General features: G+C 45.7%; 3 protein-coding genes across 3 annotated transcripts; all 3 read right to left on the bottom strand.

The window, feature by feature from the left end:
• Positions 1-3,605: 3,605 nt before the first annotated feature.
• Positions 3,606-4,707, bottom strand: LOC125550107 (aquaporin PIP2-5). The gene has a single exon (XM_048713017.2). It carries the CDS (start codon positions 4,642-4,644, stop codon positions 3,784-3,786), a length of 861 nt encoding a protein of 286 aa, XP_048568974.1. The 5' UTR covers positions 4,645-4,707; the 3' UTR covers positions 3,606-3,783.
• Positions 4,708-6,812: 2,105 nt separating this feature from the next.
• On the bottom strand, positions 6,813-12,263 carry LOC147977478 (uncharacterized). Its single transcript, XM_087519987.1, has 2 exons — positions 10,769-12,263; positions 6,813-6,959 (listed from the first exon to the last, which is right to left on the bottom strand). The coding sequence occupies exons 1-2, from the start codon at positions 12,261-12,263 to the stop codon at positions 6,814-6,816; spliced, it is 1,641 nt and encodes a 546-aa protein (XP_087376113.1). The 3' UTR covers position 6,813.
• Positions 12,264-13,243: 980 nt separating this feature from the next.
• LOC147977479 (uncharacterized) lies at positions 13,244-13,702 on the bottom strand. Its single transcript, XM_087519988.1, has one exon. The coding sequence runs from the start codon at positions 13,700-13,702 to the stop codon at positions 13,244-13,246; it is 459 nt and encodes a 152-aa protein (XP_087376114.1).
• Positions 13,703-72,089: the final 58,387 nt, after the last annotated feature.

The raw sequence follows: 72,089 nt of genomic DNA on the forward strand, positions 1-72,089 counted from the left end.
GTGCGCCATTACCAGTTTTGAAAAAAAAATGAAAAAAAATTTGTTAGCAGTGGCGCACCAGGGGATAGTACGCCATTACTAGTTGACATAGTAATGACGCACCTTCACAAGGTGCGCTATTACTATGTGTATGACTGGATCAAAGTTTGGTCAAACTTAGTAATGGCGCACTTTGTGTAGCTGCGCCATTGACCAAGGTTTGACCCAGTCATACACATCGTAATGGCGCACTTTGTGATGGTGCGCCATTATTATGTCAACTAGTAACGTCGCACTATGCCCGGGTACGCCACTGCTAACCAAATGCATCCCCCCTCCCCCGTGGACCTCCTTTTCAGTTTTAAAAAATAAAAGAAAATGATGGAAATGTAAAAAAATAAAAGAAAATAAGTTTCCCACGTGATATGTGGTCTAGTTGAAATTTACAAATATGAATTGCGACTTTATTTGCAAAATCTCTTTGAAATTTAGTAAAATGGGGATAACTTTTGCATACGAACTCGGATTAAAAAAATTATATGAAAAATCATCTACTCGAAAAGTTACATCTGAATTGAATGGGGGGTACCTCGTTCAAGATTTTCAGAATCCCCAAAAACCTAACAGAATAAAAGATACGGGGCTTTTAAGATCTAGGGGGGGGGGATGGAAAAAAATTCAGACTTACTAGTGGCGCATCATTTGCTAGGTGCGCCAATAGTAACAGAAAAAAAATTGGTTTCGAATTTTTTTTTTGGATTTTTTTTTCAAAATATGATACGTAATATGACCGGGAAGTTTGAAATGTTTTTCAAAATTTCATCACACTCATGAACATGAACAAAGTCCTAGACATCAACAAGGTTTAATAGGATTGAGATAATAGATATATTAACAAGTGCCTGTTAAGTGAGGTGGTGATGGGGTTGGATAGAACTGCGAAGTTAAGGGGTGGAGTAGTGTGTATGATAGATATATCAACAAGTAGTACGAGAAGTTTGACCACTTAGTGTGATTTGACTTGAGATTAGGCATATTGACCTGAGATTAAGCCATAGTGACCCGAAATTAAGAAAAATTGAAAAAAAAATTGAAAAAAAATTCTGAATTTTTTTTGAAAAAAAATTGTTAGTAATGGCGGACGTCTGCGTCGTGTGGGCCAAGATCAACACGCTCTTCACCGACAACAAACTTCAGCGCCTTGTTTTCTTGCAGCAGGAGTTCTTCGGCTGTCACCAGGACAACTCCACCATCGATGAGTACTGCATGAGGCTCAAGATGCTCGCCGACGAGCTTCGTGACATCGGCGCCAAGGTCTCTGACGACCTCATGCTAAGCACCCTCACCGCCACCCTCCGTAAAGAAAGATAAAAGTGTTTACATCACTGCTACTAGTGATCTAAACACCATTATATTTCTTTACGGCAATGATCTAAATGTTTTTATATTTCTTTATGGAGGGAGTAGTTCTGTACGTAAGCATAAGCATGCAACAAAATATCTAGGAGCTAGAGATCGAGATTCAGAAAGCAATGCAATCATGCGTAGTACGTGTACACTGACTTTGTATATGCATGTGCACAGCACGGTCCCGGCCGATCAACCACACCACACCACACCACACCGTATTATTTGTGATCAAGAAAGAAACAGAGAGAGCATCCTGAAAACGATACTACTGCAACACTGCAGCGTTTTGTCGCCATCGATATATGTGAATCATGTGACACCATTCATTCCGATTCAATTTCAATTAGCCGGCAGCTAAATTTGTCCATATATACCGGTCGGTCTCGATCACAGTACTGCTGCTGCACGACTACGGCCCTTCATCATTCTTGTTCCCCGGGAAACCCATGCATGTGACCAACTGTGTACTGTCTGTGCCATGTACTTATCCAGTGAAATTCATTCATGGGTAAGACTACTGAAATCCTACTCCTACCTACTGACTTCACAAAAAACTTTACGTACTGTGTGAGGGGAAATCACAACCAAAATTAACAATCACCCAATTGAACTAATGATGCATAAGACTTTTGTAAAACTATTACATAATATTTTCCTCCATTTCTAAATATAAGTCTTTTTAGAGATTGCAATATAGACCGCATACGGAGCAAAATGAGTGATTCTACATTCTAAAATATGACTATATACATCCATATATTGTCCATATTGAAATCTCTAAAAACACTTATATTCAAAAACAGAGGGAGTATTATCAATCTCTCTATTCCCTACTTGTACATAAACAATAATCCCCTACTAAATATATGCACTCAGAAACTTCATTGGCCTTTGCATCTGCTTTAACCCTTAATTAATTTATATGGGGTCCACCATGCAACATTTGGCAGACACTGCATACGCCACCAATCCAACCTTTCATGCTTTTTCTTGACATTCAAATTGAATTATGTTATATCTTTTGAACCGAAAGTGCAATTTATGCTTCTCTTTTGCATATTCGTGTTAATTGCAGACAGAGCTTTGAAACAAGACCACTCTTGAATATGTTTTGACAAGTTTCAAAAACTGCAGCAAGATTCAGCTATTAACTTGATAAAACCCAACGATAAATTCACCAAGTTTCAAATACAAAATCTTAAACTGTAAACCCTAACACTAAATTATAAACCCTAAACACTAAAAGGAAATGAAACTTGGTAAAACGTAGTCAAAACATGGTAGGAGTATGTACTCCCAACATCTGCATGACATCGATGGGGAGAAGAGATAATTAAGACCAGTGAGAGGCTGTGGTAGATTGCGTGAACAAAGGAATGATGGATGGATAATGAGGACTAATAGTATAGAGATCGAACAAGGTGGACCATGATGTATGCATGCATGATTGGCTTTGCATGCATGGCCTTGTCTCGGCCTCTGAGTCTGTCTGTCTCTCTGAGGAAGAAGCTAATCTATATACTGTGGAGCGAGCGAACGAAGCACTTGTACCTACGTTGGCAGCACCGTGCAGCTTCGCTAGACATGTACTAGCTCCGTTCTGGTTTATTGATTCCCTTAATATTTTGTGTCAAATTTTGACCATAGATTTAATCAGGAATAATAATACATGTCACCAAAAAATGTATCCTTGGATTCGTATTTGAACATAATTTCCAATGATATTATTTTTTATTACATGCATTAACATTTTGTTAATTAAATTAAGGTAAAATATTAATACACAATGCGAAGGGGACTAATAAATCAGGATGGAAAAAGTATGTTGACAGCTCGACTGTGGAACTTTGCTTACACCGCAGAAGAAAGCACTACTAATAAACTGTGAAAGAGGAGAATTAGTATGCATTGACCGCACAGTAATTCATAGTAAACTAGCTCATATATAAATGCACACAACAAATTTAGATTCAATTCAAAATTTGTCCATATACAACCCCGCGGGCAGTACTACCACCTGTGTGTGTCTAGCGCTACACAGTACGGTGGTCACTGCCCCCTGCCTCGTGCCGTCCATGTTTCCCCGTAGAAAACCACAAACAGATGCAGATCCGTTGCTTGATGCTGATGAATGACGTAAATTATATAGAACCACTACTGTTTGGGCAAGTGTGTTACAAAATAATCACATTAATTGGCATATACAGGGTTTGAGAGATACCTTTAAGTTGTAAGTTTATTTATTTGGGTTTTTGAATCCAACATTAACGTGCAGACGTACGTTCAGTAATTGCACGCAACACAACAGCAAACTAAGTGACCATGGATTTTAACAGCCACACGGTACAACGTATGTAAATATGGACCGCATCAATGGATGGATGGATGATGTAGCTAGTTGGACCGGAAGATGGAGCTGTTCCTGAGGATGTACTGGTGGTACACCATGGCCACGGCGGCACCGAGGAAGGGGCCGACCCAGAAGATCCACTGGTCGTCCCAAGCTTTCTTGTTGTTGTACACCACGGCGGCACCAAAGCTCCTCGCCGGGTTGATCCCGGTGCCGGTGACTGGGATGGTGGCGAGGTGCGCCATGAGAACGGCGAACCCGATGAGCAGCGGCGCCAGCACCGGGACGTGCGGGTCCCGGGCGATGCGCTTCGGGTCAGTCGCCGAGAACACGGTGTACACGAGCACGAAGGTGCCGGCAATCTCGGCGATAAGCCCCGCCGTCCTGGAGTATCCTGGAGCGAGCTCGTTGGCGCCGCCCCCGTAGAGCGCGTAGTGGTGGCCGCCGTGCACGGCCCTCACCAGCGCCGCGCCGCAGATGGCGCCCACACACTGCGCCACAATGTAGAGGAAGGCGCGGGGAAGGGTGACCTTGCGCGCGAGCAGCAGCCCGAATGTCACCGCAGGGTTGATGTGGCCGCCGGAGATGCCGGCGGTGCAGTAGACGAGGACGGCGATCATGCCGCCGAAGGCCCACGCGATGCCCAGCACGCCGGCGCCGCTGCACGCCTGGGCGTCCGTCTGGCGCTTGTGGCCGACCACGGTGGCGACGGCGACGTAAACGAAGAGCAGTGTAGCTGTGAACTCGGCGATGACGGCACGGTACAAAGACCACTTGCCCAGCTCGCCTGCGTCGACCAGCGGCGCCGGAGGAGGGTCGAGGTAGTCCTTGGCGCTGCCGTTGCTGATGACTTCGTTGTCGATGGCCTCCGGACTCAGCTTGCCTTGTGCTGCTGCCATAGTCATGGAGCTAGCTAGCTCCTCGATCGATCTCAAATGATTAATCAAGGCTCGTTGGGCAATGGTGGCGATTGGTCCATACCCCGGCAAGGATGCATGTATATATAGAGCATGGCCAGCATCACCGAGAAAATATGGGTGCCACGTACCATTTGCATATTTTTACTTCGACAAGTGCCATACCTCTTTTTTTTTCTTAAACAAAGTTTCTTTCGTTGCCTCGGCTATTCTACCGCCCACCACATGTGACATGTTAGCCGTGGGGGGCGCCCTCCACTACCGCGCCCGCCATGGCTAGCCTGTTTTGCAGTAGGGAATATCCTTAACATAGATTTCTATATTGTATTCCCTCCGTTTTTAGTTACTCCGCATATTAGAGTTGACTAAAGTCAAACTTTGTAAAGTTTAATCAAATATGTAGAAAAAAATATAAATATTTAGCATAACAAATATATGATGTGGAAGTACATTCAACAACGAATCTAATGGTATTGATTTGTTATTGTATATGTTAATATTTTTGTCTATAAACTTTGTCAAAGTTTGTAAAGCTTGACTTTGACCAAAACTAATATACGGAGTAAATAAAAATGGAGGGAGTATAATTATTTATCTTATCAAGAAGTAAATAAAAAATATAGGTCTTATCTTAGTTACATTCATGCTAAATGTCACCCTTGTTAAGTCCCGATCATCGTGGATTGTTGACTACCTTTTGCTGCAATTTATTTATTTATTGACTTTTTCAGTAGCTACAACTCTGATGAAGACTGCCTACAAAGACACCGTTGGGCGATTTTAGGCCAGCCCCCAAATAAGGAGGACAGATCGACAATACAAAGAAGAGGGATCGGGTGCCGAGGGAGATAGGGATACTGAAAGGATCAAGATGGGCCAAGGGGGAGGGGGTGTGAATAGAGACATCTACAAACTCTTTTCAATTGTTACATGTTTAGGCTACGTGTAATATAAAGTGCGGGCCTAAACAATGCTACAGTGAGATATACAGCCTATATGATGCTTTTAAGGTCAACTGACCAAAATAAAACACAAGTAAATGAGCTACAGCTAGGAATAACCAAACACCACACAAACCAAGACGTATTCCAACATTCACTTCCATGAAAAAAACTAGTCACCGTTCAAGAGGTGGGTGTTGCCATGAAAGCACACCAACACCATGAAAGCTTATACCCTTCTCCTTGAGATATCACCACGAAGATGATTCCCAACCATTAGTATAGACCTTGAGGCGGACTCCAAACTTTTACAAACGACGGGGTATGTCACAAGTTGATTCCTTTCCTGGGAATCCAACCGCCTAGGAGTCTCCAACCCCCAAGAGTAATAATTCACTAGTAGAAAACGGCCCTTTTGTCCCGGTTCTAAAGGGTCTTTAGTCCCGGTTCTGGAACCGGGACAAAAGGGTCGGGACTAAAGCCCAAAGCCTTTAGTCCCGATTCGCTCCACGTGGCCACTGCGGGGCGCCCATGCAGGAGGACCTTTAGTCCCGGTTGGCGCCCAAGTTGGACCACGTGCCTCACGAACCGGGACCTATGCCCCCATGGGTCCCGGTTCGTGAGTGAACCGGGACTAATGGGCTAGCCCGGCCTGGACCAAAGCTCTGTTTTCTACTAGTGATTACTCAACGAACTCAAAGGTGAACCCAAATTCCTTCGATGGAAATATAGATCGGGGGCTCATCTCTCTTTTCCCTCTAAAGGATTGGAATGATTTGACCGAGGGATGTAGAGGTTATGGAGCTTTTGCGCTTTGGAAAATGGGTTATGGGAGAGTAAATAACTGTTTAAATCATAGCTAGTTAGAAAATCAATAAATAAATAATTACAAAAGGTGGAGCAGGAGAGAATATATCAAAAATAACTGTTTAAATTATGTTTTTTTTGAAATGAAAGGGGTTTCCCCCCGCCCCAACTTTTATTGAAAGCCAAGGCAAAACCAACGACCACAAAGACTGTTTAACAGCGCCCGGCAACAGCCTGAGAGTAGCTGCCACAGATAGAACCCAAGCATAGGTAGATCTACCCTATTACATCAGGAGTTTTTACCAGAACAGGTTCAGGAACTAGACACATAACCAGTAAAAGCAAAAGCCCTAGCTATGGATCCAACTCCCCTCCTCATTTTATTCCCTCTTTTCACACCCAGGCGATTCTAAGCAATTCCCCTCTTCGATGGTCCAACAGCCTTAAGCACCGGAGAAGTAGCGCACCCTGAGCTTCTGAGCATAATATTTTCCATTTCTTGATCGTCGCCCCCAACAGGTCCAAGACACACCGCATACTTCGCCATCTTCGCCCCTGGAAAACAAAATCATTCCGAATACGCCATAAGCTCCACAAGGCAGCAGCAGAAACCATATTCAAGACTTCATAATGCTTCCTTCTCTTCCAGTAGGAAGATAATTGATCAAAAGAGTTAGGAACATCAATCACAAAGATCTCAGCAATTAAACTCCACACAGACTTAGCAACAATGCAGTCAAAAAATAGATGATGGATAGATTCAGGTTCGCAGCAGAAGACACATGACATGTCCTCCACATGTCTACGCTTAGCTAAGTTATCTCTGGTTAAACTCTTGTTGTAGTAAACCAGCCAGAGAAAAACATGTATATTCGGCGGCACTTTGATTTTCCATATATCATTTTTAATGATAGAAGGAATCCCTCCAAAGTTAATAAGCTTATAGAAGGATTTGACAGAGTATTTGTTAGAAGAATCTAACATCCAGAGAGGTTGATCCGGAGAGTCAGACAGCCAAACAGTCTTAACAATCTCGGTGAGTTCCTCCCATATTGCTAGTGTATTTTCAGTGACACACCTCCTAAATGTTAACCGCAGCTCACCATCCACCCAGACCTGAGCCAGGGTAGAGTCCTGCTGCTGGCAAATACTGTAAAGATCCCAAAAGGCAGTTTTTAAAGAACAATCTCCTGTCCAAATGTCATGCCAGAAGGCAATGCTGTTCCCATCCCCCGGGACCCATCTATAAAAATTCTTAGCAGCTGCAAGAGCCCAAGATAAACTTTTCATGAATGGAGAACCAAGGACCACCCTAGTGTTAAAAAAATCAGGGCAAGTGGTGTTATATTTATATTTCAACACTTTCTTCCAATCACTGTTCCTTTCATCATAAAATCTTTTCCCCCACGATGCCAAGAGGGCCATGTTAAACTCTCTAAGATTGGGTACCCCCAAGCCACCAAATTCCTTTTTTCTAGAAATCAGCCCCCAGTTAGCAAGGTGGTATTTATGAGAATCCCCCATGTTACCCCAAAAGAAGTGGGACATTTGAGAAGTAATCATATCAATTGCCCATTTGGGAAATTTCATAATAGACATAAGATAAGCAGGAATACTAGCAATGCATGTGGTAAGCAATATCAATTTCCCTCTGTAAGATAGATATCTTCCCAACCAGCCTGAAATGTTCTTAATAATCCTATCAATAATGGGTTGAAGGTCCTCCCTCCTCAATTTTTTAAAGTGAAGGGGGACACCTAAATATTTGAAGGGGAAATCCCCCAGCTGGCAGCAGAAGATTTGAGCAAATTCATTGGACAACTGTTCAGAGATATTAATAGCATGCAAATCACTCTTATGAAAATTAATTTTTAATCCAGACAGATTTTCAAAGCATGAGAGAATCCACTTCAAGTTCTTAGCATATTCCAGTGAATTCTCTAAAAATAAGATGGTGTCATCAGCATATTGCAGGCTGACCACACTTCCAGGGAAGGCTTGTGGAAGAAGCCCACGAATCAAACCAGAACTAGTAGCCTTTTGAAGCATTTTTGAAAACACATCAGCAACCAAATTAAAAAGAAGGGGTGAATGAGGGTCACCCTGTTTCAAGCCTTTCCCCCCAGAGAACTGGGGACCATTAGAGTCATTAATCCTAACTTGAAAAGTGCTTTGATGTATGGTGGCAATCACCCAATCCACCCATTTATTACCAAAGCCTCTAGAAAGAAGCATCTCTTTTAAGAAATCCCAACTAACTCTATCATAGGCTTTCTCATAGTCTAATTTAAGAATCAAGCCAGCAGTCCCAGACCTATGAACTTCATGAATGACCTCATGAGCCATAACCACACTTTCCAAGATGAATCTCCCTTTGATAAACGCAGTTTGATTAGAAGATATAAGCTTGTCACACAAGGGGGAGGCCCTAGTGGTCATAGCTTTAGAAAAAAATCTTAACAGCGCAATTACTAAGGCTAATGGGCCTGAAATTCTTCATATCTCTAGCCCTAGGGATTTTGGGAATAAGAGTGATAATGGCATGGTTGAGCTTATATAAATCAAGGGTACCTCTTTCAAAGTCTCTAACCATCCACATAAAGTCTTTCTTAATCAAGTCCCAAAAGGTTTGGTAGAATAAAAAGGACAGACCATCAGGGCCAGGGGCACCACTAGCATAAGACGACATCACAGCTTGCTTAATTTCCTCCTCAGAAAATGGTCTCTCTAGGTACTCTCTATCATCAGCGCTAACCATTTCGTCCTCAGACCAGAAGTTACTATCCAAATGGATATCAGGTCTGGGTTCAAAGGCAAATAGCTTTTTATAAAAAGAGGTAGCCACCTCAAGCATCTCACTGGTCGAAGTGACCACACCATTAGGACCCTCCAATTCAGCCAGATGGTTCTTTCTATGTCTGTGATTAGCCAGTGCATGAAAATAAGCATTATTCCTATCACCTTCTAGAATTTTCCTATCTCTGGACCTCTGCCAAAGGGCAGTTTCCTCTTTCTTCCACAATTCATCTAGCTCTTTCTTAATCTCTTTCATCCTGTCATACTCAGTAACAGATAGTTGATGGTTTTCAGACATGACATCCAAAGTATCAAACTCCAGAAGGAGTGCCTTCTTCTTCTTCTTAAGAACAGCTTCCCTATTAATACTCCACCCCTTGATTTTCTTTCTGAGATTCCTAGTCTTAAGCATCCAATTATCAGCAGAGGATTTGCCTGAAGACACGGAATTCCAGGCTTCCATCACCATTTGATGAAAGCCCGGCTGTGAGAGCCACCACTTCTCAAACCTAAACGGTTTGGGGGTGGTTGGGGCTCTGGCACCAGTATCCAGGACCAAGGGAGCGTGATCATTCCCCACCCTGGGAAGAGCCATTAGAGTAGAGAAAGGAAAATGTGTATCCCAGCTCACAGAAATGAACACTCTATCCAGTACAGCAAAAACAGGGGAAACCTGGTTGTTAGGCCAAGTAAACACCCTATTGGAGATAGAAATCTCCATCAATGCCCACCTATTGATCCAATCATTAAACAAGAAGACAGTTTGTTGATTAACCAAACCACTACTCTTTTCCTTATCATTCCTAACCAAATTAAAATTTCCACAGATCATAACAGGATAAGAAGCATTAGCTACAGTATCATGTAACTCAGTGATAAAGTCAATCTTAAATTCAGGGTAAGCAGATCCATAGACCAACACCAACTGCCAAACGAATCCATCAGATTTATTCTTAACGGTAGCAATAATGGAAAACTTCTGATTAATAAAACCAACCACTTCAAAGCAAATTTTTTTGAGACCCACAAGGATCCCTCCTGCAGTATTATCAGCTGGCAGGAAGTGCCACACAAAATTGTCAAATTTGTCTATAGACTTGAGGAAGCCCTCAGAAATAATTTCTCTCTTAGTTTCTTGAAAACCAATAAAATCAGGATTAGATTTAGTAATAGTATCACATAGGCACTGAATCTTTCCATGCTGCCCTAAACCTCTAATGTTCCAAATAAGCCCTATCATCTAATTAATTTTGAATGGATGGGACAAGCCACAAGGCTTAACTTTAGTTAGAACCATTGGTGTTCCCCTGGAAGCATCAGTAGTGCCCACTGGTTCCAGGAGAGGGGCACCATTAGGTGTACTAACCAATTCACTAGCATCAAAATCAAGGTTATTAGGTAGCACAATTTCAGGGTTATTGTTGGGAAAAACCAAGCACCTCTCCTTTTCTACCTCTATCATCTCATCAATAGTAAAGTTTTTTTGAATGTCATCTCCCCCAATCACCAAATTCATTTGACTCATCTGATTAGCAGGAACGTTTTTATCCATATAGAGAAGGATTTACCTTTGAACGTGGGTGGGATTTCCAGGTTCTTCTTTCTTTTATACGCTGCAGCTTTTTCCATGATGTTAACATTGCCATGGCCTCTGGTAGTAGGTCTTTTAGCAACAATAGGCCCCCATCTTGACTTGTTTTCATGACCAACCTCTACACCTTTAACTTGAGCAAATGATTCCAGCAGAGATCTCTTCCATGTTTCGCTTTGGAGAATTTGGACAGCCTCAGGAGGGAGAACCCCCAACTCATCTTCTGTTTCATCATCTTCAGAGACACACATGTCCACTGACCTTAACAGATCCTCACAATATTCCATATTCTCAGTATTCTTCTCAAGAGTCATATTGACAGAGTCTTTCTTGGTTGGAGTAGGAGTTTTGTAGATAGCATTCTTCTTTTTTTCTCCATAGTTCAGGTCTTGCGTTGTAATCTTACTCATATTCCCAGGGCAATGTTCATGTCCATCAGAAGATGAAACCTCAAGGTTGACTTTTGTCACAGCACATTCCAGAATAAATGCCTCCTGGTCAGTGTCAATATTATCATTCATGGGTGCATCCACCATCCCCTGACCAGCAGACCTTTTTGAAGAGTTATGTTTAGATGAGAAATTGGCCTTGTCCAGCTCATCAATAGCTAGGTCACCACCTCCTGACCCATCAGAAACATGGTCACCCTGTGTTCCTTCATGCCCTTCTGTCTGATCCTCCTCATCCTTTCCCTCTTCCTCAAAATCATCTTCATCCCCATCTACATCAATGACAGAATCAGCCCCACCTGTTTGTTCAAAACCTTCCACAGTAAAGCCAAGTAGAAACAACTTCTTCTTCATCTTAATCAGTCTTTCAAAAGGAATTTTGGTGGGGTCTCTGCAGGCAATCTTGACTCTGACATTCTCAAAAAAAGTTCCGAACATCCCATTCCAATCCACATCTGTAAGGGCCCCAAACAATGAGGCAATCTGAGCAAACACTTTCCAAGTGCACCACTTTGGAGGAATCCCTTCAATCAAAACCCAAGCTTCAATCAACTCACCAAATGGTTCGCATGCACCCTTCCATTCAGTTAGAGTCACATTAACATCCTGTGGCAGGGAGAACCCAGGCAACTCAATGAGATCTTCCACTTTCTTCCAGGGAGGAAACCTGACCAAAAAGGTCTTACTAGATAAACCTCTGATTTGCCAAGGCCAATGTTTATTTTTACAGAATGTAGCAGATAGTAATTCCCTCAGTTTATTACCATCCATTTCCCCTTTCAAGATGTTAACCACTGCACAGTTCTGGAAGTTCAACCAATTGGACTCATTTGCAACAGGGACATCAACATGGTAAAAATCAAGACCTTGAGCTCCACTACCAAAGAAGGCAGCAGTAGGTTGAACCTTAGACCACGCCGCACAATTGTTGACATTATGATTCTGCTGACAGATAAAGCAGGCCTTCGGCTTCACACAATTCCCAACATAATGTCCCGGTCCACCACAGTTAAAGCAAATCATGTCCTTATACCTAGGGTCAAGAACTTGTTCCACCTCAACCTCCACAGATTGGGACGACTGTACCTGAGCAGATCCAGCGGTAGAAGCTGTGGATCTGGTAGGCTTGGGAGCAGGAGCCTGCTCTTTTGTAGCAGGCATCGCTGGTTTCCTACCAGCAGGCGCAGCAGGCGTCTGCCCGGCCCCTTTGATCGGGCCAGCAGGGTGGCTACTTCCCCCGGCACGACGATCTGCCATCTTCACCCCACGCTTAACAGCCTCGGCGAAGGAGATGGAACCAGGGCCAATCCCCTCACGGGCAACTTTGATTAGTCTGGGAGGTGGATCGAACGGCCGACGGGTTGTAGGAAAACAATCCGCAGCTGAAAAGGCTTTGTTCTCAACGAGGTCTCTCCGGATCCAGCAAAGGAACCCGGGTTTTTGGTGGTCTTGAGGTTGAGAGGTAGGGTTTCTAGGGGGGCGGCAGCGAGGGGGAGAGGGAATGAGCCAGAGCTGGCCAAAGTGCTCCTCAATGTTTTCTAGGGATTCGACTTTACGTAATCCCCTCGTTTTTTCCGCTTTCTCCCCAACGACACGCAACTTGATCGTGGGCCCAGGCAAGGCTGGACTCACCCCGTGGGAATGACACAGAGATCCCATTCCAGAGGCTGGGACGGGATTTACAACCTGGCCAAGTCCCTCGCCGGAAAAATCCTCCGACGAGGTCTCGCCCGCCGCAGAAGCAGCCACAGCTTCCTTACTGCCTCGAGGAACAAGAGGGAGAACCCCCGAATTTATCCCCAAATCCTGAACTAACTCGCTAGGAACCGAATCAAACTGTTCAATCGAACACACAACCTCATGCAACCCCTGGCGGCGCAATCGAAAATCCCTTAGTTTAGCCTTAAGAGCTGGATTAGCACGGAAACGCAAACCAAGCTCACCAGGCCATGGGGGAGGATCAATGGCTCGTTGATGTGTCTGCATCTGTCGGGGAAGGTGATTTACTGACGACGCGGAGGCCAGACGGTCCCCGCAGGGAGGAACTCCGGTGGGATCCTGGCGATCCCCTCCCACGACGGCGGCCTGATGTTGAGCCTTGAGGGATTCGCCGTCCTGAAGTTCTCCCAGCGGGCGGCCTGCCGCGGATCTGATGATTCCGCCTCCTGAATTGCCCAGAAGAGAAGCTCCATATCCTCGTAGCCGTCGTCTCCGATGAAGCGCGCACGCTCGACGAAGGTCGCGTGGCGGAGGATATGCATGTGGATCCCCCCCCCCCACTCGTCACGGTCGGGGAAGCGCTCCATCACCACCCGCCTCATCTCTCGGCGAGCCTCCGGCGAGAGCGGATCGATCTCGGGCAGTGGTGCCGCAACTGGAGGCGGAAGTGCCCGCGGCTCCGCAACCCGTGTCACCGGCACAAGCCGGCGAACCCGCATCCCGCGGCGTCGCGCTCCAGCCATACGTCTTCTCAGCTGTGGATTTGGAGCGGGGAGAGCTCGGTGCGGTGTGAGGGTGGGTGGGAAGCTGTAGATTGGGCTTTAATGGCGGCGTCGGTGCTTCGCCCGAGGGGGAGAGGGGGCGGGGAGGAGAGGGAGTCATCTCTTGCAAGTAAAGTTACTCACACCGATGAGTAACTTTCATTATCTACTAATACAAGCGTAAGTTGGTTAGATAGTTTTGAGTTGAGCCTTCAAAACCATTTCATCAATGGGTACAAGCTGTCCCCCCCCCCCCCCCCCCCCCCCACAAACACACACACACACATTAATCCTACGCATTGTCTTTACATTCCCTGCTCATGGATCTGATTACTCGGATGATTTGTGTTGAGACTACTTTCGTTTAGTGGTATGCATGTGGTGATCCTACGTTCCAACTATTCCAGCCAACTATTGGGTACTCCCTCTGTAAATAAATATAAGAGTGTCGCGATCTAAGTGCTCTTATATTTCTTTACGAAGGGAGTATTTATTTATTATTTCCTTCTTCCTGAATTACTTGTCAGATTTGTGTAGACATGAATGTATCTAGAAAAAAAATCTAAAACAAGTAATTTGGAAGGAAGGTAATATCTGGCTAACCGGGTGGTGAAAGTGAAACTTCTTCCCGGGCAATCGAGCAAGGACATTGCAGGGCATCCATCGACATTGCAGGATTGTAGAGGGGAAGGACCAGACACGTACGCTGCCGACTAAAACCACACCAATCTGACGAAAATGCCCTCGGTCAGATCATTAAGGTGGTTACACCCGCAACATATGAAGGACACAAAGATTAAAGGAGGATGGGCTAAGCTTAGCTAGCTGTGGAATATATTAAGGTACCCGCGAAATAATCGTTCTTACTTATTCTTGGCTAATTAGAGTGCCAAGCTAGCTACGTGTGATAATTACTGCTACGTCGTTGATGCATGCATGCGCGCGTGGACAACTTTTTCCCATTTGAACAGCATGGATGGACGACGGATGCGCGAGCAGCTGCCGGCACTATGCTATGCATGGCCACCAGTGCTGTGTATTCCAGATGAACATGACTCTCCCATTCATGGGTGTTTTGCTAAATCAATATTCCGTGGTTGTTTTCTTTTTCTTACACCAACGGTCGACTTTTTTGTCTAACGTCCAGCTGTGAGTTGCTAGTTTTTGTTCCCACCACGTTGTTTTCGTAATTGCTGTACGAGTGTTTCGAGGGATGGCGCCCTTAAATGTGACTTTGCCGACATTCTTAGCCAGTCATCGACAAGAAATCAGAGGATTACAACGAGTTGAAGCAACCATCACTCAAAGCCTCAAATTTGCTCTTCGGGGTGAAATTACATGATCCATCCTCCTAAGTCCCCATGCGCCATTTCGTTTCGAGAGGAGTCGCTTTTCGAGAAACCAGGGTGCTGCCACCAGGGTGGTTGATGTTGCTACATGACTATTGGGGTCAAGCAATTGTTTTCATTTCCTTTTATTTAATAATTTTGATATGTGCATCATGCATGTCCCGACTAGCTCTTCACCATGTGTTGTTGCAGAGGTGGGGTGTACCCTTGATATTCATATGTTATCGTTTATCAAGAGAATAAGGAGCAACGGTAACCACCGGACACAAGGCGGAGAACATGGTGATCAAGGTAGGATTTGTTAGCATACGCAGACGAAAATAGTGGTGACGATGATTGTTGGCCTACCAAGTGGTCTATTATGTAATGACTAATTTTTTAAACCATTAACTCCTTTTTATGAGCCACATTCGGTGGTGTTGGACATTGGTGCCCTTGTCCCCGGATCGGATTATGAGCCTTAGCTATGTCTTTGTCTCCCTTTTTTAATTTTCGGCCGGTCCAAACCTATCGCCCTAGTGTTTTCCATTTGAAGTTTTTCGGATGCATAATCTCCAGGTTTGGTTCTCTGTGACCATCCTTGGCTATAAATACGCCGGTATAACTGTTTCAAGAGAATCATGTTTATGTAATCATTAACTTGGTCTTTTAGTACTGGGTTCAAGCTCTAGAGTGAACAACCGACCTAGTAAAATATGAACCCAAAAGCTCGATGGAGGATCTCCTTAATATAGTTCTCCCTACTTGTGGGTGTTATACAACAGCGTAATCAGTGTGCCAAGTAAGTGACTAAGTTGACACCTCACAAAAAAAAGTACTGACAAAGTTGATTAAGTTAATGCATATGTGCCATGATTAATCCATTCTTAAGGATTTAGATTAGATAACATAGAATTTTAATATGCAAGGACAATAAAAATGTTTTTATTCATCATATAGACCAATTAAATCGTTTGGCATAAGAGTAAGTAATAGCAGGCTCATAGCCCGCTTACATGTCACTTTTGCCTCTGCGCCATGAGAGACATGAACAAATTTGGAGAATGGGATCTTTATGTAAGAGTCTGCCTCTACACATGCACCTATGCAAATACAATAATTTGAAGAAAGAGAAAAGAGAAGGTGGAAAAAAGTACTGATCTTATAATCTACTTTATAGCCAACCTAATTGTATGAGTGATTATAAATGATAATTTTACAGGACATATCAACATGTTCTAATGTTGGGGTATCTATATGTTGCACATGTTGAGTTAGCTATGCTAATTTTATATTTGTTAAATTAATTATCATGATTGCTAGATGTACCTCCTGTGTGGCGTTGTGCAACATCGATGGATGATTAATGGACTCCCTCGGACTGGTCATCGTGGGAGTAACTTAGACAGTAACATAACACACACACCCCCAAAAAAGTTTGTTTATGTGATAAGCAGTTAGTGAGGAGAGAGGTGTTTGTTGTAAATATGTTACTGTAACATAACACAGCCCAAGGCAAAATAAATCTACATCTAAATAAATGGAGGATTAGGTGATACCACACATATATTACTACCTACTATACTACATTCCACTATGACCAGCCTCATTGAATGAACTATTAGCATAAGATGAAGATAGTGTAGCTAGGTAGGAGCATGTAGTTCTCTCCGCATCTACAGGGCATGGATGGGATGAGAAGAGATAATTTAGAGACTAGTGATTGATTGCACGCTGTCATTGGTGCACGCGTGAATGAAGGATGGATGGGACGAAGAATATGGTTACGCATATAGTGCATGAATGGAGGATCGATGATCCATCATGCATGAATGATTGCTTTTGTATATAGCTGCATGCATGGCCTGCTCTGGTCACACACACACGCGCACACACACACGAAGAAACCGAGAGAGACGGGCGTACGTGGACAGACGAAGGACACACCTACACATGCAACAACACACACAATACGTCTGTCCACACACAATACGTGGACAGACGAAGGGCACCGTAGAAGCTCATACGGACGCGCATACGGACTAGGTAGGTAGCTCAAGCGTGAATCGATCTGGTCGGCATCGATCTATATGACCACTGTCACTGTCGATCCAGTCCCACCCCCACCCCCCGGCCCCCGCGGAACCATGCATGATGCATGGGATACGAGTGAGTCACCACCACCTACATACCTACGTACTCCCAACGGGTGTACATATCTGTATACGTACGTTCCGTGGGAAGGAGCCTCCTTACTAAGTACAAAACGGACAATGTATCTATAACTAGCATCATTGTAAGTAGCCTCCTTGCAGATTCTGCAGGGGCTTTGATTGTTGAATAAAGCTCCAAATATTTCCCCTAAAAAAACCGGACAATGTATCTATTCATGTACTGTATATACAAATCTCGTTGTTATGATATATTGAGGGAGGGGACTTCACTTACTGACACCGTACGTATGTTGTCGTCAAGTAGATATCATACCCCCCGCCCCCGGCTCCCGTGTCGTCCCCAGCAGGCGACTCGGGGGCGACTAGGGTTTCCCCCGCCGCCGCCGCCACCCCTTCCTACATTTCCTCCCCTCGCCGCCACCTGAGGGACGCCTGGCAAGCCCCGGCGGGCGCCGATGAAGGTGGCGGCGAGGCCTCTCGTCGCTTCATTCCCGCGCGAAGGACCCCGGACACCGGGGCGGCGGCTCCAGACGGCGAGGCGGCGCAGCCTCTGCGACAGGCAGCGTGCGCGGGACGTGACAGCCGGCGTCCTCGGCTGCTCGGGCGGCGTGGATCCGGCGGGTGGTGGTCATGGCGCGGTCTTCCTCCGCTTCAGATCTGAAGGTCGAGCTGCTCCTCCTCCTCTGCTCACTCCTCCTCTCCGACTGTGTCCGATCTGCAGTTTTTGCTGCCAGTTCCGGTGCTGGTGGGGTGCCGACGGCATATCTCGAGTCCGGGGGAAACACTTGGTCGGATCTCCAACCACGGCGGTGAGGGCGTGCGCGCGCATCGCCTTCTCCTTCGAGGCACCGCTGAGGTCTCCCGTATCCATTCCCGTCCCAGATCCTGGGTGAAAGCCCAAAACTCGTCTCGGGTTGGGCGGTGGCGGCGTCCTGCACGTCATTCCCTCCTTGGAGGCGCCGCCTTTGGTTGTCTGGTTCTCCGGGTGAGTGGTGCCGAGGTAGGAGAGCGCTCGTCGGCTGCGAGTCCAAGCAGAGGCTTCCCAAGATTCGCCCTTGGGTCTTTGCAGCTTGTTTCTTCGACAATCCTCCCAGCGGTTTTCCTTCTGCTCTCGGTGGCCTCGGGGCAGGTGGTAGTGCAGCTAGTGGTGTGCCTACGGCGTGGTGAGGACTGTGAGCTATGCCTGCTCTGGGTTTCGACCGGCACCTGCTCTTGCTCTCGGGTGAGAGCCCAACGACCCGACAGTGCGGCGCCTTCGAGCCTAGGCGAGAGGATTGGGGTCTTCTTCGGCATTGGAAGACAGGTTTCGTGATCCCAATCCCACGATCCGGTTGCGCGCAGTTCTTGCGGGCCTTTGGCTGATCCTTGACGCTAATCTGCTCCCTTGCTCTTGGTGCTGATGTGCAGCGGGTTTCGACATTACTTGCAGGTCTTTCATGTGTATTTCTATGTGTACAGTAGTGTGCGTTGCGTTGTAAACTGCTCTGTCAGCTCTCTTGTATCTTTAGGTCGCTCTTGCTTGATGGTCTTGTGTAATCCTAGCCGGTTGGTGGCTTTGTTAATTCAAAAAGTCAGGCTACCCTAAAGTCTTCATTCTAAAAAAAATAGATATCATACATGCATGAATAATACAGCCGGCAGCACCTATCTAGTCTGCCGACATCGACATGCATACTTGCGTGGCGTGCGTACGTGGAGCTGTCCATGCATGTAAGTGGGCCCCACCACAAAACTCTTACGTGCGGTGCGATGCAAACATCCAGAAAAGAGAAGGCACAGACAGATTTGCTCAAATTTCCCACAGCGAAGAGCTTCATCACTGTCATGTCGCTGCCACTACATCTCCACTAATAATTGTTCATCAGTCACTCCAATCGTTCCTTCATTCAAATATTCAATCTCGTCTCTGCATCATTACAAATTAAGAGTATCTCTAACCAGAGATAACGAATGTGCCTAAAAAAACCTTTTGCGTCATGGCATTTTAGTACACCTCCAAGAATAACTTGTCAGCCCAAAACTATCTAGAAAATTCAGCTAGGGCCTTGGGCTGTAACACATTCATGGTCGAAGTAATTTGTCCTATAGTTTCACATATATAAGATGTCGTACGTATTTATTTTGCCCATTTAGAACAAAATAAAATTTATGATGTGTATGGGCGTTCTTTCCCCTACAGCTCCCTGACCTAGGCGATGTGTGGCGGCAGCTGATCTGCCCTACTCTCTGTTGAGTCCAAAGGCCCCTACCCCTATGGCTATCGTTATTTCGGGATGTGGCCAGATCATGGTGTCGATGTCGGCGTGGAATCAGGTCTCTCCACTTCTCCTTTGTTCTAGTGATAGTTCGTTGGAAGGCGTTTGGAATATGGTGTCTCCTAGATCTAGTTCTCCTGGTTTGCCATTCTTTCTGAAAGTTTGTCTTGGTCGTGCAGCGGGTGGAGTGGACAACGTGGTTTTGTCTCTTGATTCTCCCGCTCGAGTTCCAAGCTTAGACCGACGAAGGGTGCCTAGCCATGGCCTCGTCGGGAAGATTATGAGATTTATATTCCCCAACTCCATTTTGCCGAAACTGGGGCATTTAGCCCGTGTTTTCTTCTTTGGGGCAAAGATTTGATGCACGTCGTCAAAGTTCTTTAGTCTACATCGACGACTTTCCGGCTGCTGCTTCTACCAACTATTTGGTTTAAATAAGTTTGCTCGGCTGAAATGGAGGTCAAGAGGCGGCAAAGCATTGCCCACGGCGTGTTGCAGGAAGAAGACTTCGACACACTGAAGGATAATTAATTGCATTTTTCAATTTATGTATGCTTATTTTGCAAGGGTTTAGGGCATCTCCAACGTTGACCCGCAAATTCCTCTGGTATATGTCTGTTTTTGTGTTCGGGCATGATCCGCGGACATGATACGCGAGGGAGTCATCCAACTCTAATTACAAAGTATCGGTTGTAAGGAGAAAAAGTAGGTGAAGACCATGCATGTGGTTGGATATTTGTTGTTTTAGTATCTGGTTGGGAGGAGAGAAAGAAGAGGGGCACCATGCATGTGCGGTTGAAAGGAGAGAGAGAACAGAGATACATACATGTGATTGGTCAAGTGCATGTTCGGACTCCGGTAAAACTCTCCACGTTTGTCTCCAGAATATCGAAATTTGGACGTCCGGAAAGCTTCACAGACTGATACAGGTCCCCATTGAATTACAAAAGTAAACAAAAGTTGTCTGGACACCACATGTGGGAGTTTCGCGGGCACTACTAGGAAAACGGCTATAGCTAATATGGACATATATGGTGCGCCACTGCTATATAGCAGTTGCGCACAAGAATCAAGTGCGTCATTGTTATGTTTTTACTAATGGCGCACCACATGAGCAGTGCGCCATTGCTATTTTTTTGGATCCATCCCCCCCTCCCCTCCCCACCAGACATAGCAATGGCGCACCACACCTAGGTACGCCACTGCTATGCTACACAGTAGTGGCGCACCTAGGTGTGGTGCGTCGTTGCTATGTCTCACACACACAAACACCCCACCCCCCGATCGCCTTTTAGGTTTAAAAAAATAAAAGAAAATGATAAAAGCTTCAAAAAAAATTCATAAAAATAAATGCCCATGTGTTATGTGTTCTAGTTGTTAGGAAAATTAACAAACATGAATTTTGATTTTTTTTTTGCAAAAGGCCGCCGTGTTTCGATAAAATGACCGTAACTTTTGCATACGACCTCCGACGAAAAAGTTTTTTTTTATGAAAAATCATCTACTTGAAAAGTTACATCCGAATTTGACGGCTATGTCCGTATTCGATTTTCTAGAATCCTCAAAAACCTAACAGAAAAAAAGTTAAGGGGCTTTCAAGATCTGGAGAGGCAAAAAAATCAAAAAAAAATCAAACTCGGTAATGGTGCACCAGCCCATGGTGCGCCATTACTATCTTCCCGCCTTTAAAATTCAAACTATATCAAAAAATTAAAAAAAGTTAGTAATGACACACCTGCCTAAGATGCGCCATTACTATCTTCCCGTCTTCAAAATTCAAAATAAATCAAAAAAGAAAGATAATCGTAATGGCGCACCTGCCCAAGGTGCGCCATTATTATCTTCCCGCCTTCAAAACAAAATAAATCAAAAAAATATAAAAAAAGTTAGTAATGGCGCACCGTAAAGGTGCGCCATTACTATGCCGTATATATGGCTGGGCGGGGTCTTCTCCTCCTTACCTCTTCATTTTTCTCCTCCACTCCATCTCCTCCTCTCCTCCACTCCATCTCCCCTCCTCTCCTCCACCATACTCCCCTCCTCCTCTACAGCGACCTCCTCCTCCTCCTCTCCGGCGACCTCCTCCTCCTCCTCTCCGGCGATGTAGGCGAGCTCCTCTCCGGTGACCTCCTCCTCCTCCCTCCTCTCCGGTGACCTCCTCCTCCCTCCTCTCCGGTGAGCTCCTCCTCCCTCCTCTCCTCCCCTCCTCTCACGGTTTCTCCTCCCTCCTCTCCGGTGAACTCCTCTCCGGCGACCCCCCCCCTCCTCTCCGGCGATGTAGGCGAGCTCCTCTCCGGTGACCTCCTCCTCCTCCTCTCCGACAATGTAGACGAGCTCCTCTCCGGCAAAAGAACGTACAAGATCCAAAAACGAGAACAAAATTTGAAAAAACATCATGCAAAAAAACGAGCAAAAAAAATGGCAAAAAAATCACGGTCCATATCCAAATTAAAAATTCACAAATAGCAATGGTGCACGGTGGGGGTTAGACGGTGCGCCACTACTATTTTCCCGCCTTCAAAATTCAGAAAAAAATCAAAAAAATTCAAAAAAAAAAGTTACCAGTGGCGCACCTGTAGCAATAGTAATGGTGCACTACAAGGTGCGCCACTGTTACCTGCAATACTAATGGCGCACCTCTCGCCATTAGTATTTGTTACTAGTGGCGTGGTAATAGTGGCGCACCTATAGTGCGCTATTAATAGCCAAAATAGGTGCGCCACTAACAGCCTTTTTTCTAGTAGTGGGGTCTCCGCTCCAGATGCCCTTATACTACTTAATTTTATGGACTATGGCCTTTTCACAAGGAAAATAACTAAATAAAATTTGAGGAACATTTCACACAAAATTTGAGGAACATTTCACACAGTAGTGCGTACAAAAACGGGATGGCCGGGCATGCATGGAGGCAGGCGTAGCTGTGGGAAGGAAGGACCAGCAAACTGCACGTAGTGCCGACTTAGGGCTCCTTTGATTCAAAGAAATTTCATAGGATTTTTAAAGGGTTAGAACCCTTAGAATTTTTTCCTATATTGATCGTTTGATTCATAGAATTGAATCCTATAGGAATTTTTCAATGAAATCATGTGTACTTGATTTCAACATCAAACACTCTGTGCTGATCAAGCGGGCAATGTCACTTTAATTCTTTATTTTTTCTATTCCCGTGTTTTGAGAATCCTATGAATCAAAGAGGGCCTTAAAAAGGCCATCTAACACGACGAGAATGCCCTGTCACTCTCACAGCAACCAGGTGGAGGTACCAAGTTGAAAATAATTCATCTAGGCAATATAATCTGCAAAAGTTGATTTCAAAAGCAGTGCATGCATGCATGCAGCTCAGGTGCCCCCTTTATCTGGGCTATTGTCAGTATGGTCTGCCTTGCCAATTGCCTTGTGACTGATGATTTAGCTTCTAAATCAAGGATTGATGTATGTTGGCACGTACCTAGCCTAGGCATGCAATGGCTTAACGTAGGAGCTGAGCTGCTAGTGTTCCATCAACAGTCGCCGTAAGTAGCTGTAACTGTAAAACAAGGACGTCGAGATCGGGATCGGGATGGAGAAAGCAATGCCTGCCTGCCTGCCTGCCTTCATGCGTACGTACTTGTACATTTACTTTGTAGCATATGCATGCATGGTCCCGGCCGATCCATCAACCACACGATATTCATATTATTTGTGGTCAGCAGAGACCGAGAGAGAATGCAGCATTTTGTTTTGTCGCCATCGCTCTACAAGATCTGACACCATTCATTCATTCATTCCGATTCAAATTCAATAGCCAGCCTGCGATCCATATAAATTCAAACCGGCCCTTCGTTCTTCTTTTTCCCGGGAAACCCATGCATGTCACCAACTACGTACGTACTATCTGTGCCACTCGTCCAGTGAATTTCACCCATCCATGGACCATGAGTATCCTAAAACTATCTATCTCCGGATTTCATACTTGGGTCGTTTCTTTGCCTGCTAATCGTAGATATTATTACTTGCGCTCGGACAGTAAATATATTTTTTATCTACGATTCCTTTTATTTATGTATTTCTGTTAATAAATTAATGGAAATGGGCAGTGCCCGATTGAAAAAATATAGTTTTATTTTGATTTTCTTTCCCTTTTGTAAGTATGCCTTCTAGCTAGTTGGCTTACAAGTGTAAATTTATTTCAGTGCAATTGATGGAATGAGTTGGTGTCTAACTACTAGCACTAAATTAAAAAAGATAGGGCATGTACAAAATTATTCTTTGTATGACCCCACGCCAAATCTGTTTTCTACAAGCATAGAGACGTGTATGCATATGATTGTGCTTTTGCATCAAAGTTTATGAATAGGTCGCATAACGTATATATACATCTCTTAGTTATTTGTGAATGTTTTATAAGGGTGGAGTAAGAGAGACTGCCCCCCGCCGAAAAAATGAGACTGGAGCGTTAGATCATAACCCCCCCCCCCCCCCCTCCGAGGCTTGAAAAATTGCCGCCTGGGGGCGAACCGGCGCTAAATTCGGCTTGGAGGCGATTGGGTTCCCAACCGCCGCCGCCCCCAAGTCGCCCCTAGGCGCCGATATCGGCCCAATTTTGGCGCAAATTTGCCCGCTTTTCAGCCCACTTTTGACGCAAAAACGGCCCGCTATCAGCGTAAATCGGCTCATATTCGCCGTGCTTGGTGCAAATTGAACAGAAGCTATTTTTATCACATAGTTGAGCAAAGAAAATCAATAGAAATCAAATAGTTCAACAAATAGTTCAATACAAATCATATAGTTCAACAAATAAAAATGCATATTTTATCATACGTCGAGCTAGGTGTTGCCCTTCAGCCTTCATAGGTGCTCCACCAGATCCTGCTGCAGTTGTTGATGCACCTGTGGGTCTCGGATCTCCTGACGCATATTGAGGAAGGCAGTCCAGGTTGCCGGAAGCTGGTGATCAACTTGGGCAAGAGGACCCTGCCTGTATATGGTTCAGTGTCAAACACTAGCTCTTCCTGCTCGCTCTCAATGATCACGTTGTGCAAGATGACACATCAAGTCATGATCTCCCACATTTGATCTTTCGACCATGTCTACCCGAACAACAACAAATCAAAATTGGAGCATACCAAATGCCCGCTCGACATCCTTCCTGCAAGCCTTCTGAACGTTCGCAAAGTGGGAGTTCTTGCCTCCTAGCACAGGGTTTGAGATAGTGTTCACAAATGTAGACCATCTCAGATAGATGCCATCTGCTAGGTAGTATCCCTTGTTGTAGTGCCGCCCATTGACCTCGAAGTTCACCGGAGGAGAATAACCTTCAACCAGCTTGGCAAAGACAAGAGAGCACTACAGTACGTTGATGTCATTTTGACTTCCTGGCATACCAAAGAAGGAGTGCCAAATCCAAGGGTCCTGTGTGGCCATTGCCTCAAGTATCACACTGCAACCGCCTTTGGCGCCTTTGTACATCCTCTGCCAAGCAAATGGACAGTTTTTCAATTTCGAATGCATGCAGTCAATGCTTCCAAGCATCCTAGGAAATTCTCTTGATGCATTTCTGTGCTAGGATCCGAGCAGTGTCTTCAGCATTGGGTGACCGCAAGTATTGAGGTCCAAACACTGCCACCACTGCCCCGCAGTGGAGCGTCGGCAAACTAGTCGGAGTAGAGCATGCAATAGCTTTATAGTCGATGCCGGTTCTTTGCTTTCAGCAGCACCGGCGCCAAGCCACCTCGCCGCTGCTTTGCATTGCTCGCAAGCAGGCCGGCCAGGGCGGAGAGGATCATGAGATGCTTTTCGTCCTAGATGTCGGCATCGGCCTCCTCCTCTAGCAGCGCCGCGAGCGCCTCCTCGTCGTCCGAGTCCATCGCCGACCAGGCAAATCGCTGAACACCTGGCGGGCGTGGTGGGCGCACAGCCGCCAGTATCCCGCCCTACGCGGCCAGAGCGCCGGAAAACTAGCCCAGGAAGGTGGTGGGAGGTTGCCACGATGAAACCCTCTCTCTTTTCCAGTGGGGAATGGCCTATCTAGCGGTGGTGGGCGGCGCCAGGATCGGCAAGGTGGCGGGAGGGCGCGCGGGGAGAGGGGCGAATATGGACATTTGCCTTGACTTTTTCGCTTGATAGTGTGGCCCAGACGTGGTTTTCCCTTGTGCCGAAGCCCCGAGCGCCCCCCCCCCCTCCCAGCACGCTGGGCTCGCCTGGGATTGCCGGGCCCAAAACCGGGCCAAGCCAACGGATTTCAGCGTCTTGGAGGTGCGACTGGGGTTTTTCTGGTGCCGGCATGAAAAAAGTCGCACTGGGGGGCCTGTTGAGGATGCGGTTGGAGATACTCTTAGGCACGCAGTGCACTGAACTGTAGGTATGTTGACAGGCGAAGGAGACGGGTACAAAGGCAACAACGCACACAATAATAGAAACTCATGCGGACGCGCATACGGACTGTACACTGAAAGGTAAATACGCATATGTAGGCATGCTAGGTGGGTAGCTGCAGCGTGAATGTCGTTCCTCTCGTCCCTGGCGGCTCCAGCCCTAGCCGCCGCCAGGGGCGCCAATTTTCTAGCGCCGTCCTCCGGCGGCTCCCCTCCGCCGGCGACCTCGGTCGTCGGTGGTGAGGGGGGTCGCCGAATCCACGAGTATGGATCGTTTTTACTTTTTCGTAGTCTAGGTTTTTAGACTGTTCATCGGCTTGGCTTCGGTGACGACGACGACGGTGTTAAATAAAAATTCTTCGGATCCTTCCTTTACGAGGCCATTGGCCCTATGGTTGAAGATGGATTTGGAAACCAGTTTGTTCAAGTAAGGATGGCGTGGCGACGGCGGCATCCTTGTGGTGGACCTGTGTCCTCGGACTCCGCCGTTGCGACGGCGCTTACTTCAGCGTCGGCGCGGAGCTTGGGAGGTAGGTCAGGAGCGGATGCAGATTATGGTCTGCATCAACGACATCTGAAAGACGGAACGTGTGCTGAGTTCGAGGTTCGTGGATGGCAGGTATGGTTTCCTCCTTCGGCGTCTTAGTCGTGGTGGGGTGGTACATCTGGAATTCGACGGCGTGTCTGGAATGTTGCCCACGTCTGATCTGTTCAACGGCAATGGCTTCACTTTTGATGAGCCACCGTGAAGGTCCGAAAGCTGCATATCAGCGATGGAGCCGCTCGAGCTCGGGTGGGGAGGCGATCTGTCATTCTTTTCTTCGATTGCTGCTGTGGTGGTGCCGGAGGCAGATGACGGGCGTTGGTGTCAAGCTCAGAGATGTTCTGCTATCTTTTCACTTTTGTCATGTCGGTCATTACGTAACTTGTATTTTGATCTTTATGATATGAATAAGACACATATTACCATGAAAAAAAAAGCAACGTGAATCGATCTGGTCGGCATCAATCTATATGACGGAGCGGTCCCCCTCTCCTCCTGGAACCATGCATGTGATGTGAGTGAGTCACCACGGTCCGGCCACACCACCTACGTACATAATACGTGTTCCCAACTGGTGTACACATCTGTGTAGGTACCTTGGCAGCTCCCGTTCGATCGGATGTGACTGATTAGAGATACCAAACTTAATTTGTACCGGGATCCACGAGAAGGAGTCTCCTTACCGTGTGGACAATGTTTCTATCCATCTACTATACCCAAAAAGACTTTCATCCTATTTTATATATAAAGCAACGATCATCAACAACCCAGTATGAACGCACACCAACACAACACACACCCAAGGCAGGATACAGATGCACTGAGCGCAGCAACACCACTCCAAGCACTACAAGTGCAACCGGAGTCCTCAGCCATGAACACGCCACCATCAAGATGAAGCCGCACACGATGAACTGTGGGTTCCAAGGCGGTGCCTTCAGGAAGGGAATGACACTGGAGCGCCGCTACCGCGCGACCCGAGGGTCAGAGTTTTCCCTGGAGCAACACAACGGGCAATGAAGGCCGTGACGACGCCTTCAAGAAGGGAACAAATTTCGTCGCTGCCGGTCCGTCCGAAGATAGAGCAGGCTTTCACCCCGGCCAACACTCACCACCACCGAACGCACACCCAGGCAACCATGCCGGCCACATGGTCATGGTCACCGGGGAGCACCAAGCCACGGGCTATGCCCATGAGCACCGTACTACCACCACCAGGGCCGTCGCCCCGTCATCCAAGACCTTGACACCACCTCACCAGAGACCATTCCAGCCAAAGAGACGAGTGGAAAGGCCCCGCCTTTCGCACCCCTGGCGGTCCCCAGCGCCGAGACCCAATAGGCCGGCCAAAACTGGCCTCAATCGACCCATCCTGCTCACCGGGCATGAGGCGACCTCCATCCCGATGTCGGGCGCGAGATGAGCTCGGTCCTACTGCAGGGCGCGAGACGAGTTCGGCCTCGCAGCACCGGGCCCGAGACAAGTGATGGACCGCAGTTGAGAGAGGGCCATCCCTTCTAAGAAGGTAGCGCCTAGACGAGGAGGAGAGGGATCGAAGGCCGATAGAGGCCGCTCATCGACGGGCTGACGCAGAGATGTCCATCCGCCGCCGTGAAATGACCCAGACCACCACCATGAGCCACCACCATGCCGTGGTAGCCCACATCACGCCGGGACCCTGAGGGGTAGCCCCGAGCCGCCCTGCAATTCCAGTGCATAGAGCAAAGCCATCGTCACCAATACCAGTGCGCACCACCACCCTTGTGCAGCCCTACGCATCACCATGGACGCCTAGCACCACCACACAGCGCCGCGGCGACACCCCGCACCACGCTGCGCCCTGGCCCGATTGGATCGACCCGCGGCGACCCCACCACTCGAGAGGGAGATAGCACCCCGCAGCCGCCGAAGCCAGACGGGGTTTGCCCGCCGGAGCGAACAGGCATCGGCGAGGAGGGAGGAGGAGAAATGGGGCTGCGGGTCGGATGCGGTTAGGGTTCCACCCCTGCCAGCCGCGGGAGCAACAGAGGGATGGAGGGATTAGCTTGCAGTCCATCTACTGTATATACATAATATCTTAGAGCATCTACAGCCGCATTGGGCAAATCCGACCCCTCAAACGCCCTTGGACGCGCCCGGGCGCGTCCGTGGGCACTGACCCGACATGCCTCATCTTTCGTCTTCCACATTTGCCTCCCTCATATTCTATACCGCAAACCCATGCAATTCATGCAACCCTATGTAGTTCATCGGATTAGCCGGACAAAAGGAACATGATTCATCAGAGTTCAACGACGGACAGTGCAAATAAATACTACAAACATAGATAAAGTATAAACAGAACGTGGAAGGACGGAGAAAATCACCATTTCCTCGCCAGCCCGTTCCCCTTCTGGCTGTCGGCACGGCTATGCCGCTCCTCCGTGTAGGCGTCGGCGTGCAGAGGCATGTCGTCACCGGAGCTGGAGGTGGAGCCGTCCGTCATATCCGAGTCGAAGCTGCATCTCATGCCCGACAGCCTGCGGAGCAGGCGGTCCTGCTCCTTGGCATGGCAGGCCGCCTTCGCCTTCGCCGCCGCCTCCTTTGTTGCCTTGCGCTCCGACAACTCGATGGTGAGCCAGAGCGCCTTGGCATTCTTGCGGCGGAGGTGTCGCGCATCCGTCTCAGCCGTCGTGAGGTAGCGGCGGAGGACAGAAGCGAGGAGCGCTGCCTCAGGATCGACCGGCGCGCTCGCGTGTGGATGGGGCGCGGGCATCGACTCTGACGCCGCTGCCCTCTCCCTCGCTCGCTGCCGCTCGCGGTGGGCACGAGGACCCAGCGGTGGCCGGGCACCACCTCCGGAGCAGAGGGTGCATGTTGTGGGCAGCGGCGTGCCTGGAGGAGTGAGCGGAGTGGCTGGAGCTGCGTGCCGAGCGTGTACGGCCGGCGACGTCACCGGCGCTGCGTCGACGAGCGCCGGACGCTGACGAAGTGGATCCACAGCTGCCGGATCCACCTTGGTCGACGACCGAACGCCTCAATGTGATGCGGAGGGCGACCTCCTCCATATCGTCGGGGTTCGCTTCGCGCGGCAAGCTAGACCACTTGTCATCAGAGCCGGAGTCCCCACCAGAGGCAACGCTGCTTCGATCGCCGGTCATCGGATGCGTTTGGAAGGGATCGGAAGTGGAGTGGACAGAGAGGGGAGTGAAGTGGAGTTCGGATTGACCGCGGTCTAAGATTTTTCGGACGGCAATATTTGTGGAGCAAGCGTGGGCCAGGCTAGGCCAAGTTAACGTGGCGGGCGCGCCCGGACCGCCCCATTTTTGAGCTGGATATGGGGTGCCGGTCAGCCCGGACGTTTGAGGATGGTTTGAGAGGCCGTCTGGATCCAAATATCGTGACTGGACGGTCTGTTCGAATATTTGAGACGGATTTGAGAGGTCCGATTATAGATTCTCTTACTGATATGATATATAGAGGGAGGGAACTTTACTTACTCTATCTACGTTGTTGTAGTGTAGTTAGCATACACGCAATAATGATACAACCAGCGGCAGCACCTAGTTGGTCTGCCTACATCGACATTACATAGTTACGTGGCGTGCGTACATGGAGCTGGCCATGCATGTATGTGGGCCCCACCACAAAACCCTTACGTGCAATATAAACATCCAGAAAAGCGAAGGCGCGGAGAGATCTGCCCAAATTTCCGGCAGCAAAGAGGTTGATCACTGTCATGTCGCTGCCACTGCATCTCCACTAATAATTGTTTATCCGTCACTCCAATTGTTCCTCATTCAAAACTTCAATCTCATCTCTGCACCGTTACAGATTAAGAGCATCTCCGATCAGAGATAGCGAATGTGCCTAAAAAAATCCATCTGCGTCGTGGCATTTCGGGAAAACGCCTCCAAGAATAACTTTTCGGGCCACAACTATCTACAAAGGCCAACATGGAGGAAAAAGACTCCGCCACTTTCAAGAATATTTAAATTTATTTTTCAATTTGTATGGGTATTTTTGGTACTTGCTTTATGAACTTTGGCCTTTTCACAAGAAAACTAACTAAATAAAATTTAAGCAACATTTTACACATTAGTGAGTACAAAAACCGGCTGGCCGGGCATGCATGCAGGCAGGACCAGCAAGCTCATGTAGTGGAGGTGTCACCAATTAACTGCATTTGCATGCACGTAGTAAGTTCAAAATAATCAAGGCAACAGAGGAATTAATTAAGGACAAAACTATTGATGGAATGATAGACGTACGTCCGGTACTCCGTGATATAATCTGCAAAGTTGATTTGAAGAACAGCGCATGCATGCATGCAGCTCAGGTGCCACCTTTGTCTGTGGGTGTTGTCAGTATATATATGGCGTGCCTTGCCAATTGCCTTTGAAAAGCTTTTTTTTTAGATGTACTCCCTTTGTCTGGAAATACTTGTCGCAGAAATGCATAAAAATGGATGTACCTAGAACTAAAATATGTCTACATACATTCATTCCTTCGATAAGTATTTTTGGACGAAGGGAGTAAAACAAAACTTTTAAATCATGGATGAGTATGCATGCACAATTGGTTGTTTTTCTTTTGAACACAGTACAAATGCTCATACACTCACCTATATGAACGCACACACGCACAACCTATCACTATGAGCACTTTCGACGGACTCAACCGACATATCATCTTGAACGCTGGTGGGTTGGGGAACCACTATTCGTCTAACCAGCCAACCACAGATTGTTTCGCTGCACGATTGTTTGTTGACTTGTGGAGATTTAGGGTCAACTGCACCTGCGTACTACATACGTACGTTGAGACGTACCTAGGCAATGCAAGGGCTCAACAAAATACGCATGTAGAAGCTGAGCTGCTAGTGTTCCAACAACAGTCCACGCAAGTAACCAGTAACTGTAATTGTAAAAGATCGACATCGAAATCGCGTTTGAGATCGGGATGGAGAAAGCAATGCCTGCATGCCTGCTTTCATGCGTGGGTGTAGACATAGTTTATAGTATATGCATGTTCGTGGTCCCGGCCGATCGATCGACCTATTTGTGGCCAGCAAAGATCAAAGAGAGACCGCATGCACACATCCTGAAAACGCTACTACTCTGCAGCGTTTTGTTTTGTCGCCATCGCCTATCAATATATCGTAATTTCTGGCCACGGCCCCCCCTAGACCTCCCCTAGCCATCTCTCTAGGCCCCTGTCATCAGCGAACAATTCCGGCGACCCTCGTGCACACACACCCACTTCTAAGATAGATAATGGAATTGCTACTTTCATCTAAGATTTTGAATTAAAACCACGACGAGTAAATCGGAATAGAGGGAGTAGATAATGTGACTCCTCTTTGTCCTACGCATGGTGTAGTAAGATAACTAATGAGACTGCTTCACCTCCTATGCCTGTTTTTTTCATGACAACTTTAGTTGACGCGAGGTGGCAAGTTTAGTTGTTAAAACATGACAACTTGGTTCCAGTTTGTTTTTTCCCAGAAAATTGCCATGTTTGCCATCTTCGTGTGAAACAAAATTATCATGAAAAATGTTCGGGTTACCATGCTTCAAATACCAACATTCGGGATTTATCATTTCCAAAAAATAATAAGACTATTGAGAGGCTGTGGTAGATATATTGCGTGAACAAAGGAAAGGAATGATAGATGCAGAATAAGGACCAGTAAATATACTGACCGACACTGGACGATGACGCATATGCATGATTGATTTTGCATGTAGCTGCATGCATGGCCTTGTCCGTCCAGGCCACTGAATCCATGTACCGTGGAGCACAGCGCACATAGTCTTTTTTTTAATATCAGTACAGACACAAGCGCTCATATACACGCGCATACACTCACCCTTATGAATGCATACACGCACACCCTATCTCTATGAGCATCTTTAAAGACTGAGCCTGCATATCATCTTAAAATTTACGAAGTCATCGTAGGCACCTTCGTCGTCGATGGGAACGTCTCCTCCTATTGAATGCGCATCACCGAAAATCCTGAAATAAATTCAGAAATAAATGCGAGCACCAGGATTTGAACCCTGATGGACTGTGGATACCATAGTTCCTCTAACCATTCAACCACAGGTTGGTTCGCCACAGTGCACGTAGTCGAGCGTGGAGTGGAGCATAGTAAACCGATCATGCATGCTAATCATGGACGTACGTGTTGCAGTCATACTAATGTCGACCGTGGAGTGGAGCATAGTAAGCCGATCATGCATGCTAATCATGGACGTACGTGTTGCAATCATACTAATCTTACACGTACCCGACACTTACGCTCATGCAACACTGCAACAACACTGCAAGCTCATGTAGTGGAGTAGTGCCGACTTCAAAAAGCGCTCTAATAACGCGACGAGAATGCCCTGTCACTCTCACAGCTACTGTAGCTGCTACCGGTTAACTGCGTTTGCATGCACGTGGTAAGTTCAAAATAATTCATCAAGGCAACAGAGGAATTAATTAAGGACAAAACTATTGATGGAACGATAGACGTACGTCCGGTAGTGCGTGATATAATCTGCAAAGTTGATTTGAAGAACGGCGCATGCATGCATGCAGCTCAGGTACCACCTTTGTCTGTGGGTGTTGTCAGTATATATATGGCGTGCCTTGCCAATTGCCTTTGAAAAGCTTTTCTTTAAGATGTAAAGCAAAACTTTTAAATCATGGATGAGTATGCATGCACAATTGATTGTTTTTTTAACACAATACAAACGCAAGTGCTCATATATACACGCATACATTCAAACACACACACGCACAACCTACCTCTATATATATATGAGCACTTTCGAGAGACTGAACCGGCATATCATCTTGAATCTTGATGGGTTGGGGATACTATTATCTGTCTAACCATCCATCCACAGGTTGTTTCGCTGCATGATTGGTTGTTGACTTTTTGAAGATTTAGGCGTCAACTGCACCTGCGTACTACTCCCTCAGTTCCTAAATATTTGTCTTTTTAGAAATTCAAATGAACTATCACATACGAATGTATATAGACATATTTTAGAATGTAGATTTATTTATTTTGCTTCGTATGTAGTTATTTATTGAAATCTCTAGAAAGACAAATATTTAGGAACGGAGAAAGTACACACGTAGGTACGTTGACACGCACCTAGGCATGCATGCAACGGCTCAGCGAAATACGCGTGTAGAAGCTGAGCTGCTAGTGTTCCAACAACAGTCCACGCAAGTAACCAGTAACTGTAATTGTAAAAGATCGACATCAAAATCGAGATTGAGATTGGGATAGAGAAAGCAATACCTGCATGCCTGCCTTCATGGTTACGTGTAGTCGGTGTAGACATAGTTTGTAGTATATGCATGCATGTTCATGGTCCCGGCCGATCCATCGACCACACGATATTATTTGTGGCCAGCAAAGATCAAGAGAGACCGCATGCACGCGTCCTGAAAACGCTACTACGCTGCAGCGTTTTTTTTTCTGTCGCCATCGCCCATCAATATATCGTAATTTCTGGCCACGGCCCCACTCGACCTCCCCCAGCCATCTCTCTAGGCCCTCTATCATCAGTGAACAACTCCGGCGACCCTCGTGCACACACACACCCACTTCTAACATAGATAATGGGATTGCTATTTTCACCTACGATAGATAATGTGGTTCCTCTTTCTCCTAAGATAAATAATGAGACTGCTTCTTCTCCCGTGAAGTTTCTTCTTCTTCGGCGAGGTCCTGCGTGCCAAACAAAAAGAGTTGACACGTGAAAAATATATTCAGGCGCCTGAAAAATAGCAAAACCAAATTTATTTAGCTAACCTGTGGTCCATATAAATTCAATCCCCCTCCCTCCGCGGCCAGTCTCGATCACACTATTGCTACGTACGGCTGCCGCTTCTGCATCTAGCTACGTACAAGCCCTTCAGTGTTCTTCTTCCCCGGGAGACCCATGCGGGCAGAAATCATATATTTGATCTGAGGATGAAATCAAATCACAAAATGACCTGGTCACGAAAAAATTTCACTCTGCCGACCCTTTGGTGTGGCGCCCGACAGCTGGGCGCCGCACACTACTGTGCAGCGCCCTTCCCTTAGGCATCGCACATCCTGCCAGCGTGGCAGCCCTGGTCCAGTTGCGGCCCCACACGCACCTGTGTAGCGCCTAAGGGATAGGCGCCACACTGTGACGTGCAGCGCCTATACCTTAGGCGCTGCACAGTGACTTAAGCGCGCCCGCCCCAGCCCGACCAGGCAGTTTCTTCATCTCTCCGCTCTCTGGACAGAGAGCAGCGGCGGCGCCCCCATCTAATCCCCCCCTCATCCCTCTCCGATCTGAAAATTTGATCCGTGGATCCGATCCCCAATCCATCCTACTAGGTAAACTCTTCCGTTCTCTTTCTTTTGCTCCGTAAATTTGTTGCCATTTTAGAGATTTGTCGAAGATTTGATGGAACCCTTGATTTGTTTGATTTGCTTGATTTAGGATGTGTATCCATATTGGTAGTACCGTAGTGTTATTTATTAGTTCACAATATATGATTCTTGTTAGTGAAACCCTAGATTGTTTAGTTTTTGTAGATATATATGAGATGCCTATTTTTATAGATAACTATGAGATGTTGATTTTTGTAGACATATATGAGATGTTTGTTTAGATATATATTAGATGTTGAGTTTATTTCAAATATTAGATGTTGAGTTTATTTGAAATATTAGATGTTTAGTTTATTTGAACACATATGACATATTCATTGTGTGAGAAGGAGATGTTGAGATTCTTGTAGTTGAACACATGTTATATGTTTAGTGTATATTTGAGATGAAGATGAACTCATATATGTTTATTGTTTGAAATTGTAAGGATGGTTTGGCTTCTGGACGATGTCTACGACGTGCAACACCGGTCCTACATGATGCGCGAGAAGGATAAGGTAATAATGAGTAATCTAAATATTTTGCAAATTTGCCTTTAGTTGAAATTTACATGCCCTAAGATTTGTCATTACTTGTTTTTTGCAGAAGCTTGAACCTTTGAAGATTCGGTATCACGGGGTCTCTGGTCCTGCCATGCCTTACGACGAGCGGTACACACCGTACATCAAGCTGGCCGGACTACTCCCGTGGATTCTGTTGGTCAGCCGGTCCACGCCGAATCTGAACGCTCCACTGGTGTCCGCTCTTGTTGATCGATGGAGGCCGGAGACGCACAGTTTCCATCTTCGGATTGGGGAGATGACCGTGACGCTCGAGGATGTCTCGTTGATCACCGGTCTTGCTATCGACGGGAGGCCTCTCTGTATGAGCACCGATTCTGATGGGTGGCGCGAGCAGATGATTGCTCTTATCGGTATGGCTCCTACCGAGGCTGAGGCTGATGTAGAGGAGGGAGAAGATAAGAAGAAGAGGGAAAGGAAAGCAGCCGGAGCTGCTTTCATGTGGATTCAAAATAACTTTGCGACGTGCCCTCCGGATGCCACTGATGATGTGATCCAGACACATGCTCGTGTGTATATGTGGTACGTTGTGTCGAGGACTTTGTTTCCTGACTCCACTAGCAAGAACGCTCCATGGATGTGGCTGAAGGCGTTGACCGTCTTCGATAGCAAATGGAGCTGGGGTTCAGCGACTCTTGCCTACTTGTACGGACAGGTAGTTGGTCTGTTTTGTGATCAACTCATTTCTTCATTAGCAATGCAAGCTTGCTGTCAAGTTAACATTGTTTTTCTTTCATATGTAGCTGGACGATGCGTGTTGCAGGATCACAGATAATGCAGGCATTGGTGGTAATCTGCTTCTACTTTCTGTATGGAGCTGGGAGCGTCTGCCTGTTGGACGCCCGAAGAGCGTCAGGTTTGATCCTTGGTATGCAGATGAACATGACGAATTACGGCGCCCCACGTGGGCTTACAAGTGGGATATCGTTTCTGAGATGACGAACGATGTCAATCTCATGTACCAAAAGTACATTGCCGAGTTGGACACGATTACGCCTAAGCAGGTAAGGAGGTCATTACTTCAGTCTTTTCTCATGCTTGCTTGAAAAATAGTCATCAAATTTGCATTGTTGCCCTGTTTCATAGGTGGAATGGCAGCCATATGGCACGGGTGAGAGCTTGGGGTACACCGAGGAGTTCCGCCTCAACCCGATGTGCTTGCGGGATAAGGATCTCTGGCTTATGCGGTGCCCACTGATATGCAACTGGGCGGTTGAGTTTCATTTGCCGCATCGCGTGTATCGTCAGCTTGGCCTGTTCCAGCCTCACCCGCCGGACTGGGTGGACACGGACAAAGCACTTCATAGGTAAGAGAGCATGTCTACTTATTGTCTAAGCATCGGGACTCCTTTTGATTGTGCTAATGCTTGGTTTTATACCACGCAGGTTGGACAGGAGAAGGCAGTGGAAGATAAAGGTCTGGGAGAAGCATCATGCTCCGTATGTTACCCGCTTCCAGCTTTCTGTGGAGCAAGCTCGTAGCACTGCACGCGCCCCGCTTCGTGAGCACAACCAACAAGCTTTTGATAACTATGTACGATGGTTTATTGGAACTACTCGAGTTGAGATATTGCCGCCGGCATATAATGAGGATATTCTTGAAGAACCCGTAAACTTTGAGGATCTAGCAAAGGGGAAGTACAACAGAGATGTCAGGAAAGGGCAAGGAGTCCCTGCTGTTCTGGTGATTAACTATGTGGTAAAGTGTTCCCTTCTTTACTTTCCCGTTGACCGTATTACACATGTTTGAATGGCTAACGCATTCATTCTTTCTCATCCGTAGCGGACCGAGATCAAGAAAGCAGCTGATGAGAGCCAGTCTATTCTAGAGAAGACACCGGTTGGAACTGGCAATGATGATGGTTCACTACGAGCATTCCTCAAGGTACATATCGCATTCACTATGAGAGCCAGTCTATGTTGTGAAGTTTGATATCTTACACACTTGTTCATGTTACAGCGTCAGTCTATGTTGCGAAGTTTGTTGTCATGGAGGTCAACTTCGTTGTCATCCTCCTCGTACTCATCATTCTCCTCTTCAAAACCTTCATTTTGGTTGTTTGGAGTCAGGCTCAATGTTGGCCAATCTTGTTGCGTGAATTGAGGTTCACTCATTTGATCTTGGTTCATGGGTGGGGGAGTGCTAGCAACCAACGGGGAGGGGTTCCGGTTCAAGTCTAAATTCAAAGTAGACTCAACCTTCTTGGAGGCAAATAACTCAAGAGCCTTGTCTAGAGATTCGGCAACCGTCTCCTTGTATGCAATCCAACGTTGCTCGGAGTTCACACACATTGTCTTCCAACGGATGTGCATTCCAAGACCAACATTATGCCTTCCCTCGAACTCAACAACGTCACTTGGGTCCATCCAATTCAAATCTTTCCTCACTTGTTCCAAAAGCTCCGCATAGCTAGGACTACTCTCAAACACCATGTCAAGCTCATCCGGGTCCGTCTCAACATTGCCTTTCAAAAAGGCCTCTTTATCCACATGATGAACATAAAGACATGTTCTCCCCATCCCTACAATAATCAAAAACACACATATATCAAGTAAATACTTAAGAAAAATATTTGCACACATATGCCCTAACATATATATGAATTAATAACCCTAACCCCCACATAACAACCATAACCATAGCATAACCCTAACACCAACATCAAACACACATAACCCTAACACGAACATCAAACACACATAACCCTAACCCTAGCATACTATGGAAGCCTAACCAACCCAAGTTAGCAAAGAAACATAACATCATTCAACACAAATTTGCAAATCCAAGTCAAAACTAGGGTTTTCCCAAAGTAACAAGATTTGAGAAAATGTGACAATTCCTATGGATGAAAACGAGGGGATCGGAGGAGATTACCTTAAGGGAGGGGTTGGCTTCGAAATCCACGGTCAAATACTCCGGATTTGCAAGATTTGAGAAGGATTTGAGAGGGGGGGAGAGGGGAAGAGAGGAGGGCCGCAAGTCTAAGGGTTTGGGTGGGGTGGGGGTGTGTGGGCTGGGGGTGGGAGGGGAGAGAGGGTGGGGCCAGCCCAAGTGGAACACAGACTGTGCAGCGCCCAAGAGCTAGGCGCTGCACATTACAGGTGTGGCGCCTAAGCCTTAGGCGCTGCAGTGCTGTCTGTGGGGCCGCAACTGGACCAGGGCTGCCACGCTGACAGGATGTGCGACGCCTAAGGGAAGGACGCTGCACAGTAGGGTGCGGCGCCCAGCTGTCGGGCGCCACACCAAAGGGTCAGCAGAGTGAAATTTTTTCATGACCAGGTCAGTTTGTGATTTGATTTCGTCCTCAGGTCAAATATGTCATTTTTGCCACCCATGCGCATGTGACCAACTACGTACTATCTGTGCAGTGAATTTCATCGAGATCCATAGACCATGGGTATCCTAAAACTATCTAGTTTTGAATGTATTTTAAGGATGGAGTAAGTGAATTTGAAGCGTCGGGGTGGTAAAATTTTGTCTCCGGCAAGAGAAAGTAAGTACTCACGTGGCTGGCAAAGGGATGCATGGGTCGGACTTTGCAGAGCTGGGACCAAATTAACACCTCTATATACACGGCCGACTAAACAACACTAATTTGACGAGAATACCCCGAGTCAGATTCACGTACAAATACGATGGAAAAAAAAAAGATTCACATACAAATAAAGCACAAAGGGAGCGGTGACCTAATTAGATGGGTTCATTAGACGGGCAATGTACCGCACGCATACTCTACGCACTGGTGCAAGATTTCGAGCACTAAAATTATTGAAATGAAATTTAAATATATAAAAAATAAGGACACCGATAAATCTCAAATGTTCAGATTTTAAGCACGTCATTCCGAATGTTTTTTCATGGCAACTTTAGTTGACGTGAGTTGCCAAGTTTAGTTGTTAAAACGTGGCAACTTTGTCTCAGTTTGTTTTTGTCAAAAAATTGTCATTTTGCCATCTTTGCGTGAAATAAAGTTGGCATGAAAAATGTTCGGGTTGCCATGCTAAAAATTCCAACATGCTAAAAATGTTCGGGTTATCATTTGATGAGAAAAATAATAAGACTATTGAGAGGCTGTGGTAGATATATTGCGTGAACAAAGGAAAGGAATAATGGATGGAGAATAAGGACCAGTAAATATACTGACCGACGGTCGACGATGACGCATGCATATGATTGATTTTGCATGTAGCTGCATGCATAGCCTTGTCCGGGCCACCGACTCCATGTACCGACGAGCACAGCGCGCGTACTCGACCGTGGAGTGGAGGATAGTAAACCGATCATGGATGCTAATCATGGACGTACGTGTTGCAACCATGCTAATCTTACACGTACACCCTTAGAGCAACTTCACCCACGTTCCCAACAGGCCCCAAGGCCATATTTTAGCGCCGGCGCTTAAAAAATGACCCAGCCGTACTCCTAAAAGCTCAATTTTCGCCTATTCGGCCCAAAATTGGCGCTGGCGAACCCAGGCCGAACCCAGCTCGCTGGGGGGGGGGGGGGGCGCCCGGGGAGCATTTTTGACGCGAAAACCCGATGGAACCGCTGAGTCAGCGACGCGGCGCATCGTCGTCCTCCCTCGTGGCCTCGCTTTCCCGCAAGGAATCAATGCCAAGGCCGTCGCCGGTCAGCCTTACGTCGATTCCCCGCGGGAGGCGCATTAATGCCCCGGCGGCTCGCCGTCCCCTCCCGTCACGCGTACACACACGCCTGCCGTCCCCCGGCGGCTATAAAAAACCACTCTCCTCGCCAGATGGAAGAACACTCTGTCGCCCTCCTCTCTCTCTCTCTCTCGCTCTCTCTCGTCACCGGCGCCCTTCTCGTCTCTCTCTCCGCCCGCCACCAACCTCTGAGATGGCCGAAAGATTCGTCGGCGACTCTGCGGCGGCCAATGGCTTCGGCCGTCTCACTCTCCACGAGTGGGAGGCGCACCTCCTCCACGAGGCCAACTACCCGGCGCCGCCGGACATGCGCCCGCAGGGAGGTGGAGGCTCAACGCAGACGGCGTCCCAGTCCCCCCCGCGGCCCGACCCCAAGCACCCCGGCCACTTCCACGAGGAGATCGAGCGCGTCCGGGCTTCCTTGTCGGTGGAGGTACGCGGCCGCCCGGAGTACGCCGCCAACAACCATGCAAGCTGGGCGGCATACCTCCGACATTGCCACGGGGAACAGCTCACCTCCACCAACAACGCGCCGTTGAGGGGGCGCCACAACACCAACGGCCGCCGCCTGTGGTGGGACGTCCCCGGACGGACGCTCCACTTCGTCCTCGAGCACCTCGAGGGCGGCAACGATTCGCCGCTCCAGTACCAGACGGCCCCAGCGCCTGTCCCTCACTGGAGCGGCGGCATCTGGCTACCGAGGCGAATGGTGGGTTCGTCCTCCTCCTCGTCCTCCCTCTCCTCCTCCTCCTACCTCTCCTTTGGCTCGCCGGCGATGGCCAACGTCAAGCCCGAGCGCATGGAGATGAGGGCGGCTGTGGCTCCTTCTCCTCCCGCCTCGTCAAGGCCAAGCCAAAGCCGGGCCTCCCCGTCATGAAGTAAGAGCAAGACGACATGCCCAGCGACAATGAGGCCGCCCTCAAGTGGTTGCGCGAGGACTACGTCAAGATGGAGATGGAGCGCTAGCGCCGCGCCCTCGAGGAGATCGTCCTCGATGATAGCGACGACAACGCACCACAACCGCCGCCAACCAAGCCTGTCCGCCAAGGCGACGCAGGCCCACTACTAGGGAAAAGCCTAGCAGCAGCGCGGGTTTTGGCCCTCTCAGTAGCGCGGGTGTCGGCGCTACTAATAAGGCGCTACAGCTAACGTATAGCAGTAGCGCTTGTTGACCCACGCTACTGCTACTGATGAATAGCTTTAGCGCTCTTTCGAAAAGGGCGCTACTGATATTATCTGCAGCGCTTTTCAGCAGGAAGCGCTACTGGTAAGTCGGCGCTACTGCTAAATTTCCCCCCCTCGCTACTACTAGTTTTATTAGTTTTTTTCCTGCATATTTGTTTTTTATTTTTTTTATTTGAATAGGCTTTATACAATAATCTTTAGCATATCATCCACATACAAATGTAATCATAGCATATACATACAATTAGTCTCATCAAATCATGTCATCATCATAATCATCATCCAACACAAAGTGGTCTCTCATCATCAATCTCGAAAATAGCGATACAAGTCTCGATTACTTGCAAATACATCGTCATCCATCTAAACAATGATATACGCAAGAATAGCTATTACTTTGAGTACATGAGTTCATATCCCTCTCTCGCATTAGCGTGAACCTAAACTAAGTACTGCGTGTCTCTCGGAAACCGAAAACCGGTACACCTGGGCCTGACACTCCGGCCACTTGTCGTATATATACTCCTGGCGTAGCACTTCTTCGCTATCTATGATCTATGCACCTGCATCGTCACATGAGTCGATGATATGCAACATGTATATTTAAGCAACAGAAAGAGACAGACTTGGCAAAAATAGAAACAACATATCATAAGCATAAATAACAAAGTTCATCGTACCCAAAATGACCTAACTAGAGTGATTTTCGCTAGTCGAGGAGGAGGACGGTTTAATTACATCACAAATAAAGTTTCACCGTGCATAACTCAAAGTTTTGTCATAAAAGAAAGTATGGACTAAACGGACACATTGTCATATATCGACAATCACTCCATCTTGTCGTGCCATCCATCCATGTCAGGGAGATAGTCATCGAGCTTAGTGAAAGGCTTCATGTCGAGACGCTGAGAGGCTATCCATGTTCGGACGTCTTCCCTCGACATTTGTCCTTCTGCATGGAACATCCCTATTTTTCCGACGACCTCATTCATGATGATTTGGGCAAGTTCGCGCTGGATGTTATAGAACTCAGCTCGAAGTCGATGATCCTCAATATCTCCTATGTCCTTTGCCCATTGCAGAATATGGGCATCGCCAGATCTAGGTGCCATGTGAAGGTTCTGGTGATCCCGTCTGTACTCCAGCATGTGGTGTAGGACATAGAATCCATCATTAAGAGAATCGTTCGGTTGCTGGATGCAGCATAAGTCAGTCTTATGGCTGAAGGCGGCCCTGCCGCCCCTTCTCTTCTTGTCCCTAACCTCTCCACCCCTTGCTTGGTAGTAAAACATAGCACTGTCGAGAACATCTTTGATGTGGGTGTAATCCTTTTTGTGAATGTTCTTCGACGAGTCCAAGTAAAGAGCGTGGGAGAATCGGGGGTAGAGGATGATGAGGACGGCGCGCCCGCCGCTGCGCAAAATAAGTACACCTCAAATTAATTAGCCTCCACCGTGCAAATGAATTATTGAAACCGAAGGAAGGATAGCAGCGCGGATGACTTACACGGGATGATAAGGCACGGGAATCGCTTCCTTGTCCTTATTGGCGAGCATGAAACTGACGATGTAATCCCTCGCGTATTCACGATGCTGTGCACAGACTCCCAAGAAGCCCTCGTGCATGTAGTACGGGTCAGCGACACAGATAAAATGTATCTGCTCAACCCCAATGATGTAGTTCATGTGCAAGGCATAAAGGCGGACAAACGTAAAATCCAGCTTCTTCACGTGAAACATGTTGAATATGTAATCGAATCGGAGGAAGAACTTATCCGCGGGGAAGCCGTCGACGTACGACATTTTCCGCGGAACATTAACCACGTAGAGTGGGTATCCTGGATCTTTCGAGGCGATGAGGCCTTTCTCTACCCGCAGGACATCGTCATGAAGTCTCCTTAGATCGCCGAATCTAGCCCGTAGCGCTATTTCAGGTAGGATTGGTCGACCGGGGATATGCCATTTATCCACATCGGGGATATCTACACGGTCCTGAAGCCGAGGCTGCTGAGGCGGCTGGATCATAGAATCAGCTTTTTTGCCTTTCCTCGCTCTCTTCCTAGACTTCTTTACCACCGGATGGTCGTCAATAATACGTTGAGACGGTAATTCAGGCACCGACTCATGATGCTCAAACCCCGAGGAGGCGCCAGTATAGACATACTATTCAGCGCCATCGTCATCCTCATCCTCATCCATGGCGACCTGCTTACCCCGTCCGCTATCCTCATCCTCATCCTCACCCTGAGGAGCCACCTGCTTACCCCGTCCGCTATCACCCAACCCGACACCCGACGCTAATTGGGTAGGTGGGGTGTTGATGTTCATACCTTGCTGAGGCTGCGTGCTCGTGGGTGTGCTCCCGGCCGCCTCCAGACGAAGCAGACTCTTTGGCCACAACAGGACCCACCCATTGCAACAATCACCAAGCCGCCGCGGGGTCTCGTCGTCATCCCCCACTAGTATTAGAGGAGGCAAATTCTCGTGGCCCGGTTTGACACTGGCCACGGAAACCTTGAAGACGTTCGGGGGGATCGACCAGCTGTGGAACAATGGTTTCTTCGGCTCCATTATCGTCCCCTTCCCCACGCCCACCTTCTGTTCGCCGATGGTGTACAATATGGTGCACGGGGTTTCGTCGGCCTGCAAAGAAAAGTCTGCGATGTGAGACATCCGAAAGGCAACGAAAACGGGAGATTATACATTTATATTGAAGGGGGCCGGTGTGGCAGATACCGTGAGGGCGTCGAGCTCAGCCAAAGAGGAGGCTCCACCGAGCACGTCCGGTGCGGGAGCAGGTGCTCCCAAGAAGTCAGCAAGGGGAAAGTCCTCTGCATTTTTTTTCTGGATTTTGCCTTGTCCAAGTGTAAACGCCTGTCACCAAGGAAGTAGATATATCTGCAATCGCCTATTTTGCGGCAGCTACCGCTGTTGCGACTGTCTGAGATGATTTCTTCTCAACCGCAATCTCAACCTTCTTGTCGATGCTTTCTTCAGTTAACCTCCGTCTTTCCTTTTTCTCCTCCGTGGTCTCACAGTAGTACTTCTTCCACGTGGCGCCGTCTCCGACACCGTGCACGCGTCCATACGACGGTCGAGTATCCACCGGTTGTTGTTTCAATATGTTCAACGCCCGGTTGAATGGAGTGTCCCACTTGGGCCTCGCCAATGCCTCAGACGGCGAGTCGCTTTCGGCCGCAATCCAGTGCTGCTCTCTCTGCAAAAGGCACAAGGATCATTTACAAATATGACTAACGTGTGCAGTCGAATTGATCAGAAACTAAAATTACCAGCAGTCTCATGAACTCCGTAATGACAGGTGTTGTCTCGTAAACCTTCTTCACTGGGTCCCAACGGTGCCGGGCCCTCAGGACGTCACGCTCCTGCGGGACGGTGAAATCCGCCAAGGGGTCTGGGATGCCCAGACTCGCGGCTTCCGCATCCTCCTTGGCCCATTTGGACCTCTTTCCGCCGTAACCACGGCTTCCGAGGTGGTGGGTCCCAATGTTCCTCTTTTGAAGCCCCTTCATGTACTTAGACTTTTGTTTGGCAGCTTCGGCCTCGCAAGCCTCCTTGAATATTTGAAACTGCTCTTCCGAGATTGTCGAACTATCCTTTACAATCTCGGAGGAGGGTTCCCCGTCGTTGATCTTTGCTTTCACTCGATTTTTCCAGGCGGCCAACGCGTTGCTAAACTTGGTCATGGCGTGTTTGTTTATCTTCTTCATTGCCGGGTCCTTGTCCGGATCTTCATAATCCTTCTCATTCCGGCCCGGGAACAAGAATATCTGGTGAAACTTCTTTAGGAGGGAGCTCCTCATATTTTCTATCTTCTTTAGATTCTCATCGTTGATGGTGGTGGTTGTCCGTACGATGCAACCTATTTGATTGCCGTAGCACGCGCGCGCTTCCTCGGGTGCCTTTGGCTCAAAATTGCCGTCGTCCACCTCCGTGACCACCAGTCTAGTAGTCCTGAGTTTGTTAGGAAGCCGTTGCCTCTTTGCTTTCGGTTCTACACTGGCTCCGCTCCCCGAGGCAGCACTGGTCTCAGCGCCGGTCTCGATGCCGGTCTGAATCTCAGCGCCGTTCTCAGTCTCAGCACCGGTCTGTGTGTCGGTCTCAGCACCGGTCCGCGTGTCGGTCTCAGCACCGGTCTGCGTGTCGGTCTCAGTCCCCGATGCCACCGGTGGGCCTAGCAACAACATCTGTTGATCGTCGGTAAGGCTAAAAAATTCGGCTGCCGCCCGGTAGATGTCGTCGCAATCACCAGAACCCTGTCCTTCATCGTTGCTAGCCATGTTTCCTATGATTAAATCTAGTCAATTAATTCTAGACCTAATAAAATGAATAATGACATAAAAAAGGACTATTGTTTTGCATGAATGTTGACTCCTTCCTGGTGCGGCAAATCCCGGGCACTCGATATGTCCTAGTTTGTAGCACAAGTCATGCCGAAATTCATGGAAAATTTCGGCATGACCTTTGCTAAAAGTGGACAAATCGAGAACCTGAAATTTGCCGGAACAGAAATGAATCAACATTCCGGCAAAACATAGGCCACTCAGCATCATTCCCTGGAAACAACAAAGCCACTTGGGCACAATCGAACAACTTCAATGAAAAGATATAACATGACCACTTCAATGAAAAATAAAATTTGCCTAAATTCTTTTCCTTGAAAAATAGTGGTCTTTTCAAAAATCAAAAACCTTTGCAAAATGACCTCACTAAACACAGAACCCAATTAAATTGCAAAGGAACTCCATTTCTCTAACCCTTCTCACCTGATGCTCTAAAATAAAATTTTCCTCTAACCTAGCCAATCTACTTAACCTAGCTTGTTAATCCAACGAACCTAATTAACCTACCTATTTAACCTAGTTAGTTAATCTAGTTTACCTAGATAATTAACTCTAATTAAACTAGTTAACGCAGCTAGTTCTCTGTCAAAGCCTAAAATAAATTTTTGCACTAATTAACCTGGATAATTAACCTAATTAAACTAGTTAACCTGACTAGTTCTCTGACAAAACCCTAACTAAGTTTTTGCACTAACCTAGATAATTAACCTAATTAAACTAGTTAACCTAACTACTTCTCTGTCAAAGCCCTAACTAAATTTTTGCCCTAACCTAGATAATTAACCTAATTAAACTGGCTAACCTATGCATGAGAGAGAGAGGAGGAGGGGTGGGGGCTTACAGATGATGGCTCCGGTGGTGGCGACGGAGGCAGTGGTGGCGAGGGAGGCAGGGGCGTCTCCGGTGACGGCGAGGGAGGCAGGGGCGTCTCCGGTGACGGCGAGGAACGCAGTTGTGGCGAGGAAGGATCCGGTGGCGTCGACGGCGGCTCCGGTGGCGTTGACGAGGCCGCGCGGCTCCGTGGCGTTGGGGGCGGCTCCGGTGTCATCGACGGCGCATGGCTCTGGTGGCGTCGACGTCGGCGGCGAAGTGGGGCGACGGTGAATCGGGGAGATGGCGGCGCGCGGGGTGGGTTGAGGGATTTGGGGGAGAAGTGGTGGCCGGGGGGAAACGGTTTTTTGGTTAAGTCAAACTTAGCGGTAGCGCGTTTCGCAAAATGCGCTATAGCTAAGATAGCTATAGCGTTTTTTGCAAAACGCGCTGCTGCTATAGCTATGTAAATTTCTTCCTTTTTTAATTTCCTTTTCTGTTTCTGTAGCGGGGGTCTAGGACACGCGCTGCAGCTACGTTAGCTATAGCGCCTGTTACAAACACACGCTGCTGCTATGCCTTCCTTCGTTTTTTCGCTTTTTTGTTTATTTTGCTTTACATTTTATTTTTTCCTTTCTCCTTTTTCTATTTCTTTCATTTTCATTTACTTTTCTATTTGTTTTTCATCTTATTTTATTTCTGTTAGTAGTAGCACTCTTCTTAGGAAACGCGCTGCTAATTACGCCCTAGCGGTAGCGCGTTTCTTCGAAGCCCGCTACTGCTATGCTTAGCCTGTCATTCTTCTAATGGGAATATTAGTAGTAGCGCTTTTGCAACTACACGCGCTACTGCTAAGGTTGTATCTGTAGCGCGGTTTTTCTTCAATCGCTACTGCTATATAGCACTAGCGCGCTTTTTTGACCCGCGTTGTTGCTAAATTTTTGTGTATAAGGTTTTCCCTAGTAGTGGCCAGGGGTGCAACAGGGATGGCGGCGTGAAGAAGGATGCCGACGACGGCGGCTACGGTGCCTTCGGCGCGTTCTTCGGCCTGTAGGGGCGGCAGACGGCGACGCCTAGTTTTTTTTAATGTTTTAATTATGTTTTAAGCCTTTATGTACAAACATTAATGGAATCGCCTAATTTGCCTGAAATCTGTCGTGTTTGGTCGAGTTTTCTATTTCAAATATTTAAAAAAATGGCGTTTGGGGGCAACCTGGGGTCGGCGGTTGGGAAACCGACCGCCCCCACACTGATAATTTTGCCGCGCACCCCCAGTCGGCAATTTTGCAAGCCCCTGGGGGCCAAACGGCTGGAGTTGCCCTTACACTCATGCAACACTGCAACAACACTAAGGGTATTGTCGGTGTCAAAATCGGCGGATCTCGGTTAGGGGGTCCCAACTGTGCGTCTAGGATCGATGGTAACAGTAGATGGGGGATACGATGTTTACCGAGGTTCGGGCCCTCTCTATGGAGGTAATACCCTACTTCCTGCTTGATTAATCTTGATGAATATGAGTGTTACAAGAGTTGATCTACCATGAGATTGTAATGCCTAAACCCTAGAAGCCTAGCCTATGTGTATATGGTAATGAATGTGTCCTATCCGGACTATGCTCTCCGGTTTATATAGACGCCGGAGAGATCTAGGGTTACATGGAGTCGGTTACATAAGAAGGAATCTTAACAGCTGGTCGCCTAGCTTGCCTTCCACGCCAAGGAAAGCCCAATCCGGACACGAGTATGGTCTTCGGTCTTCACAGCCCATCAGTCCGGCCCATGGATAGCAGGCCGGACGCCCGAGGACCCCTTAGTCCAGGACTCCCTTAGTCGCCCCTGAACCTGGCTTCAATGACGAGGAGTCCGGCGCGCAGATTGTCTTCGGCATTGCAAGGCGGGTTCCTCATTCTCCACTCCAAGATAGTCTTCGGATGTAGTAGATATATCTGGACCTGTATATATAGTTGCAGAAAATATATGAGCCTAATTTATTGGTAACTGTTTATGACATGACGCCTGCCCGGTCACTATTTCCAACCGTTGGCTGGTGCATCGCCCCATGTCTCGGGACGCGGTTTTACTGGCTTGTCTTGCCAAGGCAGAGATCGTGTTCCTTTTTTCACGGGATTTTCATTAATGCAGGCGTGGGTAACCCAACCGTCCCCCGGGTACAACTCTCGGGAGATTGGTAAGTTTCGAGACCCAGGTGGATACGCTTAGTACTTGGGGTCTTTATATAGGGTCCCAGACTCGTCTTCTTCCTTTGCGCTCGCTTCTTCCTCAACCCTAGCCACCCCAAGTTCCAACCCTCGGGTTCCCATCGCCACTAGCCCCAATCATGTCCTGGTCCAGCCGTCCAGGCCGGTGGGTGGCTTCTTCTGTCACAGAGGAGGATATTGCGAAGCTCCGCGCAGCGAGATATCTGACCCCGGAAATCCTCCATCGGCTTCCTGCACAGGGGCAGGTTGTTCCTACCCCCAAATCCGGCGAGAGGGTAGTGTTTGTGTCCCAGTTCCTCCATGGGTTGGGGTTCGCGCTTAACCCCTTCATCCGGGGGCTCATGTTTTACTATGGGCTAGACTTTCACGATTTGGCCTCGGACTCTATTCTCCACATCTCGACATTTATTGTCACATGTGAGGCCTTCCTCCGGACTCCTCCGCACTCCTCCGCACTTTGGTTTGTGGCTCAAGACCTTTAGTGTGAGGCCGCAGGTGACAGAGGAGGAGCAGGCAGAGTGTGGCAGCGTCACAATAGGCAAGCTTGCCAGCGCGGTTTGGTTTGAAGGATCTTTCGCCAAGTCTTCCGACCTATGGCAGCAGGGGTGGTTTTATATCAACGAGCCGCGGGGCTCCAAGTGGGTAGCTACGCCTACATTCCGACCCGGTGTTGGGGATTGTTGCAGAAATTAAAAAAAATTCTACGCATCACCAAGATCAATCTATGGAGAGACTAGCAACGAGAGAGAGGGGAGTGCATCTTCATACCCTTGAAGATCGTGATGCGGAAGCGTTACAAGAACGCGGATGAAGGAGTCGTACTCGCAACGATACATATCGCGGTTGATTCCGGTCTAAGCGCCGAACAACGGCGCCTCCGCGCTCAACACACGTACAACCCAGGGACGTATCCTCCTTCTTGATACAGCAAGGGGAGAGAAGAAGTTGAGAGAGAGCTCCGGCAGCACGACGGCGTGGTGGTGGAGCTTGCAGTTCTCCGGCAGGGCTTCGCCAAGCACTACTACGGAGGAGGTGTTGGGGAGGGAGAGGGCTGCGCCAGCGGAAGGGCTCCGGCTCCCATGCGCCTCCCCACTATATATAGGGGTGGAGGGGGCTGGTTTCTTGCCCTCCAAGTCCATTGGCGCGTTGGCAAAGGTGGGGAAAGAAATCCCATCATTTCCCTTCCCCACTGATTGTTATCCCCCTTTTTTAGGGATCTTGATCTTATCCCTTCGGGATATGATCTTATTCCTTCTAAGGGGGGATCTTATTCCTTCTAAGGGGGGATCTTGGTGCGCCTTGACCAGGGGTGTGGGGCCTTTCCCCCACTATCCACGTTCATGTGGGTCCCCCCATGCAGGTGGGCCCCACTCCGAAATCTTCTAGAACCTTCCCGGTACAGTACCGAAAAATCCTGAACATTTTCCGATGGCCAAAATAGGACTTCCCATATATAAATCTTTACCTCCAAACTATTCCGGAACTCCTCGTGACGTCTGGAATCTCATCCAGGACTCCAAACAACATTCGGTAACTGCACACTAATTCCCATAACAACTCTAGCGTCACCGAACCTTAAGTGTGTAGACCCTACGTGTTCGGGAATCAGGCAGACATGACCGAGACAGCTCTCTGGCCAATAACTATAGCGGGATCTGGATACCCATGTTGGCTCCAACATGTCCACGATGATCTCATCGGATGAACCACGATGTCGGGGATTCAATCAATCCTTTATACAATTCCCTTTGTATTTCGGTATGTTACTTGCCCGAGATTCGATCGTCGGTATCCCAATACCTCGTTTAATCTCGTTACCGGCAAGTCATTTTACTCATTTCGTAATGCATGATCCCGCGACTAACTAATTAGTCACATTGAGCTCATTATGATGATACATTACCGAGTGGGCCTAGAGATACCTCTCCGTCATACGGAGTGACAAATCCCAGTCTCGATTTGTGCCAACCCAACAGACACTTTCGGAGATACCTGTAGTGCACCTTTATAGCCACCCAGTTACGTTGTGACGTTTGGTACACCCAAAGAATTCCTACGGTATCCGGGAGTTGCAAAATCTCATGGTCTAAGGAAATGATACTTGACATTAGAAAAGCTTCTAGCAAACGAACTACACGATCTTGTGCTATTCTTAGGATTGGGTCTTGTCCATCACATCATTCTCCTAATGATGTGATCCCGTTATCAATGACATCTAATGTCCATGGTCAGGAAACCATAACCATCTATTGATCAACGAGCTAGTCAACTAGAGGCTCACTAGGGAAATGTTGTGGTCTATGTATTCACACATGTATTACGGTTTCCAGTTAATACAATTATAGCATGAACAATAGACAATTATCATGAACAAGGAAATATAATAATAACCATTTTATTATTGCCTCTAGGGCATATTTCCAACAGTCTCCCACTTACACTAGAGTCAATAATCTAGTTCACATCACTATGTGATTGTAATGAATCCAACACCGATGGGGTTTGATCATATCTCGCTTGTGAGAGAGGTTATTAGTCAACGGGTCTGAACCTTTCGGATCCGTGTGTGCTTTACAAATCTCTATGTCATCTTGTAGATGCAGCTACCATGCGCTACTTGGAGCTATTCCAAATAACTGCTCTACTATACGAATCCGGTTTACTACTCAGAGTCATCCGGATTAGTGTCAAAGTTTGCATCGACGTAACCCTTTACGACGAACTCTTTTACCACCTCCATAATCGAGAAAATTCCTTAGTCCACTAGTTACTAAGGATAAGTTTGACCGCTGTCATGTGATCCATTCCTGGATCACTCTTGTACCCCTTGATTGACTCATGGCAAGGCACACTTCAAGTACGGTACACAGCATAGCATACTGCAGAGCCTACGTCTAAAGCATAGGGGACGACCTTCGTCCTTTCTCTCTCTTGTACCGTGATTAGATCTTGAGTCTTACTCAATGCTCACACCTTATAACACAGCCAAGAACTCCTTCTTTGCTGATCTATTTGAACTCCTTCAAAATCTTGTCACGGTAATATTTCATTTGAAAGTACTATTAAGCGTTTTTGATCTATCCTTATAGATCTTGATGCTCAATGTTCAAGTAGAACACTTTTCAAATAACCCTATATGCTTTCCGGAAATTCTACATCATTTCTGATCAAGAATATGTCAACAACATATACTCATCAGAAATTCTATAGTGCTCCCACTCACTTGTTTGGAAATACAAGTTTCTCATAAACTTTGTATAAACCCAAAATCTTTGATCATTTCATCAAAGCGCATATTCCAACTCCGAGATGCTTACTCCAGTCCTTAGAAGGATTGCTGGAGCTTTGCATACTTGTTAGCATTTTTTAGGATTGACAAAAACCTTCTGGTTGTATCACATACAATTTTTCCTCAAGAAAATTGTCGAGGAAACAATGTTTTGACATCCTATCTGCAAGATTTCATAAATAATGCAATAACTGCTAATACAATTCCAACAGACTCTTAGCATCGCTACGAGTGAGAAAGTCTCACCGTTGTCAACTCCTTGAACTTGTCGGAAAACATCTTAATGACAAGTTGAGCTTTCTTAATGGTGATACTTACCATCATTGTCCGTCTTCCTTTTAAAATTCATCTGTACCTAATAGCCTTACGACGATCAAGTAGTTCTTCCAAAGTCTATACTTTGTTTTCACACATGGATCCTCTCGGATTTTATGGCATTGAGCCATTTGTCGGAATCCGGGCCCACCATCGCTTCTCCATAGCTTGTAGGTTCATTGTTTTCTAGCAACATGACCTCCAAGACAGGATTACGTACCATTCTGAAATAGTACGCATCCTTGTCGACCTACGAGGTTTGGTAGTGACTTGATCCGAAGTTTCATGATCACTATCATCCGCTTCCACTTCAATTGGTGTAGACGCTACAGGAACAACTTCCTATGCCCTGCTACACACTGGTTGAAGTGACGGTTCAATAACCTCATCACGTCTCCACCATCCTCCTACCCAATTCTTTCGAGAGAAAGTTTTCCTCGAGAAAGGACCCGTTTCTAGAAACAATAACTTTTGCTTCCGGATCCGAAATAGGAGGTATACCCAACTGTTTTGGGTGTCCTATGAAGATGCATTTATCTGCTTTGGGTTTGAGCTTATCAGGCTAAACCTTTTTCACATAAGCGTCGGAGCCCCAAACTTTTAAGAAATGACAGCTTAGGTTTCTCTAAACCATAGTTCATACGGTGTCATCTCAACGGAATTACGTGGTGCCCTATTTAAAGTGAATGCGGTTGTCTCTAATGCCTAACCCAAAAACGATAGTGGTAATTTGATAAGAGACATCATGGTATGCACCACATCCAATAGGGTGCAGCTATGATGTTCGGACACACCATCACACTATGGTGTTCCAGGAGGCATTAGTTGTGAAAAAATTTCCACAATGTCTTAATTGTGTACCAAACACGTAACTCAGATATTCATCTCTATGATCATATCATAGACATTTTATCCTCTTGTCACGACGATCTTCAACTTCACTCTGAAATTACTTGAACCTTTCAATAATTCAGACTTGCTTTTCATCAAGTAAATATACTTAGAATCTACTCAAATCATCTGTGAAGTAAGAGCATAACTATATTCACTGCGTGCCTTAGCTCTCATTGGATTGCACACATCAAATGTATTACTTCCAACAAGTTGCTCTCTTGTTTCATCTCACTGAAAACGAGGCCTTTCAGTCATCTTGCCCATGTGGTATGATTTACATGTCTCAAGTGATTCAAAATCAAGTGAGTCCAAACGATCCATCTGCATGGAGTTTCTTCATGCGTATAAACCAATAGACATGGTTCGCATGTCTCAAACTTTTCAAAAAATGAGTGAGTCCAAAGATCCATCAACATGGAGCTTCTACATGCGTTTTATACCAATATGACTCAAATGACAGTGCCACAAGTATGTGGTACTATCATTACTATCTTATATCTTTTGGCATGAACATGTGTATCACTACGATCGAGATTCAATAAACCATTCATTTTAGGTGCAAGACCATTGAAGGTATTATTCAAATAAATAGAGTAACCATTATTCTCCTTAAATGAATAACCGTATTGTGATAAACATAATCCAATCAAGTCTATGCTCAATGCAAACACCAAATAACAATTATTTAGGTTTAACACCAATCTCAATGGTAGAGGGAGCATGTGATGCTTGATCACATCAACCTTGGAAACACTTCCAACACATATCCCCATCTCACCTTCAGCTAGTCTCCATATCCTTCTGTAGCTTTTTATTTCGAGTTACTAACACTTAGCAACCGAACCGGTATTTTAATACCCTGGTGCTACTACGAGTACTAGTAAAGTACACATTATAATGTATATACAATATACTTCTGTCGGCCTTGCCAGCCTTCTCATCTACCAAGTATCTAGGGTAGTTCTGCTTCAGTGACTGTTCCCCTTATTTCAGAAGCACTTAGTCTCGGGTTTGGGTTCAACCTTGGGTTTCTTCACTAGAGCAGAAATTGATTTGCCGTTTCATGAAGTATCCCTTTCTTGTCCTTGCCCTTCTTGAAACTAGTGGTTTTACTAACCATCAACAATTGATGCTCCTATTTTATTTCTACTTTCGCGCTGTCACGAATAGCTCAAGGATCATCGTATCTATCCCTGATATGTTATAGTTCATCACAAAGCTCTAGTAGCTTGGTGGCAGTGACTTTGGAGAACCATCACTATCTCATTTGGCAGATTAACTTCCACTCGATTCAAGCGATTGTAGTACTCATACAATCTGAGCACATGCTCAACCATTGAGCTTTTCTCCTTAGTTTGTAGGCTTAAGAAACTTGTCAGAGGTCTCATACCTCTTGACGTGGGCACTAGCCTGAAATCCCAATTTCAGTCCTTGGAACATCTCATATGTTCTGCGATGTTTCCAAAACATCTTTGGTGCCTCAATTCTAAACCATCACTCTATTCATCTAATCAAATTATTTAATCAACTCCCACTGAAATAGACATCCCTCTAGTCATCTAAGTGATACATGATCCGAGTCAACTAGGCCATGTCCGATCATCACGTGAGACGGACTAGTCATCATCGGTGAACATCTTCATGTTGATCGTATCCACTATACGACTCGTGTTCGACCTTTCGTCTCTTGTGTTCCGAGGCCATGTCTGTACATGCTAGGCTCGTCAAGTCAACCTAAGTGTTTTGCATGTGTAAATCTGGCTTACACCCGTTGTATCCGAACGTCAGAATCTATCACACCCGATCATCATGTGGTGCTTTGAAACAACGAACTTTCGCAACGGTGCACAGTTAGGGGGAACACTTTCTTGAAATTTTATGAGGGATCATCTTATTTATGCTAGCGTCGTTCTAAGCAAATAAGATGTAAACATGACAAACATCACATGCAAATCATAGAGTGACACGATATGGCCAATATCATCTCACGCCTTTGATCTTCATCTTTGAGGCGCGACATGATCACCTTCGTCACCGGCATGACACCATGATCTCCATCATCATGATCTCCATCATCGTGTCTTCATGAAGTTGTCTCACCAACTATTACTTCTACTACTATGGCTAACGGTTAGCAATAAAGTTAAGTAATTACATGGCGTTTTCAATGACACGCTGATGACCCACAAGTATAGAGGATCTATCGTAGTCCTTTCGATAAGTAAGAGTGTCGAACCCAACAACGAGCAGAAGGAAATGATAAGCGGTTTTCAGCAAGGTATTCTCTGCAAGTACTGAAATAAGTGGTAACAGATAGTTTGTGATAGGATAAATGGTAACGAGCAACAAGTAACAAAAGTAAATAAAGTGCAGCAAGGTGGCCCAATGCTTTTTGTAGCAAAGGACAAGCCTAGACAAACTCTTATAATATGAAAAGCGCTCCCGAGGACACATGGGAATATTGTCAAGCTAGTTTTCATCACGCTCATATGATTCGCGTTCGGTACTTTGATAATTTGATATGTGGGTGGACCGGTGCTTGGGTACTGCCCTTACTTGGACAAGCATCCCACTTATGATTAACCTCTATTGCAAGAATCCGCAACTACAACAAAAGTATTAAGGTAAACCTAACCATAGCATGAAACATATGGATCCAAATCAGCCCCTTACGAAGCAACGCATAAACTAGGGTTTAAGCTTCTGTCACTCTAGCAACCCATCATCTACTTGTTACTTCCCAATGCCTTCCTCTAGGCCCAAATAATGGTGAAGTGTTATGTAGTCGACGTTCACATAACACCACTAGAGGTTAGACAACATACATCTTATCAAAATATCGAACGAATACCAAATTCACACGACTACTAATAGCAAGACTTCTCCCTTGTCCTCAGGAACAAACGTAACTACTCACAAAACATATTCATGTTCATAATCAGAGGGGATGTAATGTGCATAAAGGATCTGAACATATGATCTTCCACCAAATAAACCAACTAGCATCAACTACAAGGAGTAATCAACACTACTAGCAACCTACTAGCACCAATCCCGGACTTGGAGACAAGAATTGGATACAAGAGATGAACTAGGGTTTGGAGATGAGATGGTGCTGGTGAAGATGTTGATGGAGATTGCCCTCTCCCAATGAGAGGAGCGTTGGTGATGACGATGGTGATGATTTCCCCCTCCCGGAGGGAAGTGTCCCCGGCAGAACAGCTCTGCCGGAGCCCTAGATTGGTTCCGCCAAGGTTCTGCCTCATGGCGGCGGAGTCTCGTCCCGAAAGGTTGCTTGCTATTTTTTTTCTCATCGAAAGACTTCATATAGGAGAAGATGGGCGTCGGAGAGCCACCAGGGGGCCCACGAGGTAGGGGGGCACGCCCAGGGGGGAGGGGCGCGCCCCCACCCTCGTGAGCAGGGTGTGGGCCCCCTGGCCTTCATCTTTGGCGACGATTTTCTTTATTTCTTTTAAGATATTCCGTGGAGTTTCAGGACTTTTGGAGTTGCGCAGAATAGGTCTCCAATATTTACTCCTTTTCCAGCCAGAATTCCAGCTGCCGGCATTCCCCCTCTTCATGGTAAACCTTGTAAAATAAGAGAGAATAGCCATAAGTATTGTGACATAACGTGAAATAACAGCCCATAATGCAATAAATATCGATATAAAAGCATGATGCAAAATGGACGTATCAACTCCCCCAAGCTTAGACCTCGCTTGTCCTCAAGCGAAAAGCCGATAACAATAAATATGTCCTCATGTTTAGAAGTAGAGGCGTCGATAAAAATAAAATACGGACATGAAGGCATCATGATTATTTTCATAACAGCAACATATATAGATTTGTCATATGATTACTTATGTTCAAGTGATGATCTTTTCACAAAGCCAAAGTATGAATCAGAAACCTTATTGAGCACCAACAATTATAATCTCAGTCATTGAAGCAATTGCAATTTATCATAACATCGGAAAGAGTCTATGTTAGAGCTTAAAAGCAAGTTCACATACTCAACTATCACTTAGTCCTTCATAATTGCTAACACTCACGCAATACTTGTGGTTACGGAGTTTTAATCGAACACAGAGAAAGATAGGGGCTTATAGTTTTGCCCCACAACCTTTTACCTCAAGGGTAATGTCAACAATAATAATTCATGCTCCCCTACATCCAGTTGGATATATATATCATGTTCTTTCCAACATGCTGAGCTTGCCAAAGGATAAAATGAAAAAGGAAAGGTGAAGATCACCTTGACTCTTGCATAAGATAGAAGATAATAATAAAAGATAGGCCCTTCGCAGAGGGAAGGAGAGGTTGCCATGCGCTTTTATGGTTGGATGCACAAAATCTTAATGCAAAAGAACGTCACTTTACATTGCCCCTTGCATGTGAACCTTTATTATGCAGTCCGTCGCTTTTATTGCGTCCACAACAAGTTCGTGCAAAGTTTATTTTCTCCGCACTAATAAGTCATGCATATTTAAAGAGCAATTTTTATTGCTTGCACCGATGACAACTTACTTGAAGGATCTTACTCAATCCATAGGTAGATATGGTGGACTCTCATGGCTAAACTGGTTTAAGGGTATTTGGAAGCAAAAGTAGTATCTCTACTTGGTGCTGAGAATTTGGCTAGCATGAGGGGGAAAGGCAAGCTCAACATGTTAGAGGAACCACGACAACATACTTTATCTCAGATGTAAGAAAACATAACTCATTACGTTCGCTTCCTTGTCCAACATCAACTCTTTAGCATGTCATATCCTAATGAGTGTTCCCAATCATAAAAGATGTCAATGATAATATATCTATATGTGAAACCTCTCTCTCCTTATTACTTCCTATTAATTGCTACGATGACCAAAGCTATATTTTCCAACTCCAAACAACTTTTTAATCATCATACTCTTTCTATGTAAAGTTATTACTCTCAATAAGATCAATATAAACTCTTTGTTTCTTTTTATTCTTTTCTTTTATTTACCCAAGATCATGGCAAAACAATCAAGCCCTTGACTCAACACTAATCTTTATTACATATAGCTCACGGACTCGATTGCATAGAGGGATCATAAAGCAAAACTCAAAACTAGATCGTGCCATGACTTTATTCTACTAAATCAAGATACTACTAATATAACTAAGAAAAACGGTAAAGATAGGAGTTGTGATGGTGATACGATACCTGGGCACCTCCCCCAAGCTTGGCAGTTGCCAAGGGGAGTGCCCATACCCATGTGATTATATCTCCTTCTTTGTTGTTGGCGGTGGAGGTGTTGTTGATGATGGAAGCTTGTCGTCCACCTTCCATGGCATAGGCTCGCCCTCATAGAAGGATGATCGAGTCTCCGGAATCCTCAAATCTGCAACGGAAACAGCTCGAAATGAAAATAGAGGATATTTGCGTGATACGGTCGTCAAAACCTTCGGGAGAATATATAATGAATTTTTACCGACCAAAATACGTATCGTGCAATAAAACGGAGTCCGGAGGGCACACGAGGTGCTCACGAGGTAGGGGGGCGCGCCCAGGGGGGTAGGGCGCGCCCTCCACCCTCGTGGAGGCCTCGTGTCCTCCCCGGACTGCTACTTATTTTTCTATTTTTCTAAATATTCCAAAACCGAGAAATATTGCTTTAAAAATTGTTCTGGGGTCGGTTTACTTACCGTACCACATACCTATTCCTTTTCGAAGTCTGGGACATTCTGGAAAGTGTCCCTTATGTATTCCTCCGGGGTTACGGTTTCAATAATATTGGTTTCAACATTTATGGGATTACCTGAGATATAATGTTTGATTCTTTGACCGTTTACCACCTTCGGATTTGTGCCTGCGAAGTTGTTGATTTTTATGGCACCGGAACGATAGACCTCCTCGATAACGTAAGGACCTTCCCATTTGGAGAGAAGTTTTCCTGCAAAAAATCTTAAACGAGAGTTGTATAGCAATACATAGTCACCTACATTAAACTCACGCTTTTGTATCCTTTTATCATGCCACCTTTTAACTTTTTCTTTAAACAGCTTGGCATTTTCATAAGCTTGGATTCTCCATTCATCAAGTGAGCTAATATCAAACAACCTCTTCTCACCGGCAAGTTTGAAGTCATAATTGAGCTCTTTGATAGCCCGATACACCTTATGTTCTAGTTCAAGAGGTAAATGACATGCTTTTCCATAAACCATTTTATACGGAGACATACCCATAGGATTTTTGTACGCAGTTCTATAGGCCCATAGTGCATCATTCAGTTTTTTGGACCAATTCTTTCTAGACCTATTGACAGTCACTATTGCTCAACTCTACCTGACCACTAGACTGCGGGTGATAAGGAGATGCAATTCTATGATTAACATCGTATTTAGCAGGCATCTTACGGAAAGCACCATGAATAAAGTGTGAACCACCATCAGTCATTAAGTATCTAGGGACTCCAAACCTCGGAAAAATAACTTCCTTAAGCATTTTAATAGAAGTGTTATGATCAGCACTACTAGTTGGAATAGCTTCTACCCACTTAGTAACATAATCAACAACAACTAGAATATGAGTGTAACCATTAGAGGCAGGAAAAGGTCCCATATAATCAAAGCCCCAAACATCAAATGTCTCAATAACAAGTGAATAATTCATAGGCATTTCTTGACGTCTACTAATATTACCAATTCTTTGACATTCATCACAAGACAAAACAACCTTACGAGCATCCTTGAAGAGAGTAGGCCAATAAAAACCAGATTGCAATACCTTATGTGCAGTTCTATCTCCAGCGTGGTGTCCTCCATAAGCTTCGGAGTGACACTTGCATAGGATCTGTTCCTGTTCATGCTCAGGTACACAACGTCTAATAACACCATCTACTCCTTTATAAAGATGTGGGTCATCCCAAAAGTAAAGTCGCAAGTCATAGAAAAACTTTTTCTTTTGTTGGTATGTGAAGCTAGGCAGTATAAATTTAGCAACAATATAATTAGCATAATCAGCATACCATGGAGTGCTACGAGAAGTACTTATGACATTTAATTGCTCATAAGGAAAGCTATCATCAATAGGTAGTGGGTCATCAAGAACATTCTCTAACCTAGATAAGTTGTCTGCAACTAGGTTCTCAGCTCCTTTTCTATCAACAATATGCAAATCAAATTCTTGAAGCCAGAGAACCCATCTAATGAGTCTAGGTTTTGCATCTTTCTTTTCCATAAGATATTTAATAGCAGCATGATCGGTATGAATAGTTACTCTAGAATCAACAATATAGGGTCTGAATTTATCACAAGCAAATACAACCGCTAAAAGTTCCTTTTCGGTAGTAGCATAATTTCTTTGAGCATTGTCTAGAGTCTTACTAGCATAATGGATAACATTTAATTTCTTATCAACTCTTTGCCCTAGAACAGCACCTACAGCATAATCACTAGCATCACACATAATTTCAAAGGGTAAATTCCAATTAGGTGGCTGAACAATAGGTGCAGAGACTAATGCTTTCTTAAGTATTTCAAATGCTTCTACACAATCATCATCAAAGACAAATGGTACATCTTTTTGTAATAAATTAGTCAGAGGCCGAGAAATTTTCGAGAAGTCCTTAATGAACCTCCTATAAAATCCGGCGTGACCAAGAAAACTTCTTATACCTTTGATGTCCTTGGGACATGGCATCTTTTCAATAGCATCAACCTTGGCTTTATCAACTTCAATACCTCTTTCAAAAACTTTGTGCCCCAAGACAATACCTTCATTAACCATAAAGTGGCACTTTTCCCAATTCAAGACAAGATTAGTTTGTTCACATCTCTGCAAAACTCGAGCAAGATTTCTCAAGCAATCATCAAAAGAGGAACCATAGACGGAAAAGTCGTCCATGAAAACCTCACAAATCTTTTCACAAAAATCAGAGAATATAGCCATCATGCATCTTTGAAAGGTAGCAGGTGCATTACATAAACCAAAAGGCATACGTCTATAAGCAAAAGTACCAAAAGGGCATGTAAAAGTAGTCTTTGATTGATCTTTAGCCGACACAGGTATTTGAGAGAAACCAGAATAACCATCTAGAAAGCAATAATGTGTATGTTTGCATAATCTTTCTAGCATTTGATCAATAAAAGGTAAGGGGTAATGATTTTACTTAGTAGCTTTATTTAATTTGCGGAAATCAATTACCATCCTATTGTTGGGGAACGTAGTAATTTCAAAAAATTTCCTACGCACACGCAAGATCATGGTGATGGCATAAGAACGAGAGGGGAGAGTGTTCGTCCACGTACCCTCGTAGACCGTAAGCGGAAGCGTTATGACAACGCGGTTGATGTAGTCGTACGTCTTCACGATCCGACCGATCCAAGTACCGAACGTACGGCACCTCCGAGTTCAGCACACGTTCAGCTCGATGACGATCCCCGGGCTCCGATCCAGCAAAGCTTCGGGGATGAGTTCCGTCAGCACGACGGCGTGGTGACGATGATGATGTTCTACCGGCGTAGGGCTTCGCCTAAACTCCGCGACGATATGACCGAGGTGGAATATGGTGGAGGGGGGCACCGCACACGGCTAAGGAACGGTCCGTAGATCAACTTGTGTGTCCTAGGGTGCCCTCCCGCCCCCGTATATAAAGGAGCCAGGGGGGAGGAGGCGGCCGGCCAAGGAGGGCGCGCCAAGGGAGGAGTCCTACTCCCACCGGGAGTAGGACTCCCTTCTTTCCTAGTTGGAGTAGGAGAAGGGGGGAAGGAGGAGGAAGAGACGAAGGAAAGGGGGGGCGCCGCCCCCCTCTCCTTGTCCTATTCGGACTAGGGAGGGGAGGGGGTGCGGCCCACCTCTTGCCTCCTCTCCTCTTCTCCCTTATGGCCCATGTAGGCCCAATAACCCCCGGGAGGGTTCCGGTAACCCCCCGGTACTCCGGTAAAATGCCGATTTCACCCTGAACACTTCCGATGTCCAAACATAGGCTTCCAATATATCAATCTTTATGTCTCGACCATTTCGAGACTCCTCGTCATCTCCGTGATCACATCCGGGACTCCGAACAAACTTTGGTACATCAAAACTTATAAACTCATAATAAAACTGTCATCGTAACGTTAAGCGTGCGGACCCTACGGGTTCGAGAACTATGTAGACATGACCTAGAACCATTCTCGGTCAATAACCAATAGCGGAACCTGGATGCCCATATTGGTTCCTACATATTCTACGAAGATTTTTATCGGTCAAACCGCATAACAACATACGTTGTTCCCTTTGTCATCGTTATGTTACTTGCCCGAGATTCGATCGTCGGTATCCAATACCTAGTTCAATCTCATTACCGGCAAGTCTCTTTACTCGTTACGTAATGCATCATCCCGTAACCAACTCATTGGTCACATTTCTTGCAAGGCTTATAGTGATGTGCATTACCGAGAGGGCCCAGAGATACCTCTCCGACAATCGGAGTGACAAAACCTAATCTTGAAATACGCCAACTCAACATGTACCTTCGGAGACACCTGTAGTACTCCTTTATAATCACCCAGTTACGTTGTGACGTTTGGTAGTACCCAAAGTGTTCCTCCGGTAAACGGGAGTTGCATAATCTCATAGTTTCAGGAACATGTATAAGTCATGAAGAAAGCAATAGCAATATACTAAACGATCAAGTGCTAGGCTAACGGAATGGGTCATGTCAATCACATCATTCTCCTAATGAGGTGATCCCATTAATCAAATGACAACACATGTCTATGGTTAGGAAACATAACCATCTTTGATAAATGAGCTAGTCAAGTAGAGGCATACTAGTGACGTTATGTTTGTCTATGTATTCACACATGTATCATGTTTCCGGTTAATACAATTCTAGCATGAATAATAAACATTTATCATGATATGAGGAAATAAATAATAACTTTATTATTTCCTCTAGGGCATATTTCCTTCACCTATAACCTGTGATAATTCTTTGCGGGATCAGCTCATCTTTATCATTAGGGACAACAGTAATACCTCCCTTCTTAGGGACACAATGGAAAGGACTTACCCACTGACTATCAGCAACGGGATAAATTATACCTGCCTCCAGAAGCTTCAGTATTTATTTTCTTACCACTTCTTTCATTTTAGGATTCAAACGTCGTTGAGGATCACGAACTGGTTTGGCATCCGCTTCCAAATTTATTTTATGTTGGAATAGAGTGGGACAAATGCCCTTAAGATAATCAAGAGTATATCCAATAGCGGCACGGTGCTTTTTCAGAGTTTTCAATAATCTTTCTTCTTCATGCTCTGAAAGGTTAGCACTAATAATAACAGGATATATTTTCTTTTCATCAAGATAAGCATACTTAAGATTATCAGGCAACGGTTTAAGCTCAAACACGGGATCACCCTTGGGTGGAGGAGGATCCCCTAGGATTTCAACAGGCAAATTGTGTTTCAGAATAGGTTTCTGTTCAAAGAATACTTCATCTATTTCCCTTCTTTCATTCATGAACATCTCATTTTCATGGTCTAGCGAATAGTGTTCTAAAGGATCACTAGGAGGTACGGCAATAGAAGCAAGACCAATAATTTCATCCTTACTAGGCAATTCTTCCTCACGATGTTGTTTACTAAATTTAGAGAAATTAAACTCATGAACCATATTATCCAAGCCAATAGTAACAACATTCTTTTTGCAGTCTATCGTAGCATTAACAGTATTCAAGAAGGGTCTACCAAATATAATGGGACAAAAGCTATCTTGTGGAGAACTAAGAACAAGAAAATCAGCGGGATATTTAGTTTTCCCACACAAGACTTCAACATCTCTAACAATTCCCACTGGTGAAATAGTATCTCTATTGGCAAGTTTAATTGTAACATCAATATCTTCTAACTCAGCAGGTGCAATCTCATGCTTAATTTCTTTATATAAATCATAAGTTATAACACTAGCACTAGCACCCATATCACATAAGCCATGATAACAATGATCTCCTATTTTAACAGAAATAACAGGCACGCCTACCACAGGTCTATGTTTATCTCTATCACAGGGTTTAGCAATTCTGGCAGTTTCACCAGAGAATTCAATGACATGCCCATCAATATTATCGGACAAGAGATCTTTAACAATAGCAATATTAGGTTCTACTTTGACTTTCTCAGGAGGTGTATAAGTTCTAGTATTGCTTTTACGAACAATAGTTGAAGCTTTAGCATGATCCTTTACTCTAGTAGGGAAAGGTGGTTTCTCAACATAAGAGGTGGGAACAATAGGATCATTATAAGTGATGGTCTTTTCTTCAACTTTAATAGGTGCAGCTACTTTTACTTCTATGGGAGGATGATATTTAAACCACTTCTCCTTGGGGAGATCAACATAAATAGCAAAAGATTCACAGAAAGAAGCTACTATCTCAGAGTCAAGTCCATATTTAGTGCTAAACTTACGGAATATATCGGTATCCATAAAAGCTTTAACACAATCAAACTGAGGCGTCATACCTGACTCCCTACCTTCATCGAGGTCCCAATCTTCAGAGTTGCGTTTAATTCTATCCAATAAATTCCATCTGAATTCAATAGGCTTCATCATAAAAGAGCCAGCACAAGAAGTATCGAGCATGGTTTTATTATTATAAGAGAGCCGAGCATAAAAATTCTGAAGAATTGTCAATTTTGAGAGCTCATGATTGGGGCATGAATATAACATGGATTTAAGCCTCCCCCAAGCTTGAGAGATGATTTCTCCTTCGCGAGGCCAAAAATTATATATATAATTGCGATCATGATGAACAAGATGCATAGGGTAATACTTTTGATGAAATTCCAATTTCATTCTTTTATAGTTCCATGATCTCGTATCATCACATAGCCTATACCATGTCGATGCGTATCCCTTCAAAGATAAAGGGAAAGCCTTCTTCTTAACAACATCATCAGGTATACCTGCAAGCTTAAATAATCCACAAATATTATCCAAATAGCGTAGATGCTCATCGGGATGCTTTGTCCCATCTCCTGTAAAAGTATTAGCCAGCAGTTTTTCCATAATACCCGAAGGAAATTCAAAAGGAATTTCATTTTCAATAGGTTCAGTAGGTTGAGGAGCAACTCTTTTCTCTACTGGACGAGGTGAAGATACCCCGAACAAGCCCCTCAGAGATTCAGTTTCCATAGTAACAAGTGACAGAAAATTTCAGCACACTATATAAATTTTTCCTTACCAAATTCCACTTACCAAAGGCGCTACACTCCCCGGCAACGGCGCAAGAAAAGAGTCTTGATGACCCACAAGTATAGGGGATCTATCATAGTCCTTTCGATAAGTAAGAGTGTCGAACCCAACGAGGAGCAGAAAGAAATTATAAGCGGTTTTCAGCAAGGTATTCTCTGCAAGTACTGAAATAAGTGGTAACAGATAGTTTTGTGATAGGATAAATGGTAACGAGCAACAAGTAACAAAAGTAAATAAAGTGCAGCAAGGTGGCCCAATCCTTTTTGTAGCAAAGGACAAGCCTGGACAAACTCTTATAATAGGAAAAGCACTCCCGAGGACACATGGGAATATTGTCAAGCTAGTTTTCATCACGCTCATATGATTCGCGTTCGGTACTTTGATAATTTGATATGTGGGTGGACCGGTGCTTGGGTACTGCCCTTACTTGGACAAGCATCCCACTTATGATTAACCTCTATTGCAAGCATCCGCAACTACAACAAAAGTATTAAGGTAAACCTAACCATAGCATGAAACATATGGATCCAAATCAGCCCCTTACGAAGCAACGCATAAACTAGGGTTTAAGCTTCTGTCACTCTAGCAACCCATCATCTACTTGTTACTTCCCAATGCCTTCCTCTAGGCCCAAATAATGGTGAAGTGTTATGTAGTCGACGTTCACATAACACCACTAGAGGTTAGACAACATACATCTTATCAAAATATCGAACGAATACCAAATTCACATGACTACTAATAGCAAGACTTCTCCCTTGTCCCCAGGAACAAACGTAACTACTCACAAAGCATATTCATGTTCATAATCAGAGGGGATGTAATGTGCATAAAGGATCTGAACATATGATCTTCCACCAAATAAACCAACTAGCATCAACTACAAGGAGTAATCAACACTACTAGCAACCTACTAGCACCAATCCCGGACTTGGAGACAAGAATTGGATACAAGAGATGAACTAGAGTTTGGAGATGAGATGGTGCTGGTGAAGATGTTGATGGAGATTGCCCTCTCCCAATGAGAGGAGCGTTGGTGATGACGATGGTGATGATTTCCCCCTCCCGGAGGGAAGTGTCCCTGGCAGAACAGCTCTGCCGGAGCCCTAGATTGGTTCCGCCAAGGTTCCGCCTCGTGGCGGCGGAGTCTCGTCCCGAAAGGTTGCTTGCTATTTTTTTCTCATCGAAAGACTTCATATAGGAGAAGATGGGCGTTAGAGAGCCACCAGGGGGCCCACGAGGTAGGGGGCGCGCCCAGGGGGGAGGGGCGCGCCCCCTACCCTCGTGAGCAGGGTGTGGGCCCCCTGGCCTTCATCTTTGGCGACGATTTTCTTTATTTCTTTTAAGATATTCCGTGGAGTTTCAGGACTTTTGGAGTTGCGCAGAATAGGTCTCCAATATTTGCTCCTTTTCCAGCCAGAATTCCAGCTGCCGGCATTCCCCCTCTTCATGGTAAACCTTGTAAAATAAGAGAGAATAGCCATAAGTATTGTGACATAACGTGAAATAACAGCCCGTAATGCAATAAATATTGATATAAAAGCATGATGCAAAATGGACGTATCACACGCGGTTCATACAATAAATTAAGACAACTCCTATGGCTCCTGCCGGTTGTCATACTCATCGACATGCAAGTCGTGATTCCTATTACAAGAACATGATCAATCTCATACATCACATATGTATAATTCATCACATCCTTTTGGCCATATCACATCACATAGCATACCCTGCAAAACAAGTTAGACGTCCTCTAATTGTTGCTGCATGTTTTATGTGGCTGTTATGGGTTTCTAGCAAGAACATTTCTTACCTACGCAAAAGCCACAACGGTGATATGCCAATTGCTATTTACCCTTCATAAGGACCCTTTTCATCGAATCCGATCCGACTAAAGTCACTAGTAGAAAACAGGGCTTTGGTCCAGGCCGGGTCAGCCCATTAGTCTCGGTTCAATCTAGAACCGGGACCAATGGGGGCATTGGACCCGGTTCGTGAGCCCAGGGGGCCGGCCGGGCCACGTGGGCCATTGGTCCCGGTTCGTCTGGACCTTTTGGTCCCGGTTGGTGGGACGAACTGGGACCAATGGGCCTGGCTCCTGGCCCACCACCATTGGTCCCGGTTCGTGGAATGAACCGGGACCACAGGCTCCCCTTTAGACCCGGTTTGTGCCACGAACCGGGACTAAAGGGTTCGCTAACAGAGGAAAATTGGACCTAAATTCATAAATAGAAATGAATTATGAATTTATGTTTAATCACAAACTTGAGATTCACACAAATTTCAAACAATTCAAATTTTAACTATTCTAATTTGAAAACTAATGGCACTAACAGAAAGTTTATAATTTTTGGTATCTCTGCAGAAAGATTGTACATAGTAAATATAATACACAAAGTGTTTTCACACAAATAGTAAAGTTATTCATAAACTAGTGATTCACACAAATCTTAAAAAATTCAAATTTAAACTATTCAAATTTTAACTATTCATAAACAAATTTTGTGACCTAAAATAAAAAATAAAGCAAAAAACAAAAGAAAATGAATAATGCAGAAAACAAAACAAAAAATCTGAAAAAAAATACTTATATTAACAATAAGTATTTTGTTATAAGTAGAAAAAAAATAAAAAAAATAAAGCAACAAAGAATAAATTATCAAAAAGAATAAGTATTTTCTGTTCAAAACATTATAAGCAAAAAGAAACTTTAATACCAAAAAGAATTATCATAAATATTTCTTTTGTTACAAACTAGTGATTCACATAAATTTCAAAGAATTCAAATTTAAATAATTCAAATTGGAAAATTAATGGCACTAACAGAAAGTTTATAATTTTTATTACCTAAAACCAAAAATAATAACTGAAAAAGCTAGTAAGTATTTTGCTGTTAGTAAAAAACAAAAAACTGGATTTTTTTATAAAAAAATGCCGCCTACTGGGCCACCACAGCCTGCATACGACTAGAAACCCGCTAGTTGGGCCAGGATGCAGGCCCACAGTAGGCCCAGTAGGCCCACATGCACAGAGAGTGGATTTAGGCCCGTAAGCCTGCAGTAGAGAGGAGCTCGAAGTGGTCGGCTCCGCAGGGCTTATAAACCACTCCGAGCCCCTCTCAGCTAGCGAGGTGGGACTAAACATCCCAACGCACCGCGGCAGTTCCAGTACACGCCCTTTGGTCCCAGTTGGTGGCACCAACCGGGATAAAAGGGAACCTTTCGTCCCGGTTCGTGGCACCAACCGGGACTAAAGGCCGCCGCTTCCCGCCCTTTGGGCTGCCGAAAAGTGGCCTTTGGTCCCGGTTCGTGGCACAAACCGGGACGAAAGGGGTGCATTGGTCCCGGTTTGTGCCACGAACCGGTACCAATGGATTTGCTATATAAGCAAAGACTTGGGAAATTTTCACATTTCCCTCGCAGTTGCCCCCGACGACGCCGAGCACATCGACGCCGCCAGGTTGCCCCAACGCCGTCCGCCGCCCCTGCCGTCTCCCCGACCGCGCCGTTGCCGTCGCCGCCCCGTGCCCCCTGCCTCCTCGCCGCCGACGCCGTGCCCCTCACCGTCGCCGTCCGCCGCCCCTGCCGTCGCCCCCGACCGCGCCGTCGCCGTCGCCGCCCCGTGCCCCCGTGCCTCCTCGCCGCCGACGCCGTGCCCCTCACCGTCGCCGTCCGCCGCCCCTGCCGTCGCCCCCGACCGCGCCGTCGCCGTCGCCGCCCCGTGCCCCCGTGCCTCCTCGCCGCCGACGCCGTGCCCCTCACCGTCGCCGTCCGCCGCCCCTGCAGTCGCCCCCGACCGCGCGGTCGCCGTCGCCGCCCCGTGCCCCCTGCCTCCTCGCCGCCGACGCCGTGCCCCTCCTCGTCGATCGCCGCCCCGACTTGCGTAATTTCCTTATTTAGAATGTATAGTTAATTTAGTTGTATAGTTAGGATGTATAGTTAATTTAGATGTATAGTTAATTTAGTTGTACTTAATTTAGATGTATAGTTTAAATGCAAAAGTTAGAATTTTTTTGTGTTCATACATTTTTTTGGTGATATTATTGTTGCATATGCAAAAGTTTGTGTGTTCATATATATGCAAATAATATGTCAATTTTTTCATAGAATTTTTATGATTTTTTTGTTGTAATTTTGTTCATAGAATTTTTATTATTTTTTTCTGTTGTAATTTTGTTCATATTGTGTAGGAATCTGAACGTTATGTATGATCAAAGTCATTTATGTATATGTTCATATTTAGAAGAAAAAGAAGGAGAGAAAAAAGGAAAATAAGAAGAGGAAGAAGGAGAAGAAGAAGAGGAGAGAAATAACAGGAGAAATAAATAAGAAGATGAAAAAGAAGAAAAAAAAAGAAGAGAAGAAGAAGGAATAGAGGAGAAGAAGAAGAATTCTTCTTGTTCTCCTCTATTATTCCTTCTTCTTCTCCTTTTTTTTCTATTTTTTCTTCTCCTTTTCCTTTCTTCTTCTCCTCTTTTTTTCTTCTTCTTCCTCCTTATTTTTTGTTATCGGGTATGTCGTTGTCGACATACCCCCCCTCCCCGATAATTAACTTTTAGTAATTAGTACTACTTAGAAAGTGTTTAATGGAATTAGTTAGAACTAGGTAAACTTGTTTATTTTTAGTAAGTACTACATTATTTTATTTATAGTAAGTGCTTAGTAGTTGAACTAGTTGACTTAATAAAACTGGTTTATTTTACTATATAAGTAGTTTATTTTTAGCAAGAAAATTAATAGAACTAGTTTATTTTTTAGTTAAAGCAATTATTCCCGCATCGACGTGGACGATGCCTATCCCGCATCCTCGTCGTCGAGTCGGCGGCGGACGACACCTGCTTGACCAGATGGGCCATGTCCGGGACTGGGCTCCGCCGGGGTGGTACTGGGAGGCGCTACCTTCCGGGGGGCGTAGCTTGGTATTCGACGTGTATTAGTGATAATATTCGATGGACGGACACATGGAGATGATGTAGTTTTTCTTATAATTGAAGGCATCCTAATTTGAATACTACTTTATTTTGCGATTTGATTTTTCTTATTGAATGCTCAAATTGGAGAGCACTATGCAAGGCATATGCATATGATTAGTTGAATAATAATGATCTAATTTAGTCTTTGAATTATGAACGTATGGGAAATGTCATCATCGGACGACGAAAGTCTCCCGGGGGAGTGCGACTGGTGCCACGACGATCGAGGTGAGTGCGACAGGCCTCACCTGGACGATGGTCGGCGCTTCAGCATTAAGCTCGAGGAGACCTTCGAAGTTGAAACGGTACGCAACGATGACAAGTGTTTTTTTCATAATTAAGCATGACTTCAACTATTTCAACGTGTAATTTTCATCTTTTACAATTCGAGTATAGTTTATCCCATGCCATGCAAGACGCTATGTCTTGGAGAGGATGGATTTTGAAGACCATGAAAATTTTGAAACGAAGAAAATTCACCTAAGGACCCATCATGATGTGGATTTTGAAGTAAAGTTGTATAATGCTGAGAGCGTAACTCATTTTGGTTGCAAAAATTGGGAAGCATTTTGCAAATTGTATGGTTTTGATGAGGGTATGCTTGTCACCATGGATCTTGGTGATCCTGAAATCGAGCAAGACAATATGGACATTTGGGTCCTTGTTGATACTCCTCCAGTTCTACCGCTATGTGAGTTTCTCAAACATAGTTAATTATTAACTAATTTATATTGTTCATTTCAAAATAGTTGACAGCTTATTTCCATTGACAGCTTATTTTGAAGTATCAAAATATGTGCAGAAGATGGTAGATAGAACTTACTACAGCGATGGCTCTGAGTTAACTTACAAGGAGAAAACTCATCTGGTTGGATTTTGTAATGATCTTGAGAATTACAATATCTACAATCGAACTCCTCAACATTATGGTCAATACGTGCCACTAGTGCACGTGTTGAACTACGGTAACTACCATGGAGATACCCTGGTAAGTTTTTTTTACTATTACGACATCCGTGCATCTTTTTGCATACTTCTAAAACTAGTACATCATTGCTAACTACGAAGTTATTACTATGTTTTTCAACAGAGAATCCCAGAGGATTGTGTGCCTCATTTGATGTATCAGAATGGCGGCAGCCTTCGTGTTTTGAACATATATCCAGGTCATCCTACGAATCTCAACTGTCCATACCGGATTTCTAAAAGAAGTGGAGACATGACAATCAAAGGATGGAAAAAATGTATGGACAGTCGTAAGGAGCTTCTTGGAAGCAAAAGGAAGCGAGGCGCAAGAATTGGAGACAGGATGATCTCCATTCTTCATAATGGAGAGTCAGGGTCTATATTGTTTTATGCTATTTTACCTTAAGTGTGTTTAGGTCCTACCTGATACTGATGATCATGTGCTAAGAACAATTATGTAGGGTTGGGTTCGATGACTATGAGGATGATGATCGTATGACTTATTATTAATAACGAGTAGAAGTTGTATGATGATGCTTGATTAATTAGTAGGACTTGTTATTATATATGATGATGTATGATGCGAGCATGCATGAGTTATTATATATATATCTGCGGGTGAAATGAACATAGCAGTAGCGTAGGTAAACCAAGGATGAAGATATAAGAGAGGACACTTCTCTCTATTAGCTAGCTAATAACAACCTAAAAATAACCCCCTAAACCCCTAAAACAGCCATTTTTAAAAAAAAAGAAAAACCTCAGCTCCAGCCAGATGCTGACGTGTGGAAGCCTATTGGTCCCGGTTTATGTCATCAACCGGGACCAAAGGCCCCCCTGCCTGGGCTGCCGG

The sequence above is a fragment of the Triticum urartu genome, chromosome 4A, assembly GCF_056163025.1.
Source record: "Triticum urartu cultivar PI428250 chromosome 4A, HENAU_Tu73, whole genome shotgun sequence".
NCBI lineage: Eukaryota > Viridiplantae > Streptophyta > Magnoliopsida > Poales > Poaceae > Triticum > Triticum urartu.

Coding starts and splice junctions, on each gene's coding strand:
- LOC125550107 (XM_048713017.2), bottom strand. CDS start 4,644: ATGACTATGGCAGCAGCACAAGGCAAGCTGAGTCCGGAGGCCATCGAC.
- LOC147977478 (XM_087519987.1), bottom strand. CDS start 12,263: ATGATTTGCTTTAACTGTGGTGGACCGGGACATTATGTTGGGAATTGT. Junction 6,960..10,768: donor AATCCCACCCACGTTCAAAG/GTAAATCCTTCT, acceptor TTTGTTTTCCAG/GGGCGAAGATGGCGAAGTAT.
- LOC147977479 (XM_087519988.1), bottom strand. CDS start 13,702: ATGGCTGGAGCGCGACGCCGCGGGATGCGGGTTCGCCGGCTTGTGCCG.